The sequence below is a fragment of the Colossoma macropomum genome, unplaced genomic scaffold, assembly GCF_904425465.1.
Source record: "Colossoma macropomum unplaced genomic scaffold, Colossoma_macropomum, whole genome shotgun sequence".
NCBI lineage: Eukaryota > Metazoa > Chordata > Actinopteri > Characiformes > Serrasalmidae > Colossoma > Colossoma macropomum.
The window spans coordinates 35,652,991-35,725,079 of record NW_023494801.1 but is presented as its reverse complement, the minus strand read 5'-3'; the positions used below and the strand labels follow the sequence as shown (position 1 = coordinate 35,725,079).

The 72,089-nt window shown below is 42.3% G+C and overlaps 2 protein-coding genes across 5 annotated transcripts in view; one reads left to right on the top strand and one right to left on the bottom strand.

The window, feature by feature from the left end:
• caskin1 (CASK interacting protein 1) overlaps window positions 1-17,161 on the top strand; it is a 161,714-nt gene extending 144,553 nt beyond the window's left edge. The window contains exons 16-22 of the mRNA XM_036589531.1: window positions 8,590-8,691; window positions 8,808-8,946; window positions 10,580-10,749; window positions 10,914-11,945; window positions 12,227-12,998; window positions 13,154-13,631; window positions 15,726-17,161. Coding sequence (XP_036445424.1) covers window positions 8,590-8,691; window positions 8,808-8,946; window positions 10,580-10,749; window positions 10,914-11,945; window positions 12,227-12,998; window positions 13,154-13,631; window positions 15,726-15,822 — 2,790 coding nt within the window. The 3' untranslated portion in view covers window positions 15,823-17,161. The remainder of the gene's footprint in view (window positions 1-8,589; window positions 8,692-8,807; window positions 8,947-10,579; window positions 10,750-10,913; window positions 11,946-12,226; window positions 12,999-13,153; window positions 13,632-15,725) is intronic.
• Window positions 17,162-27,505: 10,344 nt separating this feature from the next.
• traf7 (TNF receptor-associated factor 7) lies at window positions 27,506-64,057 on the bottom strand. 4 transcript variants are annotated; one of them, XM_036589520.1, is made up of 22 exons: window positions 63,947-64,057; window positions 58,090-58,222; window positions 56,289-56,354; window positions 55,968-56,025; window positions 55,588-55,679; window positions 53,129-53,245; window positions 52,445-52,537; window positions 52,245-52,278; window positions 50,534-50,717; window positions 48,558-48,692; window positions 47,993-48,210; window positions 46,527-46,600; window positions 45,327-45,375; window positions 44,601-44,728; window positions 43,566-43,648; window positions 40,977-41,016; window positions 40,763-40,879; window positions 37,170-37,292; window positions 34,274-34,393; window positions 33,885-34,016; window positions 32,088-32,207; window positions 27,506-30,451 (listed from the first exon to the last, which is right to left on the bottom strand). In XM_036589520.1, exons 2-22 carry the CDS (start codon window positions 58,183-58,185, stop codon window positions 30,437-30,439), a joined length of 2,094 nt encoding a protein of 697 aa, XP_036445413.1. In that variant the 5' UTR covers window positions 58,186-58,222; window positions 63,947-64,057; the 3' UTR covers window positions 27,506-30,436. The 4 variants fall into 4 exon arrangements, with proteins under 4 accessions (XP_036445413.1, XP_036445414.1, XP_036445415.1 ...); XM_036589521.1 differs by lacking the exon at window positions 56,289-56,354; XM_036589522.1 differs by lacking the exon at window positions 63,947-64,057 and having other exon boundaries at window positions 56,289-56,338; window positions 58,090-58,217.
• Window positions 64,058-72,089: the final 8,032 nt, after the last annotated feature.

Genomic DNA, 72,089 nt, shown 5'->3' with positions numbered 1-72,089 from the left:
TGATTATGATAATTAAGATGGACTTTTCTTGCTCGATTTTTCGTTCCACCTTAAAACGTGCCGCAGTAACATTCTGGCACATTTAGGCACTGGAATGTAATCACCACAGCATTTAAAGGTGGGACGGAAGATTCGAGTAAGACGCTTTGTCAGAAACTGTTAATGTAAATCACTGTAAGTGCTAACAAACGATCATTGTGGTGGGTTTTTAGATGAGCTACTGAGAAAACACACTGCAGAGAATGATCAGTGACATGGGGGTTATTTTTTAACAAGGTGTGGCCACAAATTACTGTACTGAGGCCATGAATTAATATATTCAGACCACACATTACTTTATTTAGGCTACAAATTACTATAATTAGGCCACAAATTAATATTTTGAGGCACCAATTACTATATTGAGGCCACAAATTACTATGTTAAGGCCACAAATTAATATGTTGAGGCCACAAATTAATATATTGAGGCCACAAATTACTATATAGAGGCCCTAAATTATTATATTGAGGCCATAAATTAATATGTTGAGGGCACAAATTACTATGTTAAGGCCACAAATTAATATATTAAGGCCACAAATTAATGTATTGAGGCCACAAATTACTATATTGAGGTCATGAATTCATATATTCAGGCCACAGATTAATATACTGAATTACTCTTTTACTGTACTCCTACTAATCCCTGGCTGAAGACCCAGTGAGTTACTACACTGTAATAATTACACAGCTTACCTGAAAAATTGAGAAACCAGGTTAACTTATAATGTTGAGTTCAGCTTCAAATAATAAGTAAACAAATGTAAAACAAATTATTCAGTAAGTTCAATGAAGTTAAGATTAAGAAGTCAAGTTAATCATGTTACTGTTTAAGTTTAAAAGCTGCTTAATGTGATTCATTGATTATGTGTCGTTTATATGATTTGATCTGTTCTGTCATCACAGAAACTCTTATTGCGATAATGATAAACATATGAAATGTTAATGTTCTCACTGTAATATATACACATATAACTGACACATCAGACCACTGATGACCACCCTGCTCTCTCGGCTCGCTCCGCCTGCACGAACTTTATGCAAATGAGTTGAGTGCCGATCAGTCAGACTGTTGCATATGTGGTACCGTAACCGACGGTGTCACTCCGGTGGGCACACGGTGGACCACTGAGCGGGGGATTAAATAAAAACACAAGACTTTATTATGTTAGATGCTTTTTAAGTGTAAAAATAGGTCGTTTTGGGGCTCAGAACTGCATTCGTAAACAAAAGATGGTTCTTTAAGTGTTCTTTAGTAAAGACAGGGGTTCTATATTAAATCCTGAACACTAAAATAATTCAGATTGATGCAGAATGTATTGTATATGGTTCTCTATAGCACCAAAAAGGGTTCTGCTATTGTTACAAGCTTGACATTGTAATAAGAGCAGAACTATTTCTGGTGCTACATAGAACGCTTATCAAAAAGGTTCTATATAGAAACATATACACACGTTCTCCATCAATCTGAAGAACCACGTAACCATGCAGAGAACCACTTAAGCATGCAAATGGTTCTTGGCGTTTTCATAGAACCATTGTCTTCACTAAAGAACCCTTAAAGAACCTTCTTTCATTTTAAGAGTGTTACTTTTCATAACCTAATGTTTTAAAACAGAACCATAAAATATTAGGCTGGAGTGACGACGGCGTGTGTGGAGTCCGTAATAAATCATCATAATAATTAATGAATTAAAAATATAATTATTATGTATTATGGTACAGTTATGTTCCCTGACGAAAGGTACTGAAGATGTAGCCTTAAGGGTTCTGCCTCACTGACAGTTCAGTACCTTTTTTTCTGTGTAGATCTTTACTACAGTCAATTTACTTTAAGGTTCCAGGGCTGTTTTACAGAAACTTCCTCTCTTTCAGTCTTAACGTAAGATCTTTTAGGTCAAATTAGATCTTTCACAAATCCATATTACAGAAGCAAATCTGATCTCAATTTAGGAGTCTTATAGCTTCTTATGTCCAGTTAGGAAATCTTAACCTACTTGATCAAAGTTGACAATCAGCTGTCATGTCTGTTTCCTAGCAACCGACCACAAACACACACAGCTGAAACTTAATCAAAATAATCTTAGCCAGACAGCTACCATTACTGATACTCAAACAGAACTAAAGAGTGATAGACTGTAAGTAGTGAATACTGTGAGAGCGCCCCCTGCTGTTTATCAGAGCGTCGCCGCTCCCCAGTTTCAGTCTCCATTTCCCAAACGCTTTAGCCGAGCGCGCTAACGTTACTCCTCCTAATAAACAGACACACGTTCAGCTCCGTCTCCTCATTATTCACCACCATCACTGTAATATTTCATCATCAACATTAACACACGAAGGTGATCAGAGGGGCGGTGGAGATCGAGTCTGCAGCGTCTGAGATCTTTAAAACGCAGAGTTAGAAAAGAAAATCATCTCACAGTGAAAGCAGCGTTTTACAGTAGAGATAAATGGAGCTCATTATGCTGGTAGTGAACTATGCTGCTGACTCAGCTGCCTAAAAACCATAGAAACGGACCTTAAACAGAAGTGAGGACCCTGTTGGGGTTCATCCTAAAGTTAGGACAGGATTTAGGAGGTTCAGTCTAGTTAGGATGTTTGTGTGATGCTGTTTTCTTATCTGGAGTTCATGATGAGATTATGAAGTCAGGAACTGTTATTCTGGAACAGCTACTGTCCTGAATTCAGTCCGTACTGAAGTCGTCATGGTGACTGAACAGATCAGATCTAAGGGTTAAGAAGTTTCTGTAATACGGCTCCAGATCTTTTTTTACATTATTTTTGGCAGTAGCAGTGAAACAATCCTTGAGTCTTGGGGTGCCGCTGCGCCCTCAGCACCTGTACTTACTGCGTCCCGTTTAATATGATATTGTTTCCCTCTAAATAAAACCTGTGCAGCCTTTAAAACAGTAAACAAACAACAGAAAACGTGCTGATTTTAAAAAGCTAGCTATCCCCAAATGGGCGGTGTGTCTGTCCTCCTCTCTCTCCTCTCCTCTCTCCAGCTCCACTACACTGACTCCTCCTGTAGGTGTTCCTCTGCGTCCTGGCCAAGCTCCTCATCCGTCATTCTCTACCATCTCTTCTTTCATTTGCTGCTTTTAGAAACCCATTCCAGACTTTTTATTTAGCCTGCGATTTCTGTTCAGGAGGTACCAGCAGTGTAGACTCTTTTTATTTGGTGTGGCAATAAAACGAAACGAGTGTGTGAGAGTTAGAGCCTGATTTTTTGAGATTTCCACCATCCTGACTGCCTTGGATCTTGTGAAGCTCCCAGATGGAGCGCAGTGGAACTAATTCAGCAGTTCCAGCATTTGCTTTGAGAGAAATCTGATGGCTTCGGGTTTGTGAAGTGCTGAGTGGCTTCATGCCTGAAGACCAGATCTTACTGGCCATCTGACCAGCTCTGCTCGGTCTTTCCTTTCAAAAAAAGAAACGCTGTACAGTTTCCACCAGCCAGAGATTCACTATATGTCCAAAAGTTTGTAGACGCCTGCTTTGGAGAACCGACAGTCCACAGTCCAATGCTGTGGAACTTGGCTTTGGGCGTGGTGACCTTAGCCTTGTAACTTCTCCAGAGAATCCCATCCACAGTGCTTTTAAGGCTGAGATGATTAGCAGTTTTGTAAAAAAAATATAAATTTGGACAAAATTCTCAATAAATATTGATTTTTTTATTGTCTAAATACATTGGTATTTTACAGTAACATTCTGCATATCTAGGGCAGTTCTTATTTTCACCTGGGGGGGGGGCAAAGCCTAGCAACCTTTTCACACTTTTACAAGTTTTACATAAAAAACTAATTTTGAAAACTTAACATCAGAGGTCACGGTTGCTCTTGTAGTTTGTTTACTTCTTTTAGTGCTCAAAGCTTCGAGCTGAAGCAGAGCTTCACAGCACCTGCTCTAGAGCTCCCCTCCAAGTCAGCGATGGTCTAGTTTAGCAGAATGGGCTGTTACCCCATTATCCATTAAAAATTTACATGACAACTAAACATTAAAGGGGAATTTTTCAACATTTCTGATAATAAATTCGTTAAGATTTAAAGTCATTCAGGCAGTTTCTGAAGTGAAATGGTGCATTAACGATGCACTTAACTGTAACTTACCAACTCGGATTTCTTTACAGTGGGCTTTAAATAGCCAAACCCGCAGATGAGAAGTGTTATGCAGACACTTTTGGACATATATACTGTCTCCTCCCTGAAAGGAACAGACTCTGAGCTTCTCACTTCTCTGTGAGAGTGGGCAGTGCTTAGCATGTTAGCTTCGACTGCTATCATATTGGCAGATTGCTCAGCTCCTCAGTGCCTTCTTTCCACAGTGCATGCATGTGACGGTGGGTGAGAGGACTCGTAGACGTCCTCAGGGTTCATGTAAAGCAACGCCAACTCGTATCTGATCTGTCTTGTCCCCGTTGCCCTATTGGCCTTTGGCTCTCAGAGGCCAGCGCTGCGTTTACTCCCACATCTGTGCGCTGTCGTGTTTGGTTGAGAAAAATTTGTCCCGGAGGCAGAGGCAGAGCAAGCCTCGGTACGTTTCCATGTCTGGCTGGCCAAGGCCCTTTTTGATCACTGTGATCTGACCAGCATCGAATTAAGCACGATTACATCGGCCCTATAAGTGCAGCTTCCAGATATCGATCAGATCTCATTTCCACATACGGTATTTACATATTACACAAACTGGAGCAAAGTCAGCTTTTACTTCTGCACATCTGAGACATTAACGTCTGTTTCAGTGTCAGAAACTGACAAAGGTAACAGATGTTTTTCCTCACAAAATAAAAAGAATAAAATACCTCTGTCTATATCTATTTACAAGCACAAGAGCATGGATTGAAAGTTTAGAATTTGGCTCCAATAGTCCAATCAATACTGAGTATAAATACTAGAGTCCAAATCAATACTGAGTATAAATACTATAGAGTCCAAATCAATACTGAGTATAAATACTAGAGTCCAAATCAATACTGAGTATAAATACTATAGAGTCCAAATCAATACTGAGTATTAACACTATAGAGTGCAAATCAATACTAAGTACAAACACTATCAATTCCAAATCAATACAGAATACAAATACTGTACTATAGAGTCCAAAACCATACTGAGCACAAATACTATCAAGTCCAAAATAATACTGAGTACAAATACTATCAAGTCCAAATCAATACTGAGTGCAAATATTATAGAGTCCAAAACAATACTGGGTACAAATAATATAGAGTCCAAATTAATACTGAGATCAAATACTGTAGAGTTTAGTACAAATCTGAGAACAGATACTATTGAGTCCAAAATAATACTTAGTTAAAATACCATAGAGTCTAAAACAATGCTTACTACAAATACCATAGAGACCAATACAATACAGAGTACAAATACTAGAGTCCAAAACAAATCAGATTACAAACACTAGAGTCCAATAGGAAGTACAAAACAATAGAATCCAGTACAAATCAGAGGACGAATACTAACAAGTTCAAGAAAAATTCAGGTACATATAGTACCGAGTTCAAGACAGTGCAAATAGTGTCGAGTCCATAACCGAGACAATAGAAACAAAGTTGCTCTAGCTGGTTATCAATCAAGATTTACTAATATAGCGCTTTTTACAGCAGGCAATGTCACAAAGCAGCTTTACAGAAAATCTGGGTCAAAGCCCCAGTGAGCGTCCCCAAGGGCAACAGTGGCAAGGAAAATCCCCCTAAGGGCAAGATGAACAATCCTTGAGTGGAACCAAGACTCAAAAGAGGAACCCATCCTCCCACCTGCTCATTCTCAGCAAATGAGCTACATTGTTTATTAAGCCTTATGAAGCCCATATGTGGCTCAGGTGTTAACGTTAACTAATTATCTCCATTTTAACAAGTTTCATGAAACTTGTTTGACAAAGTTGAGACGGTTGCAGCTGAGTACCAATGAAGTTGTTTGCAGGAGGTGCACATGATGCAACATGAGTGAAGTTTAAGTTCATGTGTGATCAGACTGGGTGAGTCTCCGGTAAGAGTGTGTGTTTGTGGTGCTCAGTTTTCTGGCCCCTCCCCTGACCCCTTAGCGATGGGACTGAGACAGTGACCCACTGCCTCATATCTTCTCTTCTAGAGCTCAGAGGCCGTTATCGAATGGCTGAGCGAATTTCAGCTGCAAGTCTACGCTCCAAACTTCATCAGCGCCGGCTATGACATTCCCACCATTAGCCGAATGACCCCAGAGGTAAGAGCCAATCCCTCCCCCAGCGCTCCCCAAAACACCTCCAACGGTCCGGGCTCCTCCGTCACGGCCAAAAACGAGCCTGCAGCTCACACGGCCGAGAGCAGGGCATCACGGGAGCCTGAATCTGATTGGTCCCGCTTCCCACGGCGTGAGTGGGCGAGCTGAACTCTCACAGCCAGAACTGGCAGAGTCACGGCTGTGGGACGGCACGGTCCATATGGTCCTCTCTTATTTTGTGCGTCTCTTTTTGTCTGTTCCCCTGTGTGAATCTGTTCCTCCCCAGTGCTGGATGGTCAGTTATTGTGTATATTGTGTTGTACATGTGTAGAAACGTTGGTAATCCTTCACTGTTCATAAGGCTACATAACACCCACATAAGCTCACCATGACAACTGACGTTTATAAAGGCTTATTCAGACGGGCGTCTATAATAACGGCTGTGTTTGTCAACTTTGAAGTCATGACACGTTTTGGGATGAAATAACATAATAACTTTATAATACATAATAAATAGAAAAGTGCATTTTCTATAGAAATTGCAGAGATTGCGCAGCTTAAGCAGTTCCCAGGTGTTTGCTAGGATTTTGCTGTGCTGCTCCAGGTGGTTGCTAGGGCATTGCTAGGTGGTCGCTCCGGTATTTCTGGGGGTTGCAGGGTGCAGGTAGGTGCTTGCTATGGAGTTACGTATGGCTGCTAGGGTGTTGATAGGTGGTTGCTATGGTGTTCAATGTAGTTGCTAAAGTGATGCTAGATGGTTGCTGAGGTGTTGCTGTGGTGTTGTTAGGTGGATGCTATGATATTCCATGTGGTTGCCAGTGTGTTGCTAGGTGGTTGTTCTGGTATTCCAGGTGGTTGATACAGCATTGCTAGGTGGTTTCAACAGTGATCTATGTGGTTGCTAAAGTGGTGCTGTGTGGTTGCTATGGTGTCTCTGGTGGTTGTTACCACATGGTTCCACATGGTTGCCTGGGTGTAGCCGTGCGATTGCTGTGATATGGTGGTTGTTAGAATGTTGCTGTGATTTTGCTCTGGTATCTCAGGTGTTTGCTACAGCATTGCTAGGTGGTTGCTAAAGTGTTGCTAGGTGGTTGTTCTGTTATCCCAGGTTGTTGCTACAGCATTGCTAGGTGGTTGCTAAAGTGTTGCTAGGTGGTTGTTCTGTTATCCCAGGTTGTTGCTAGAGTGTTGACAGGTGGTGATTACGGTGTTGTTAGGTGGTTGCTATGATAATCCATGTTATTGCCAGAGTGTTGATGGGTGGCTGCTATGACATTTCACAGGGTTGCCTGGGTGTTGCTGTGTGATTGCTGTGGGATCACAGGTTGTTGCTAGAGTGTTGCTAGGTGGTTGTTATGGTGTTGTTAGGTGGTTGCTGTGATATTCCATGTGGTTGCTAGGGTGTTGGTATGTGATTGCTATGGCATCCTAGGTGGTTGCTAGGATTTTGCTGTGGTGCTCCAGGTGGTTGCTAGGGCATTGCTATGGTGTTACGTGTGGCTGCTAAGGTGTTGCTTGGTGGTTACTATAGTATCCCAGGTGGTTGCTAAAGCCACCAGCCTGACGTGGTGATCTGTGTCATTGTCAGCACGTTGTCAGTGTGACATACACTGAGCTACAAAATCTGTCATTCATCCCATAAAGTGTCACGAAAACCTAATGTCCAAAATTTTTGTGAACTTGACATCAAAGCTGAGAAATACAATCTTTTTGACAGATGACGCCTATTGGAATATGTGTTTATAAAGGTTTATGTAGGTTTATGTCAGATGTCATGAAGGGCAAATGTAGATGTGATGTAGCTTTATGGACACTGACCTACAGTGAAGTGTTACTGCAGTGCTTTCTAATGGAATTTTAATAATGTACTTGCAGGTTTTGAGTGTTAACCATTTAAAAACATATTTACTACACAGATTAGTCCTTTTTCTTGCCTTTGTGAGCACTTACCCCTAATGCTTTATCCATTTTTCACTTGAGGTCGACTGTGTTGGCTTAATTATGCTAACCTATTTACTGCTGATGATTTAAGCTACAGAATACTGTACGTGTACTGGGTGGAAAAGTCTGAGGGTCCTCTGAAAATGCTTCTTTTCCTCACTTACTGCTGGTATTGTTTTGCTTTCCTCATTGCTTTGGAGGGCTTTTACATCGTCATTTCAAAAAACCCCGTCAATCACTTATACATAAACAACATGAATGCATTGACTGATTTGTATCTATTTTACTGTATGAATGTTTATTTCTGTGTATGTTTACAGTGCGTGGTTGCGTGAAGAGGGTATTGGGGCTGCTCTGATGGTAGGTTGGGATGCTTTATGCTTTTTTTTTAGGACCTGACAGCCATTGGCGTGACTAAACCAGGTCATCGCAAGAAGATGACCTCAGAGATCAACAAGCTCAGCGTGACGGAGTGGACGCCTGACCAAAAACCTGTGAGTGCCACACAAGCAATCAGAACCAATATAAAAATAAATAAATACAGTCAGAAACCTTAATGGTGTGTGTGTGTGTGTGTGTGTGTGTGTGTGTGTGTGTGTGTGATTCTCAGGCTAATCTCGGCGAGTGGTTAACCATGATCGGGCTGAGTCAGTACTACCAGGTTCTGGTCCAAAACGGCTACGAGAACATTGAGTTCATCACTGACATCACCTGGGAGGACCTGCAGGAGATCGGCATTACGAAGCTCGGTAGGAGAGAAAACGATTAAAAGATGTTAATGATCACAATCGAGCATTTTTCATCTAATAATAATGCACATTTGAGGTATTTTTGCTGTTTTAGTTCAGTTCCTTTTACTATCCGCTGTTTTAGAGCCAGGTGTACTAAACATATAACGCAAGAATAAAAACGCATCATTAGCAGCATCCACTAAAACACACAGTACAGCTCATATATTAAATCTAGTAATCTAAAAATATTACCAAAAATTCAGTATCAGTCTCACTTTCTGGGCGACGTGACAGATGAATATGTCACTTAAGGGAGTTTGGACGACGCCGATTATTTTTGTTTGCCACCTTAATAATGTTGTAGAGATGAATTATATTTCTTATATTGAGTTCCTAAATAAAGAAATCATAGAAAAAGTTCAAACAGATTCAATAAATGACTTATAGAGGAGGCTCATGATCTTCCTATCCATGCTGAACGTTTTACTTTCTTAAGAAGTGCAATCTCTGCTGCCTTTTTTACAAATTATATCAGTGTTCACTTCAGCTTATCATCAGTAACTGTCCCCGTTTATTTAGAACTGTCAACAAATTCAGTTGCTGTACTGTACATCAATACAGGTGATGGAGACTGGGGCACTTTATGGAAGTCAATTTTCATATCATTTGCTTTTGTAATGTTTCATTTCAAATTCGTATCTATACACCATTTCACAAAGTCCTCGGCCATCGGGCCATGTTCAGTCTCCTCATCTTGTATCAGGCCAACAATCACTGTATCATCTGCAAAACTGAAATCATATCTGTCTTGGTATGACTTTTATAGTCATCTGTGTAAAGGATTGCTTTGATGCACTAGATGGCACTGTGTGTGTTTTACTCACTAAATGGGTAGAAGAAGTCTGGCCATTCACTTACAACAGCAGAGCTTGATCACTAATCGTTGATATAAAATTATAATAAAAATATAGCTAATTATAATATTATAATAAAAAATGTAGAGTGACACATTCGACACATTTAGTAGATGAGTTGAAGTTCCTTATGGTACAGCAGAAAGTTAAAAGATTTAACTTTTCTATTTTAAAGTTTTTTGCATTTCTCATCACCTCAATTTGGTGAAATTTCACTTTCTCATTATCGATATTTTTCGGTTTTTGCTGTTTTTAATTGGAGAATAAATCTGTATACTATACTGTGTTACACTGTATTCTGTTATTGCATACTGTATACTGTTAATGTAGACATTAACTTTAATGATTTCATTGTAAATGCTAAGGAAGTGGACCAAAACAACAAAATATTATTTACAAACTGTCACAAAATGTTTGCACAAGTAAAAAATTACAGTGGTTGTCAAGGTGTTGTGGTAATGAGATAAAATTACAAAAAATAATTTTATAGCATATTTTTATTTTAAGAAGTAGCTTTAAAAATACCTATACAGAAGTTGTGGTGATGAGAATTCAGTCACGGAAATAAGAAAATGTTACTAAAAATGAATGTAAAATCAGTTTAATTATTCAAATCTACTTTTGAGTATTCAATCAGGTATCATTGTTTGTAAATAAAAAAAGAAATAATTAAATTTTAGCCATTTTACTTTTAATGTTTGTGAGAATAACCAATGTACCTGCCCAAATCTGTCCAGGCCACCAGAAGAAGCTCATGCTGGCTGTGAAGAAGCTGGCGGAGATGCAGAAAAGCTCTGAAACTCGAAACACGCGCAAGAAACCTCCGTCCTTGCAGGACATGGTGGCTATTGAGAGCCCTCCACCGGACAGCGGAGAGTGCATGTCTCCAAAGATGACCACCTTCCAGGTAGGGATGGGAATATCACTACCAGCTGATCTACCGAACAATAAAAACAAAAATACAGCTCTGCTTAAACAATATCATTTTGCTTCCAAACTGCTAGTTAATGAATACTAAGATGAATTCGATTAGCTGTATATTTGAATAACCACAGCCATCCCAACTTCCAGGACAGCGAGCTGAGCGGGGAGCTTCAGGCCGCCCTGAGCCGCCCTGTAAATGTCCAGGATGGACCTGAGGTCCGAAACAACGCCAATGGGGGTCCGGTTCCCCAGCAGCGCTCACGCAGTCTGCATGAGAACAGCATCAACAAGAGCCGGGACTCAGAGGAACCGAGTGGTCCTCCAAGAAAAGAGGCTCGTACGATGCGTCAGAGCAGCCAGGCGGGAGGCCAGAGAGGAAGTGTTTCACAGCCAAAACCGCGACAGTCTTACCCACAAGGCAGTGGTCCTCCTTATACTCCACCTCAGACTCCAACCAAGACCAAGCCGCCTTCCTCTCAGACCATGGCATCCTCTCAGACCAAGCCCAGACCGAGCCCCCAGCTTCTGCAGCAGACGGAAAGACCCATGTCCCCTCGCTCTATGCCTCAGTCTCCAACTCACAGAGGGCATCCACAACCAGCCCCACAGCCTGTGGAGAGTGTAGAAGCAGTGCAGTCAGCACCAGCTGTCTCTGTGCCTCTCCTGTGCCTGCCACCCGAGGGTGACACTGACGATGGAAATGAGCAAGGTACACCGAAGAAGCGAGCTCACAGTCTGAACCGCTATGCTGTTTCCGATAGCGAAACAGAGCGCGACGAGGTAAACGTGCCAGACACAGGTGGCAAATACGCAACTGTCCAGCATCGGGTGGGCCGAAGCAACTCCATGAAAGGGCAGGCAGACAAGAATGTGAACCGCAGCCAGTCTTTTGCTCTTAGGCAGAAGAAGAAGGGTCCTCCGCCGCCTCCGCCCAAACGCTCCAGCTCAGCTATCTCCAGCTCCAGCAGCAACCTGACTGAGGTGCCTAAAGAAACAGGCACAGGTGGTCACCTGCTGGATGTCAACTACCAACCACAGAGACGTGCCAGTGACCTGGGGGGCACCGTGGACACGGGAAGCGCGGGCAGTGTAAGGAGCATTGCTGCCATGCTGGAGATGTCCTCCATAGGAGGGGGAGCTAAAGGCCTGGCTCAGAAATCTACAGGACATTATTTGCAGGTAAGCAAGACTGAATCAGAAATGCTGAAATCAGCAGGTACCATAAGTGCAGAAACATGGCGAGACTGAAAATAGGACTTTTAAATGATATTAAAATCCAGTCCTCAGAGCAATAATTTTGTGCAAAATCAAATTGAACCAAGAGATTTAGTTAGTGTGAGTAAAAAGTACTGAAAGTTTATGGAAGTTTGTGTTTTGTAGCTAAAAACTGTAGTCGCAATTGTCTTAAACCTTTCACTTTGCACCTTTGCACAAATCCTTGATAGATTTGTTTTCCTCAGGTGGGTACAGCAGGCGGGAAGCAACACGATGCCATTGGTCTGGATGGAGAGGTCGTGAACCGGCGCAGGACCATCAGTGGGCCAGTCACTGATCTGGTGGCCGCAGCTAAGAGAGGTCCACAGCAGCCTCAGCCTATGCAGATCCAGCAAGTCCAGCAGGTCCAGGACAGACTGTCAAATGAACCTCAGCCAAGCTCTACCGGCAACTCAGCCGAAAATCTGCCGTTCGCCGAGGATGGGAACCTCACCATCAAGCAGAGACCCAGACAGGGCAAGGGTGAGGGTGAGGATGGAGTAGATGGTATATATTCCCTGCCACAAGAGGAGCTCCCCAACATGGATGGTACAAGCACTCTTAAGAGGAGGACCTGGAGCTCCAAGCAACACCAAGAGGAAGCCAAGTTCCACCTCATTGAGTCCAACACGGTGAAGCGAAGACCCAAGAGCAGGGAGAACAAGGAGTCTGAGGAGCCGCAGCAGCAAGAACCACAGGCCGTGCCTTACCAGAACGGTACCGGCACCATCAAGAGACGCCCAACATCTGAGGTGACTGTGTCTGAACAGCCTAGGCCACAGGAGCATGTAGAGAACAAGCCTCGCAGGGACAGCGCAGACCTAGAGGGCCAGCTTAATGAAAGCACGGCTCGCAAACCTGCCAAACCTCCGGTGTCACCCAAACCCGTTCTGGCCCAACATTTGAAGAAGCAGGGACCTCCGGCTGCCGTGACCAAGAAAGCCCCTTTTCCTGGACCAGGGGCACCTGGCAGTCCAGGTACTACACAGTGTGGCCCTTTCTCTTGCCCTGTCTTTACACAATTATGTGAGTATCCTCTCAAAGGCTTGATGCCTTTCTCTTCTTGTTGGATCAAAATGTGCTCAGGTGAGTTTCTCTTCCCATCTCTCTCCCTCTCTCTCTCTTTTATGTAGTTGAAGGGAAGAAAATGCCTCCTCCAGTTTCTCCGAAACCCACCCCTCCTCCCACGGCTCCCAAGCCGTCGAAGAACATTCTTCAGTCCATAAACGCGACGCCCAACCAGACCCCAGTGCCGTCTCCAGCAAGGCAACCGGTCACGAAGATCGAAAGCCCAGCTTTGACCACAAACCCAGTCAAATCCCCAACTCCACCGGCCCAAAGCCCCCAGACTCCACACACGCCGCAGACCCCGGTGACGCCACAAACCCCGCAGACGCCCCAAACCCCCCAGACCCCTGTGCCTCCCCCTGTGAAGCCTCCTCGCTCCTCCATCAGCGGGGTGTCTATGGACAGTGGCAGTGGCGGATCAGGGCCGGGATCGGGGGTCATGACTGCGGACGCTGTGCAGCAGAAGATTGAGGAGACTAGCGCCTCGCTGGCTGCAGCATTACAGGCTGTGGAAGAGAAGATTAAAGAAGACAGGCACAGAGAGTGAGTCCCATACATGCTATGAATATCATACATGCAGCCATGGTCAGGGGCGTAACTGTGAATTTATGATATGAAGGAATGGAAATGGACCCGTGCAAAAATACACTGTAAAGTAGTGGTCTGGCCCTGGAGGTCTACCTTCCTGCAGAGCCTAGTGTCAACCACAGTTTGCTTCACCCGCTCCAGCTAATCTCTTTTCCTAAGTACCTGATTGGCTGGATCAGATGTATTAGAGTACAGTAAGGAGTGGGGCAGCTTATTGGAGACAGGTTGGAACAAAACTCTGCAGGGAGGTAGATCAGGGTTGGAGACCACTGCTGTAGAGGTTTAGTCAACATGATCCGTAGGTGTACACAGTATCCACTTGGAAACCACTAAGATCTGCATGTACCAACTTAAAGATGCACAGTGATACATAATAGATGAGTGTGTTTAGATGAAGGTGATACAAAAAGGGAAACAGTTTTATTGAAAATCAATTCTGAACAGCTAATGCAGTTGAAAGGGTCTGTTTCAGGTCTGGCAGTCGTCCTGAAAGTCCACACTTTGGTGTCATGTCGATAAGACATGTAAATGAACCTCTCCACTCTGATCCTGGTCTATATCTATAAGACTTACTGTGAGCTACAAGCATGAATAAAACCTCACCGCTATGAGCAGCCAGGGGGCGGTATTCACAAGTCTAATCTCAGATCAGAATCCTTTATGATGATCACCGTCCGCTGTCTGAGTCTAGATCAGCACTCTGGCTCCCGAGGTGGTTTGTGAATACAGATCCTGTTGTCTAAAGTGGCTGCTCGGAATTTTGTTAATGTTTACAATGTACAGGAAGTCATATTGTCTCCTAAACCAGTTCTTAAACATTTACACTTCACACATATTTATCACTAGAAGGCATGAAGGCCCACAGGGAAATAAAAGTTGGTAACACTTTACAGTAGGGTACAGTTCATAAGGCTACATGACACCCACATAAGCTTGTCATGACAACTGACATAGACCTAGAAAATTTGTATAAATGCTAATTCAAATAAGCATCATCTGTCATAAAGGCTACTTTAGCTGACTTTGATCAAAATTGTCAGATGTAATATAGCAAAAGACGCCTATTGGAACTAGCATTTATAAACATTTATGTAGATCTGTGTCAGTTGTCATGGCAAGCTTATGTAGGTGTCGTGTAGCCTTATGAACCGTACCCTACAGTAAGATGTTACCCTAAACTTTTTTTTGCACTATTTGGAAAAATTTCCACTACAGCTGTATTTGGTTGGCTACCCCACGATCTGGGACATGAATCAGTGACTCCATGTAAACAGATTAGGATAATGTAGCCTGAAATCAGACAGAACAGTGGCAGACGAAGTGGGAAGACTCTACAACACAGTTTTTTGCACCAGTTGCTTGTCAGTAGTGTTTAGTTTTTAAAGTTAAAGGGCAAAACATGAACAAAGCTGCTATTTTTGCGAGGCTTGTATTAATATCGTTTTCCATTTGAAAACATTTTATATTTCCCTTTTTATTATTTATTCACTGATTTTAATGACAAAGCGCCATCACCTGCCCACTGCAGACCACTGGTCCCCCTCAGTATTGGCCCAAAGACCACTGAAGGGACTTCACGGACCACTTGTGGTCCATGTCCAAGTGGTTGAGAAACCCTGTACTAAACAACACCTGCAATCTTAATGCACACCTCGATGCAGTTTGAGCAGGTTAAGAAAAAAATTAGAGATGGATTTTAACAGAAACAGTTTGGGCTAATTAGGTGACTACTGAGTTCTAGTGTTTGTTAGCAGCGTTAGCCTCATTGCTAAATTAAAGAGGCAAAATTTGGACTCCATGTCCCAGCTTGATTGACTACATCTGGGCTAAGCAGAAAATGGTATGAATTTGATCTTTCGCTAAACCATTCCTTTAATTTTAATCGCAATTTAAATTGCAGTCACAGTGCTGCTCAGAAGAATCGTTCGGCTCTGACTGAAGGCAAAAGGTCCAGACTCAGCTGTTCTAACCCTGCTGTCGGGCTGAAGATGGTAGTGGTCCAGTGGTACTGAGGTAGTACATTCTGTGAATGTGTTTGTGTTCCTGCAGCTCGGTGACGGAAAACAAGAGCACAGTGAGCATCCTGGACGACATCGGCAGCATGTTTGACGACCTGGCAGACCAGCTAGACGCCATGCTGGAGTGAAGAGCACAGCCTGCGTCTCTGTGGCACAACCTCAGGACCCAGGAGAGCACAAAAAGGGCACAAATAACCAACCGACTGACCAAACAAACCCACGAAACCCTCAGAACCTCCAAAACCTCCGACCCCCAGCCTCCTGTACCTTCTCCCTCCTGTTCTTCTCCTGCTTCCTGAACATCCCCTCTCTCCTTCTCTCTCCTCCCCGAAGTTGGTTTGCACAACCCCCCCAGGTGAAGTGACCTCAGGGCTGGGCGACGAAGATCATCCAGGGCTTTACGAGGGTGGAGAGGGCAGAGGACGAGTTTTACCAGAAAATAAACTCAGCTGTCTGTTCTTTTCCATTCAAAAACGCTATCGTGAGGAATGAATAGCAAAACAATACCAATAATTACTGTATATGAAATTATAGTATGGTATGTGTACATTGTAAGCATGAGGAAAGTTTGTATCTATAAAGAAAAAATCTCATAGTGAGAGTCATGCATTAGTACAGTAATATATATATAAGTATATATATATATATAAATATATATAAATATTTTATTTTGTTTTTATTTCATGGTAAATGGTACAATACAGTGTTGTTATGTTTCAGAACTCTATGGACTTTCCTGACAGAAATACGGATTTTTCTATGACAAAAACAGAGTTTAAAAAAAGATGCTAAGCTAGCTGTCATATATATATATATATATTAGCTGTGCTCAGTAGAGGGCAGTAGTGAGCCGTGTTGACTTTAGTGATTGGAGTTCCTGTGTAAATCCTGCTCTGCTCTGCGTGCTTGCCTCGAGCTCCCGTACCTCTGTATAGAACCTTTTAGTTCTCTGCTGCCTCATTCCACACGGATGGGTCCGCACGAGGGATGGGCATGAACTCAGTTCAGTTTATTTATTGGCACTGTTTACAAACAACGTCGTCGTCCTGATCCAGACGCAAAAAGGGTTGAAAAGTTGACTGTTCAGTCGGCTGAAATGGTTAAAAACCCAGTCAAGAATTGTGGGGCTATTATGACGGTTTACTGTTTATGTAAAGTTGGTCTTTAACCTCTTAAACTGCAAAGTCTCTCTATATACAACTACGCAAATTACAGTTACTGAAGTAGTTACTGAATAAAGTTGGTGGTTTGTCTTAAACAACAAAAGAACCTCTGAAAAAATAAGGTGGTCATTAGGACCAATCACAGTCGGGGGGGGGTCTCAGAACTAGCGAGGAGGTGATTAGGACCAATTACAGTTGAGGGGAGGTCTCAGAACTAACGTGGCAGTGATTAGGACCAATCACAGTCGAGGGGAGGTCTCAGAACTAACGTGGCAGTGATTAGGACTAGAGGTGGGTAATCCAGGTCCAAAAAGTAAAAACCCTCCACAGGATTTTGTTCCAACTGCCTGAACTCCTTTGCTGCTGGTTTGAGCAAATTAGAGAAGACAAGCAGTTGGAACAAAATCCTGGGGAGGGTTTTTACTTTTTGGACCTGGATTACCCACCTCTAATTAGGACCAGTCACAGTCGGGGGGAGGTCTCAGAACTACCGAGGCGGTGATTAGGACCAATCCCAGTTAAGGGGAGGTCTCAGAACTAACAAGATGGTGATGATGACCAATCCCAGTTAGGGGGAGGTCTCAGAACTACCGAGGTGCTGATTAGGACCAATCCCAGTTAGGGGGAGGTCTCAGAACTAACAAGGTGATGATGATGACCAATCACAGGTAGGGGGAGGTCTCAGAATTAACGAGGTGGTGAGTAGAACCAGTCACAGGTAGGGGGAGGTCTCAGAATTAACGAGGTGGTGAGTAGAACCAGTCACAGGTAGGGGGAGGTTCTCAGAACGAATAGAAAATTGCAAAAATTTGGGCGGTTTTGTTATTTGCTGCATTCAACTAATCAAATTTGTTGTGTCTAATCAAATCCAGCTACTTAAATGACGTTATTATTTGCATATTCATAAATATTAAAATGCCCATCCCTGGTCCGTATGTGCCATCCTGCCCCCGTTTCTGCCCCCCCCTCACCTCGTCCTGCGCAGTGTCTCGTGTGCCTTAACACGACAGGTGACCTCAGCGCTGAAACACACACACGCACACACACGGATGTTGATTCTGGGAGTCAGTAGAGGGCGCTGTGGAGAGATTCTGAACACGATAGAAAACAGTGACCTCAGTCTAAACAAACCCCGGCCTGAGCAGATAACAAAACTGCAGTATCATATAAAAGATAAAAGCCCCGATGACATCACCACAGGTTTACAACAACAGTTTTAGAACAATATTTAGTTCTTTTCATAAATCTGGCGCCACCTAGCCTTTGAAGGCGGTAATACCTCAAGACATAAAAGCTACATGACTTATGTTTACACCAGATTTATTCTTATTCAGTTCTTCTCCGAGTTTAGGAGCAGGATTAGCATTAGCATTGTGATATGTTTACATCATGACAGTAGACTGGCAGTGGCAAACTGGACATTCCATGTTTTTGAATGGAGCAGATGCGGAAAACTCTGCCACCACAATCGGCAACGGCAGCACGCTGCAGCGGTTAGCATGACGTTCCACCAAGAACCGTCACAAGAGAATAATCTAGGTTTTATTTCCTCGGAAACTCTGAAGCACTGAACGCTCATCGTTTGAGCCCAGGGGGTTATTCCACAAAGCAGGATTGCTCAGTTAGCCAGATAACTTAAGCCCAAAGATGAGTACTGTCCAATGGGAATCCTCAGCTCTTTTCCTATTGGACAGGCTTGACTTTGGGCTTAAGTTATCCAGCTAAACTGAGAAATCCTGCTTTGTGGAATATCCCCCGGTGTAGCCGCTGGACAACAAAACCAAAACGTAAATAAAAATAGACTGTTAGAAACATGAACACTTTAAAAACACCTTCCAGGCTAAAACAGTGGCCAACACCTCTCCACATCTGGGGAGGAACACCAGTAATGTGACCATCATGGCACTGTTTACACGACTGTTGTTACACCAGTTCATTGCCAACATGTTAGTCTTGCAAGCCAAACTCCTGCCCACTGTCAGAGAGCCAATCCGTCACTTACCATGACCAAGAACAGCCAACTTTGACAGGAAGGGGCCGTTTGACTGACGCATATTAACCAATCACAATCAACGCAGCCGCAACAAAAACAAACCCACAGCAAACTCATGAGAATCTCTCAGTCAGAAGCTACTAAACGCTTCAGAAACCTCTACATTAACTTTAACATCGGTCTTTTTCAGTCCAGTGAGCATCTCGCACTGAAAGGCTCGGCCACTTTAAGTTTCTCATCTGATAAAACCTGCTGAACAGAAGAGTGTTTACATGGCTGAGAGCCAATCAGAACGCCGCTGACGAGATCCCGAGGCTTGTGGTCAGCTTAACATACGAAGGATCTCAGTCTGCGTGTGGCTGAGAGTATAAACGTGTGAACACAGCGTAGCGACAGAGCTAGCAGTAGCCTTTGGGGAGCGTTTGCTGCTCTCCGTGTTCTTCGTTCTGAGGCTGATGGTCTAAAACTGTAGTGATGTGGTTCGGCAGTGAGATTCTGGCTGTAAAGGGGTGGAAAGTGTTTAAATCTGATGGAAACTAAAAGGGCTTCACACTTTACTGCCAGTTTGTGGCTGAGCTGAGCGGATGAGGGCCTGAAGGTGCTGTAGGTGGAGTGAAGGGAACCTGCATGTCTGAGAATGAGCACAAATTAGAACCCCAAAAATAAGTCTGTGAGCTGAGGGAAGATTTGGAACGATGGTTTTACTGAGGTTCGCACGGCTGATGGGTCTCCTAACACTTTCTCTTGTGTTAGCTTCCTCTGTGGGGGAGATTTGCATGCAGTGCAGGTGTTTAGGTTGATTTACACTGGACGGGAGCGGCGGGTCGGATTTGGCCTGTCGAATAGTGGAGCAGAGCTGAACTTCAGACAAATAAATCCAGCCAACATGGCGTGTTTAAGGCAGGTGGTGAACATATTAGTCTGATGATGCAAACTACACTGATTATTCCAAAAATAACTACATAAATATTAATTTAAGACATTTGAATTGGATTTTTTACAGCTGATAAGGGGGATACGGTCACCATGCCGGACCAGGATAAACATAAATGAAGCGTTAAGTAGCCGTAGGAAGGAGTTCTGATTTTCTCTTTTCTCTTCAAACAGTCGTTTCTTTTTCACCAAACTCACATTAACAGATTAACGTCTGTCTAATTAATCCAGAAACACTGAGGTTCCAGTTCTGTAGTCCACCTGTGCAGGTGGGTGTTTTTTGTTGCATTAGAGAGGAAAGTGGTCAGAGCGCCCCCTGCTGTTTGCATTCAAAATGTAGCTTAAAATGGAAATTCCACTAATTTCTCAAATTTTCTGCATAACTAAGTGGTTAAGATGTAAACAGAGTCATTCAGAGTAGTTTGGTGTGAAACACTCTGTTCTAGATAATCTTACCGAGTCAGAACTGTTCACAGTGGTGGTGATAGGAACCAGACGTCCACCTCTAAAAGCTCCCTCACAGAAAGTTCCTACATGAAATGGTGATGAATTCACTGCCTGATGACTGAGACACTGTTTTATGATAGTTTGGAGAACTTAAACTCCATTCATGGTGGAGGGATACATGCAGGGCGCTGTGAGGCAAAATAGTCCCCAAAGAAAACTTATTATTTCAGATTTTCCACTATTTTCCATCATCAACATTCCATATAAACTCAGAAGACTCGTGTAGGTTCACTGGTGGTTCTGGATAGTAAATAAAATGTCTATATTTGTGTTGTAGTCATGGCGACCCCTGGTTCCTATCACCACCACTGTAAAGACATCTGAACCATTTCACACCGAACCTCTCTGAATCTCTCTGATTACATCTCACACACTGAATTATGGGGGGGGGGGTTTGAAAAATCAGTTCAATTCTCCTTTAATGGTGAATTGAAAGTGATGCATGTTACAGGCTGTGCAGTTTCTCTAAAAAGCGGAGTGGCACTGATCTTCTGATATTCTGCTGTTATGTTTGTAGGCAGAGCTGGACAACATGACAATATTTACCATCATGATCAATTACATAACAATATACATTTCTGAGCATATCGCGGATATCATGGGTTCCTAAAATCACTTCCTGCTGCATGTTTGATTATAAAGAGGCTCATTAGTCCTTTTTAATTGGATTTTGTGCAGCTCAGTGTGTACAATGTTAAGCTCAAGTAATTATATTCATAGCTTTTGATAGCATTATTTTAAAATGTGGCACTACTTTATCTGTTCTAGATTATCAGATGTCATAAAAAAGAAATATCGTGACCTATCATGTATCAAAACAAATCATTCCTGAAGTATTGTGATACTACATTTGGTCATATCGGCCACCTCCTCTATTTGTTGGTGCTTATATAGTTTCAAAAAAGTTCCAGTTTCAGTGATTTTTGAATAATGATAATTTTAATAATGATTCACGTTTTAAATGCAACCAGCAGATGGCGCAGTTCTGTGCTTTCCCTCCCTGTTTCACCCCAGTTCTGCAGCTCTGCCGTTTATTTGGTCTACAGGGCTGGAGGTGTTTTAGCCTCTGAACTCATAAAGACCTTAATTTACTACTGCAAGATGATTTAATGACCCGAGTGACGGAAAAACCTTCCTGCACACAGATCACCGTCCACCTGTCAGCGGTTTCTGTCATCACAGAGGAACACTTTAGTTCTAGATAGGAAAAGGCCGCACACCAAAAACATTAGACCTCTTAAAGCGATAGTTTGGTGAAATATCAGATTCCCCCAGATATTACATACGTAATCAATCAGCTGAGGCGTGTTCGGTGTGTGAAATTTGCTTCTTTAGTTGTGGCACTGGAGCTACGAGGCTAATGTAGCTAACAAGTAATGGGAGCTTATGCCCCACCGATTAGCATGATGCTAACTGCATACCGAAAGATGACTCTAAACTATACAAATAGAGCTCAAAAGCATCGCGTCTCGCACATCCTCCTCTTACAGAATTCCATCTTTCTCCCAAAAGGAAAAACACTAAAGAGCGCGCATCACAAACATGTTCGGCTACGGAAACTCGCATAATAATTAGCACCATCAGGGACACTTTAAAAATGAATGTGCTACTAGACTGTTAAGAAAAAATAAAAAAGAGAGAGAACTAAAAATCTCCTGGCCTTTGAGGTCTGTATGGAGGGCTCTGAGGGTCTAAATGAAAATGGAAAGAGAAAAAAAGTGTCTTTCCTCCTGGAAATGTACAAAACGTCCAAAGTAATACTAAATAATAATAAAGTTTTTCCATAATTGAGTGTTTGAGGTGTAAACAGAGCCATTTAGAGTGGTTTGGTGCGAAACAGTTCGTAAAGTATTAGTAAATCTGGAAAAATTAAGTTTTCTTTGGGGACTATTTTGCCTCACAGCGCCCTGCATGTATCCCTCCACCATGAATGGAGTTTAAGTTCTCCAAACTATCATAAAACAGTGTCTCAGTCATCAGGCAGTGAATTCATAACCATTTCATGTAGTAACTTTCTGTGAGGGAGCTTTTAGAGGTGGACGTCTGGTTCCTATCACCACCACTGTGAACAGTTCTGACTCTGTAAGTTTATCTAGAACAGAGCGTTTCACACCAAACCACTCTGAACCACTCTGAACCACTCTGATTACATCTTAACCACTTAATTATGCAGGAATTTTGAAAAAATTGGTGGAATTACCCTTTAAGTACAGGGATGAAGTGCTTATTTAGTCATAGAAATTGCTTTGAAAATACCTGGAGACCTACAGTGAATCTTTTTTTGGTCTTACATCATCAAATCATCAGTGTAGGCTTCGGCGACCGGTTAGCTACATTAGCCTCGTAGCTTTAGCGCTAAAACTAATGAGGCAAACTTACAGTACATCAAACGTGTGGCCAACTATGTTTGGGGTGAAATGGGGCAGATTTGCAGAACTATCGCTTTAACTGAAGGCACTTCAGCCTCAGAGCAGGTTTGCAGTGTGAACAGGAACTGCCCCCCCATGCTCACCATCTCTCGTTGCCATGACAATCTCCCGCCTCCTTCTGATGATCTCCACAGCATCCAAGAGACGGAGCTAAAACGAGTCTGCGATCAGGAAAAGGGCAGAAAGAGCATTTACAGAAAAAAAGAAAAATCCACTACGCAAAGTGTCGCCCCCTTGTGGTCACGAAGAGAATCCTTAAGATTTTAAGTTATAAGCATAGATTATATTATTAAAGATGTTTTAACAAAGGTATTTAATGACGTGCAAACTTAAAGAGGGCTTTTAGGTGAAACTAAATTAACTGTAGATGATTTTTAAAATCTTTTTTTTTCTTTTTTTAATTAAAGTAGCTTTTTGTGGCCAAATTTTCATGTAGTTTGATTTGACAAGTTGTATATTATGCAATGTTTTTTCTTTTTTTAAAGAAATGTACGTGCCTTGCTTTGGTTCTTTCACACTGTTTTGGGCTGGTTTGTGATTTGGACTCTCCTCCGCTCTTCCTGACTGGTGTTTGCTGTTGGCTGGGTCGGCGTGGGAGCTTCATTCCGCTCTAAACTCTGAGAAACTGCAGTTGGATCGCTTCTCTTGTGTTGATTCGGCTGTTGAACGTCCTCCTCCGCCATCCTCCGGCTTTGTAAATAGCTGAATGTGTTGCTGTGAAACTACATCCCCTTTTATTAACATCCGTTCTGCATTTTATAATCGTCATTTTTACTGTCATGGTTGTTTATCTCTCTTTATTTTTGCCTTTTTTTGCTGATAAAAACAGATAATTAAAAAAAAAGGTGTGCTGGTGCAAAATATTCTTTGGTTAAAAATTGTAAAATTGTTTTATTTTCATCCTATTTGCAGAGAAATGAAATGAGAATTTAAAAAAGGCGAGTTTTCCTGCACTGCTGCGCGAGCGTGCGGGCTGTATATTGTGTCGATGTTGTATATGACCTGCTGTGACTGGCATTGGGAAATGTGGTGTGCTTGCAGTGATGCACAACAACCACCTGCTCTAAATAAAATAAATGTTCTATACAAACAGCTGTTCTCGTTGTTCTCACTGCTTCAGCACCGAATCGTTCACTAAAACTATAAAATTTACCCCAAATGTAGCCAAAAGACCAAAACAGGTTAGTTTTAGCGCTGGAGCTACAAGGCTAACAGAGCTAAATGCTGGTGCCTCAGTAAGTTCTATCAAGCGATTCTGCTTATAAACTCATTTTAACAGAAATAAAAAGGACGACAGACTCAAACATGGGATGTTTTTAACGTTTAGCACATTTAAAATGGAATTATGTGCTGTATACACTCAAAAACCTTCCTCACGGGTTCTTTAGTAAAGATAGTGGTTCTATACAGAACCATGAACACTCAAATATTCATTTACATGCTTAAAAGGTTCTTTGCATGGTGATATGGCTCTTAAGATCGATGGAGAATGAGTTGTATTGAGTTCTATACAGAACATTTTTGAAAATGGTTCCATGTAGCGCCAAAAAGGGTTCTGCTATTATAACAAGCTTGGCATTGTAAACAATAGCAGAACCCTTTTTGGCGCTATGTGGAACCATAGGCAGCATATTCGCCATCAATCTGAAGAACATTTCACCAAACAGAGAACCATTCAAGCATGCAAATTGTTCTTTGAGTGTTTGTGGTTCTATTCAGAACCATTGTCTTTACTAAACAGCCCATTGTTAAGAGTGTAGTTAATGTGCTGTGTTCTTTAGTCGTAATACTTCAAACTACAGTAGTAATAAAGTTTCTTTCAATAAAAATGGCAGAGTAATGGAAGCTTAGCATTAGCGATTAGCATGGCGCTAACTCCATGTCTTATCTGAATGTTCCATTCCACCTTAAATGGTGCAGCAGTTACACTCGGGCACCTAAAGCATCATTTAAGGTGGAAAGGAAAATTCCAATAAGCTGGAAAAGAGGAACCCAACTTCAGCTTTGTGCTTCAGACTGTATGGAGGAGTTCAGTGTCTCTAACAGTCCCGATTCTGTGGTTTCTGACTCTGTGACTCACTGTTCTCTATAAACACGGACTGAAGTACATTAGTGTAGCTAAACACAGCAGCAGCTCAAATCTTGTCCATGCATTTGCATCATAGATATCCATACCTGGATGCCGCGTTGTCTGTTGTTCTCTATGTGAGGCGATACGTTTGCGCGTCCGCCATGTTGGAGAGGTCAAGATCCGCTTGTGAACAGATTCCCTTGTACTGAGAGACGAAGAGTCTCAGGATTAAATCAGCCTCAACTTCCTTATTACTCAACCGATTTTCACCAAATCTGTTTAGTTATAATCCTCAGACACAGATTAATCCAGGCTGCACGGATCTGCTCTCAGTAGCTTTTATTACTTTAATAACTGATCGTGATAATTAGCTGTCCGGACCAGCAGGAAAGTATTCAGTCTGGACCTGATGTTAAAAACCGAGTTTAGCATGAGAAACACAATCAGACACATCAGCAAATCCATCAGTGAGTGAATCACTTCTAATATTAATACACAGAAGGACGGAGCTGAAGTTGGCTTCCTATTCGCCAGCTTCTTGTTGGGTCTTCCCGTTCCACTGTAGATAAATAACTACTACATAAAGTTAAGATCCTGAATAGACTATTAAATTAAATGAGCTTCATATAAAACCAGAGGAAAAACAATCACATCAACAGGTTCTCTGTGCCTCATTAACCACACGGCCATATCTACACAAACACCACACAGACAATACACATCACACAGACATGAGTGTGGATCACTGCGTTCCCTCCGTTATATAATCATATCCCCCTTTCTGAGCGTGATATTCCTGAAATAGTGTAATTCTGGACAGTAACTTTATTAAACTGCCGCTCTATAACGGTACTGAATGCAGTCCAGCAGCGATGTTGACCGCCCTAAAATGGCGGCGCCGTTGACGTGCCTGGCCGGACCCAGCGCAGCATGTAGGTATGTATATCTATGGACTGTATAAGCTTCCATTACTTGTTAGCTACATTAGCCTCATAGCTTTAGTGCTAAAACTAAAGCAGCAAACTTCAGACACCAAACATGTCTCAGCTGGTCGACTACATTTGGAGTAAGGGAGGTGAAAACAGGCTAAAGCTGATTTTGCCAAACTGCCATCTTAACAATGCTGTAGCACAGTCAGTGTTGGCCCAGTTACTACTTAAAATATAGAAAACAATGTAGGCCAGTTTCCTGGACATGGATTAAGGAGCAAAAACAATGCCCAATATGGTGATTCACCACTGACGCTGCAGATTATGTCTGGGAAACCTGTAAAAATTAAAGCAACAGCTTGTGCAAAGCTAATATGGCTAATACTGAGTAGACAGTAGTAGCCACTAGTTAGCATGAAGTCACTTGCATCAGGCTAACTGGTGACTATTTTGCTTTTCTGACTTGTTTCAACATTTTCTGTATAATTCAGTGTGTGAGATGTAATCAGAGTGATTCACAGTGGTTTGGTGTGAAATGGTTCAGATGTCTTTACAGTGGTGGTGATAGGAACCAGGGGTCGCCATGACTACAACACAAATATAGACATTTTATTTACTATCCAGAACCACCAGTGAACCTACACGAGTCTTCTGAGTTTATATGGAATGTTGATGATGGAAAACAGTGGAAAATCTGAAATAATCAGTTTTCTTTGGGGACTATTTTGCCTCACAGCGCCCTGCATGTATCCCTCCACCAGGAATGGAGTTTAAGTTCTCCAAACTATCATAAAACAGTGTCTCAGTCTTCAGGCAGTGAATTCATTACCATTTCATGTAGGAACTTTCTGTGAGGGAGCTTTTAGAGGTGGACGTCTGGTTCCTATCACCACCACTGTGAACAGTTCTGACTCGGTAAGATTATCTAGAACGGAGCGTTTCACACCAAACCACTCTGAATGACTTTGTTTACGTCTTAACCACTTAGTTATGCAGGAATTCTGAATTTCCCCTTTAATTAAGCTTGTATGTGAAGGTCAGTGGTGCTTTTCGGATTGCAGCCTGCAGTTCCGAGGTTGTGCACCAGAGGGAGTGAAAAGCACACAGTAAGACACTCACACTGACTCATTGCTCGTGTACATTCTGTAAACTCTGGGCAACTTATTTAACACAAAAACTTCAAAATATCCACTGCTTTAATGGTAAAATCAGGCATATGTGGTTTTTACAAGTGATCATGTCCACAACTGCAGTGGAGGAAAAAACCCAACCCCCCCCCGAAATCTCAGACGAGGACCCAGTTCAGCCGGTGCAAAACTACAAAAACATCAGAAACACGAGTTTAGTAAGTACAACAAAATCCATTCAGAACTTTTAGTGACTTTGTTCAAAAGGCGCCCCACTGAATCCGCAGAAAATAACACTTACATCAGCAAATTCAACACTGACTCTGATTTCTTTAAAAGGACAAATCCACCAACTTTTTAAAAATTCCTGCATAATTAAATGTTTAATATGAGAGTAATTCAAAGTGTTTTGGTGTGAAATGCTCTGTTCTAGTCACAACTGTTCACAGTGGTGGTGATAGGAACCAGACGTCCAGAACTCCATTCATGGTGGAGGGATACATGCAGGGCGCTGTGAGGCAAAATAGTCCTCAAAGAAAACTTATTATTTCAGATTTCCCACTATTTTCCATCATCAGCATTCCATATAAACTCAGAAGACTCGTGTAGGTTCACTGGTGATTCTGGATAGTAAATAAAATGTCTATATGTGTGTTGTAGTCATGGCGACCCCTGGTTCCTATCACCACCACTGTAAAGACATCTGAACCGTTTCAAACCAAACCTCTCTGAATCTCTCTGTTTACATCCCACACACTGAATTATGCAGGAATTCAGAAAAATTGGTGGAATTCTCCTTTAAGCATTGGCACCCGTTAATTATTTCCTTCTCTCTGAGCTGGAAGAGAAACTTCAGACCTTTTCTCTTCCCTTCTGTGAATTCAGTCCACTGTTTCTTCATAAGTGCTTTGAATGAATCTATATTACTACACACTGATTACAGTATTCAATTATTCCAACTGATCTATTAGCATGTTAGCCGTAGAGCAGAGAACCGCAGAGTGACTCGGCGAGGTCTGTCCTCCGTGACCGTCGTGAACGAGTGCGTGAAGCAGAATAACCAGTGACAGATGTGCTGAAATCAAAAGTTTAGGGACACCTCTTCATTTCCACTGTGCAGGTTTAGTTCATGGTGAACAGCTCTGTGAATGTTCTGTGTATTCAGCTTCACGCTCATCAGACCGAACACCGTCACTCACTGGAGCGAATATTTACACGGGTAACATTGTTTTTCTCTAAGTAAACCTGATTAGGCTTTAATGTGGTAAACAACAAAGAAAACATGAGCATCTGGAGTAAAATAGGCTGTAAAGTGTCCCCAAACTTTCAACACTGACACACAAACATGATGAAGGAGCCGAAACTTAACTGAACACTGTAAATCCTCTGAACGGAGCTGCAGGGCTGAACAGCACAGCGGCTGTTAGCATTCGCTCATTAGCATTCGCCCTATTAGCATTCGCTCATTAGCATTCACTCAGTTAGCATTCACCCTATTAGCATTCGCTCATTAGCATTCACTCAGTTAGCATTCGCTCATTAGCATTCGCCCTATTAGCATTCCCTCATTAGCATTCACTCAGTTAGCATTCACTCAGTTAGCATTCACTCAGCATTCACCCTATTAGCATTCGCTCAGTTAGCATTCACCCTATTAGCATTCACTCAGTTAGCATTCACCCTATTAGCATTCACTCAGTTAGCATTCACTTATCATTCACTCATTAGGATTAGCCCTATTAGCATTTGCTCAGTAGCATTCGCTCAGTAGCATTCACTCAGTGGCATTCACTCTAGTGGCATTCGCTCATTAGGATTAGCCCTATTACCATTCGCTCAGTTAGCATACGCTCAGTTAGCATTCGCTCAGTAGTATTCGCTCAGTAGCATTCCCTCAGTTAGCATTCGCTCAGTAGCATTTGCCCTATTAGCATTCGCTCATTAGCATTCGCTCAGTTAGCATTCGTTCAGTTAGCATTCGCTCAGTAGCATTCACTCATTAGCATTCACCTTATTAGCATTCGCTCAGTTAGCATTCGCTCAATTAGCATTCGCCCATTAGCATCCGCTCAGTTAGCATCAGAGTACGTTAGCAGGAGTGGAGCAGTCCAGCGCTGAGAGAGGAGCGGCTCTCGTTATCAACGCCCTCAGCCGTCGCCCGTCCTGCTCTACACGCGCTGACAGCACATTAACCCTGTACGACAGTCGGCGCAGCGAGAGCGTCAACGTCAAAAACCGATCCCCTTATAATCAGCAAAGCCGCCGTCACCAGCCGTCATCACCAGCCGTCATCACCAGCCGTCATCACCAGCTGTGAAGATGCAGTTTCTGTTTCTGACGTCTCGCTTCACGCTGATGTTCCAAAACACTGCAGTTCAGCCTCCCCTCGAAGCAGAGCTCATCTGGCCCAAAGAGGACAAGAAACATGAGGCGCAGCAGAGAGAACTTCCTCTGACCTTGATGCAGACGGCGAATGTGAGATCATACAGGCTTTACGGTTGGCGTTACTTCAATTGTAAACCTGGTAAGCAAAAGTCCTCCCCAGGATTTTGTACCAACCACCTGGCTTCTCTGGTCAGCAGAAGTGTGTAGGCAGCTGGAACAAAATCCTGGGGTGGATTTTCACTTTTTGGACCTGGGGCCGTATTACAGAAACTTCCTCTCTTTTGTTTTAAGTTAAGATCTTTTAGCTCAAGATATGATTTTCACAAATTTGTATTACAGATTTGATCTTAATTTAGGAATCTTATTTTACAGCATCTTATCTCCAGATAGGAAACCTTAAACTACTCAACTGAAGATGACAAGCAACTGTCATGTCTGTTGCCTAGCAACCGACGATCTGCACACAGCTAAATACAAATGCGTTATCAAAATAATTAAGTTAGTTATCCAGGCATCTGAAGTTACTGATGTAAAAAAGGTCAAACAGAACTAAAGTGTGATAAACCGTAAGTTGTGAATACTGTGAGAGCGCCTCCTGCTGTTTATCAGAGCGTCGCCGCTCCCAAGTTTCAGTCTCCATTTCCCAAACGCTTTAGCCGAGCGCGCTAACGCACTGAAGTCGTCATGGAGACTGAACAGATCAGATCTAAGGGTTATGAAGTTTCTGTAATACGACTCCTGAATTAACTCAAAGTTTCTTGACCTATGTAGCCAGTCGACGCCAGGCTCCAAGCTGAGAGGGTCACTGTCCGGAGAACGGAGCCTGCAGCATCATGACTCGGAGCTCAAACAGATCAGAACAGGCGGTCTATTTACAAAACAGAGTTTCAGTATCGTCATGGTTACGGTGGCCACTGTAAAGCTGTTCGTGGCCAAAAACCGTTTGGCGTAAGGCAAGCGGCCTCTTCAGCTGTGATCCCAGTTCTTCGGCCCAGAGTTTGTGTCCACGTCACAAAAACAAAAATAACAAACAGAAAAACAAACACGTTCCTGGTCCTGGCGGCTCTGCGTCCTCTGAAAGCGATGAGATCTGAATGTAACCGTATGATACGTAGAGCTCAGACTGAGTTAATCGGAGATCTGTGTGGTGTCGGAAGTGAGGGAGAGCTGTAGTGTGGTCATCGCTGTCTGGCACGGCGGCTCCTTTAGCACGTCCACACCTGAGGCAGTGAAGAGAGAACAGAGCGGTCAGACAGAGGACAGTCTCCAAAACCAGCTTTATCATCTCTGAGTTTAACCCAACTGATGTTCTAAAGCTGCGCGATGTGGACATAAAAGGTGGTGTTCGGTGTGCAGGAAGTGCAGACCCTGACTTTTTCACTGTGTAATTAAACAGAAATCTAACGAATCTAATAATCTACAATCATAAAAGCAGAATTCAATATAGTGCAAAGTGTAAAATACAAATAAAATGAATAGCTAACATCACAACTGCACTGTAAGAAGATAAAACATTCCCCAAACAGCCTTTTTACAGGCAAACACAAAAACAGTAAAACACATATTTAATTCCTTATGAAGCTCCTGATGGTGATGCAGGTTTGTTGTGACAGTAGCCATTACTGCTTCAGACATTTTATACACATACGGAGCCCTGCTGGTGACATCCCATAAAAATAAAAATAATGAGTGGCCACGCCTTATTAATGTGAGGGAACCAGATCCTAATGCATGGCCACCACATAGTAAGGTATGGGAACGAGATCATGCCTTCCTAAGTAGTGGCCACGCAGTAGGGTCTCATTTCCACCCCTTACTAAGTCATGGCCATGACTTAATCATCTTGTTCCCATGCCTTACTAAGTCGTGGCCACACGTTATTTTCATTTATACAGGATGTCGCCAGCGGGGCTCCACATACACAACACCAGGACTGAGAATAATTATCAGTTTAAAGTATTTTTACAGTTCAATAGTTCAGGACAGAGTCGTTTTACTGCTGTACATCTACTACTGTGTAATGTATGTCTGTTCAAAAGTATGAAATCACTTGTGATTTTCTATACATTAATAACTTATACAGTGTAATAGTAATATAGAAGTATATAGAAGTTTTATTCAATATTTTACATATTAGGGAACAACAAGTTTATTTAGTAATAAATAATATACTGTCACCTCTATTGAGATCACTTTTGAAATATATGGAGTCTGGAAATTAACTTTATTATAACTTCATTCAAGACATTAACATTTACATAAAGGCATACAATACAAACTTCTTTGCAGACATATGTATGTATATGATACACACACACACACACACACACATACATATACACATATATATATATATATATATATATATATATATATATATATATATATATATATATACACACAGATACATGCATACATACCTATGCATACACATGTGTGTATGTATCATACATACATATGTCTAGAGAGAAGCTTCATTAAATTGTACGTATATTTAAAAATTCAGACCTTAGATATTTACAAAGATTATGTTATGATCTATTTAAATCCAAGACATTACTGGAGACAGTAACAAGCTAAATACACTCAAAATCATCAATTGTAGGTTTATTTTATTGGTAGTAATATTAAACAAAAAAAAATTTTGTCTTAAGTTCCAAGTCAGTTAGAAGTCAGAAATGTGTTTAATGTAGTTTTATAATCATAAAAACACGGATTCTGATCTCTAGAACGGTACTGTGTTCTCTCAGTGAAGGGTCAGCGGTTCTGCACCAGCCTGGTTACCGACCTCAACCCGTCCAACCAGTACTGTGTTAAGAGCAGAATGAGAGAAAGAACTTCAGACGAGTCTCTGACCTTCACTGTACTGTCCACAGCTCCAGAGAAGAGGCGCCCCCTGGAGACGGCCAGCGCCGTTACACTGCCCTGGTGCCTCAGCAGAGTCTGGGTGCAGATCATGTTGTCCATACTCCACACCTGCACAGGTAGATCAAACAATCAGCCAGACACAACCAACCACGACAGCACAGAGGCAGCAACACTAAACCACTGATCCACACCTGGCTCTGATGTTCAGAGGCCCCTGAAGGCCTTCATTACCTGGATCAGGTGTGACAGATTAGGCTGGAGCTAAACTCAGATATAAAGATATAAAAAAACGCTCCTCAAAGTAACTCAAACTGACAGCAGTGTCTGTGTATGCCAGCTCAGGGAACTTCATTCAAATTTGATATTCGAATTTGTCTGTCCAAAAAAAGCACCTCCATCAACTACTGCACTGTAATAAACTCAACCAGTAGCAGGTGAGAAAGTAAGACGTTTAAGGTAAACCATTTACAAAGAGAAAGATCCGTCTAAGGGCTTTAAGATAAACAGACAAATGCTAACGCTTCAGACAGCTGCAGTAGTCTTCAGATGGTGTGCGGTAGCTTTTAGACGGCTGCAGTAATTTTAGACGATGTGCAGTAATCTTTACATGGCTGCAGTAGACTTTAAACTGTGTGCAGTAGCCTTTAGATGGCTACAGTAATTTAAGACTGCGTGTGGTAGCTTTTAGACGACTGTAGTAGTCTTTAGACGGTGTGTGGTAGCATTCAGATGGCTGCAGTAATTGATGATGTGCAGTAATCTTTATATAGCTGCAGTAGCTTTTATTCCATGAGCGGTAGCCTTTAGACGGTGGCAGTAACTTTAGACAGTGTGTGGTAGCCTTTAGATGGCTGCAGAAATTTTAGACGGTGTGGTAGTTTTTAGACGGCTGCAGTAATTTCAGACAGTGCGCGGTAGTCTTTTGACGGCTGCAGTAGTCTTTAGCTGGTGTGTGGTAGGCTTTAGACGGCTGCAGTAGTCTTTAGACGGTGTGCGGTAGCCTTTAGACGGCTGCAGTAGTCTTTAGACTGTGTGTGGTAGGCTTTAGATGGCTGCAGTAGTCTTTAGACGGTGTGCGGTAGCCTTTAGACGGTGTGCGGTAGCCTTTAGACGGCTGCAGTAGTCTTTAGACTGTGTGTGGTAGGATTTAGACGTCTACAGTAGTCTTTAGACTGTGCAGTAGGTTTTAGACGGCTGCAGTAGTCTTTAGACTGTGTGTGGTAGGCTTTAGATGGCTGCAGTAGTCTTTAGACAGTGTGCGGTAGCCTTTAGACGGCTGCAGTAGTCTTTAGACTGTGTGTGGTAGGCTTTAGACGTCTACAGTAGTCTTTAGACTGTGCAGTAGGTTTTAGACGTCTACAGTAGTCTTTAGACTGTGTGTGGTAGGCTTTAGACGTCTACAGTAGTCTTTAGACTGTGCAGTAGGTTTTAGACGTCTACAGTAGTCTTTAGACTGTGCGGTAGCCTTTAGACGGCTGCAGTAGTCTTTAGACTGTGCGGTAGCCTTTAGACGGCTGCAGTAGTCTTTAGACTGTGTGTGGTAGCCTTTAGACAGCTGCAGTGGTCTTTCTGATTTCTTCACTGGACTAAACATTATTTGGACCTTTGAACAAAATGTGAGATGCAGCTCTACGCTGCCCTCTGGTGGAGGACATACAGACAGCTCATGGTTCTTCAATAAGACAATGTATATTAAAGAAGCTAAACTGATTATTTAATATCCAAATTTACTTGTAGCTTCTTCAGACTTTCATGACTGTTCTGAGCAGCTAAAGATCACCTCACCCTGAGCGAGCGGTCGTAGGAGGCACTGAACACTTTGGTCTGGTCTGGAGTGGAGATGACCGCCAGGGCGTAGACCGTGCCAACATGACCCGTCAGCGTCCGCACCTGCTCTTTAGACTCTATATCCCACACCTGCAGAGGAGGAACACATCAAACAGCAGACTTATGGGAACTCGAGCGCTACACCTGTATTTATGTATGCAGATCAAGCGATGATGGAGCTCTCTGTCTTTTGTGTCACGCTCCTCTGGCTACTTTGTATCAGCTTGGCTCCGCCCACTGTCTGAACAGTGATAGGAGTGTCTGTAGATGAACAGCTGTATATATAAACTCTGAACAGCTGTAACTGTGAGGAAAATCAGAGCAGTTTTCTTATAAAGAATTCTCACATGGATGAGGTTCTCGTAGGTGCCGCACACTATGTGGTGGTTGGTGACGGCGATGGAGTACACGCTGCCCCCGGAGGTCTGGAGGACGTGGACGCACTCCAGAGAGCGGATGTCCCAGATCTGAGAGGTTCAGTGAAAAAAGAGAGAACAGAAATATAAAAATATATTGACATAAAAATTGTGACCAACACTGATTTTAAGGGATAACAATTCTGATAAGCGGTAATATTAGCTGATGTAATGTTACATTTTTATTTTCATTTTATCCTCCAGTAGTTTCAGGTTGTGCTTTACTGACTGTCTGTGTCCTCTGGGCTCATTCCTAAAGCAGGGCTTTTAGCAGCTCCTTCAGTTCTGCAGTTTTTACTAAGAAAAATGGTCAAATCTGAATAGTTCAGGTGTCCCTAAACTTCTGATGTGCAGTGTCTGTTATAAATCACGTTATTGTTCCAGCAGGTAGAACATCAGCGCTGCTCCAACAGAGCCGGCTGCCCTTATCAGCTGCGGAAAAACTGAACACATCCGCAGCGCTAAGTCCAGCCGTTACTATGGTAACCATGACATGTTATCAGGCTGGACCTATCAGAGTCCTCAATTTAAATCCCTCCCACACAGGAAGTCAGAGAGAACTCCTCAGAGAAGAACAGCCGTACTAATTGACTGACTCCCCCTCACCTTTCCTCTCTCTCTCTCTCTCTCACCTTTCCTCTCTCTCTCACCTTTCCTCTCTCTCTCACCTTTCCTCTCTCTCTCTCTCTCTCTCACCTTTCCTCTCTCTCTCACCTTTCCTCTCTCTCTCACCTTTCCTCTCTCTCTCTCACCTTTCCTCTCTCTCTCACCACACCTTTCCTCCCTCTCTCCTTTCCTCTCTCTCTCTCTCACACACCTTTCCTCCCTCTCTCCTTTCCTCTCTCTCTCTCACACACCATTCCTTTCTCTCTCACACGTTTCCTCTCTCTCTCATCTTTATTTTCCTCTCTCCCTCTTCTTTTCTTTCCAACTTCTCTCACTCACTCCCTTCCCTTTTCTCTCCATTCCCTTCCTTCTATCTTCTTGGTCTGACTCATCTATTTTCCATCTCCTTTATCTTCTCTTCTTTCCTCTCTCCCTCTCCCTATTCTTTATTTTCTCCCTCTTCTTTCCTTTCCCACTTCTCTCACTTACTCTCTTACCTTTCCTCTCTCACCCCTTTCCCACCTCTCTTTCTTTTTCTCTCTCACTTATCTGGTCACCATCCCCTTCCATCTTCTTTCCTTCTCTTTTCCCTTCCACTCCCACCTCTATCCTTCTACCCTTTTCCTCACTTTCCTCACCTTTCCTCTCTCTCGCTCTCTCCTTTACTTTCTCTTCTCTTTTTCCCATCCCCTCTTTCCTTTCCTACTTATCTCGCTCTCTCTCCTCTACCACGTCACTCTTACTCCTTCCTTCCCTCTTTTCTTTTCCTCTCACTCATCTGTTCTCCATTCCCTTCTTTATCTCCTTTCCCTTCCCTCTCTCTTCCTCTCCTATCCCACCTCTCTCACTCATTTGAAGTCCCGCTGTCCTCCATCTCCTTTTTTCTCTCCTTTTATCTTGTTTCTTCTCCTCTCTCTCTCTCTCTTTCGATCCCTCTATTCTTCATCTTGCTGTCTCTCTGTATTCCCTCACTTCTCTCTGTCTCTCTCTCTGGGCTGTAAATGGAAGCAGTAGTGAGTTCAGTGCTGAGTCTCTTTCCTCTCTGGAGCTTTAATTAGACCTGCAGTTCAGCTCTATCTGCTTTATGAGCTCCTACAGAACGTCTCTCACTGCTGTGTCCTCACTGTTCGCAGTCCAGAACGTTTTATAACTGTGAGCTCAGGACTCTCAGAGAACAGTCCAATACTTTATTATTTCCTCTACTCACTGCAGCTCTGTTTATTTAACAGAGACTATTCACTGTACAGGTTTAAAAGTATGAACAATATGAACAATGCTGGAGGTGCTGATTCAACTGCACCAGTTTTAGAATGAAAGAATCAATTATAATCAGTTATAATAAGTGAATATGCACTCATTTTTGGGATAAAACTAAACTCTCCTGCTATTTTCAAATGTAAAAATCCCAAACTAACAGTGTATTATTATGTTTCACCACTGTGTGAACAGTTCCTTACATCTGTGTATTCAGTGATTTAAAAAAAATAATCTGAATCACATTAAAAGAATCAAGAACCAAATCATGATGCACTGAATCATCTCCTAAAGAATCTGAATCAAATGAAATCATTGCGAAGGGACAAAAACAGAAAAAATGTAAGACATGGCTACTTTCCCTATTCGGGTCACGTTTGTATATTCAAAGCATTTAAAAATTTTAGGGGTGTACGGTTCTCCAAATCCATGGTTCTGTTTAGACCTCAACTTTTGAGCCACGATTTGGTTCATACCTCGCTTTTATGGGGGGTAAACAAGAAAAATCAGGGGAAAAAAAAATCTGGATTTTATTAAATCACCAACAAATTTGGAACACTAAAGAGAACGCTAAAGAACATGGTGTACAGTTTGCCTTAGCTTTGAATAAAATATTTCAAAAAATTTCGTGATTTACGTGTTACAGTGTTAACAGTGAAATTAAAAATGAGTTTTGCTGTATTAATAATGTAATGACAGCTCAACAGGCTGCACCAGAAGTGAGTCTGAGGCGCAGGGGGCGCCACAAGGCCACGGACGTTTATATTACGATTTCAGTCTTGGTTTCAGAATCGTTACACCCCTAATAATAATCTAATCAAATGGTGGTGTCATTTGAGATTTCATGATTTGATTCATCTGTGAATCTTTAAATGATTCAAGTGAATCACTGAGGTCAGAGATGTGAACCCCTGACTCCTCATTCATTCAGAGTAGCTGATGATTGGAAGGATGTGAGTGTTCTAACCTTGATGGTCTGGTAGGATCCGCTGTACAGATGGTTCTGAGACGCAACCAGAGCTCGAACCCAGTGATTCAAACCAGTCAGCTCTTTCTTCAGCTTTAGCTCTGTTCCAACAATGTCCCACACCTAGATACACACACACACACACACACACAGACACACACACACACACACACACACACACACACACACACACACACACACACACACACACACACACACAAACAGAAACGTTCCATCAAGTCATGGAGACGCCGTATTTGGAGAGAACATCTGGGAAAGTCCCACAGTGATGAGATCACTCGCTGTTTTTATTTAGTAACCCACCCTGACCACCATCGCCATGGAGACAAGAGCACACTGTGTACTCTCAGGATCAGGAGTCAGAGTTCTGAGTAAATCCCATTCCATCCCACAATCCCCTGGGCTCTGTGGCCAGTCTGCACAGCTAATCGGGCTCAATGCCTGGCTGTGTTAAAGCGAAAGTTTGTTGAAAACTTAAATGCCTCCAGTTTCCCACCAACTACTTCAAAGTAGCCAATCAGCCGAGACACGTTTGGTGTCTGAAGTTTGCCTCTAATTTCAACACCGGAGCTACGAGATTTATGTAGCTAACAAGTAATGGAAGCTTATACCCACCAATTAGCATGGTGCTAACTGCATGTTTCTACACTCATTGTCCATTTTATCAGCTCCACTTACTGTATAGGTGCACTTTGTAGTTCTACAGTTACAGACTGTAGTCCATCTGTTTTGTGCTGGTCTGAGTGGATCAGACACAGCAGTGCTGCTGGAGTTTTTAAACACCTCAGTGTCGCTGCTGGACTGAGAATAGTCCACCAACCAAAAATATCCAGCCAACAGTGTCCTGTGGGCAGCGTCCAGTGACCACTGATGAAGGACTAGAGGATGACCAACACAAACTGTGCAGCAGCAGATGAGCTATCGTCTCTGACTTTACATCTACAAGGTGGACTGACAAGGTAGGAGTGTCTAATAGAGTGGACAGTGAGTGGACACAGTGTTTAAAAACTCCAGCAGCACTGCTCTGTCTGATCCACTCGTACCAGCGCAACACACACTAACACACCACCACCACATCAGTGTTACTGCAGTGCTGAGAATGACCCACCACCCAAACAGTACCCGCTCTGTGAGGGTCCATGGGGGTCCTGACCTCTGAAGAACAGAGTAAAAGGGGGCTAACAAAGTATCAGAGAAACAGATGGACTACAGTCTGTAACTGTAGAACTACAAAGTGCACCTATATAGTAAGTGGAGCTGATAAAATGGACAATGAGCGCAGAAACAAGGAGGTGGTCAGAATGTGATGCCTGACCGGTGCAGTTATATATTTCATAGATATGTCATATTTATGCCTGTTATTGCACATTTGCACAGTCCATTTTGCACTATTGCTACTATTTGCACAACTGGTAACTGCATTTCGTTGCCTTGTACAAAGTTGAATCTACCTATTAAAACTTTTAAGCAGGTTTAAACTGAGCATAATATTAAGCTTTAGACCAAAACAATCTAGTTTTTGAACGTATCCCTGCTGAAAAAACCCACAGAAACCATTAAGTGTTTCTTTTTCTTTTTCTGGTGGTTCTGTAATGTGTTTTGGTTTATGGTTTAACTGGTTACCAGTGGCTGATTCGAATATTGTCAGCGGTCTCCCTTCCTGAATGGTAATATCCATGGAGACACACAACCGGCACAAACAGTCACTGTTTACATCAGAGACGTTATAAATGAGGAGTCCGGCCCCATAACCCTCAACTTTCCTATAAGGACTTTGTTTACATGGCGCAGTCGTGCTGTCCTGCTGCACATGAGCTCCACCCGCCTGAGCTGAAACCTCTGGAGTGAAACTGCGTGTGTAAATCTGCGGCTCTGCAGTCAGACTCGTCTCTAAATTCAAGCTTCTAGTTGAATGCTACTGTGTTTAGCTTTGTGACACACTTTATTCCAGAGGTCACTAACAGGCGGACCGCGGTCCGAGTCCAGACCCAGACGCTGTCCTGTGCGGACCTGGACCTATAACCGATAAACTATGGAGAATTATTTAATTTTGATGGGGTGGTCCTATTTTAATCGGCGCATCGTTTCTAGCCTTTACGGTAGCTTTAGCGGCCCGGGAGACTCACAGACCAATCGCATGCCTTGTAAATATCACACGTGACGCTACTCAGCCAATCAGATCTGTACATTACGATGAGCACTGAGACTCGAGTGAGTGACGCACAAACAGGGGAGGGACGAGGCGAGACACAGCAGTCAGAGAAGAAAGTGAGTCAGAGGGAAGTTATTTCACATGACGTGATCTAAAAAGAGAAAACTGACAATAAATATTGTTGAAATTTGACTGAATTGGACTTTATTTGATTTGATATTCAGTTGTTGACTGTATAAGATGCTGATATACCTACTAGGCTACTTCAGTAAACAGTATATGGCACTGAATCATGATGTAAGTTAGACATTATGATTCCGGACCTTCGCTTGAGGAAACTTTCTTTGACTGGACCTTACTGAATTTTAATTAAAGACCTCTTAGTCCATGTTAATAAACATACAGAGTCAGAAAACACATATTTAAGTAAGCCTGACAAAGCCAACTCACGACTCTGTTTTATTATTCTAAACTTTGTACCGTTTTCCAGGTCGCAGTTTACCTGCAGAACCACTAAACTTCGCAAGATCGTAGACAGACGATGTCAAATTGTTTTAGCTGGTGTTTATGCACGTCTGTCTTCTGTGAAAAGGGTCAAATGATCCAAAAGTCTACTATTTCTTCACCATCAGTGGTAAAGTTAGCTCAACCCGTTTTCTTCACACTGAGCTGAAGTTACATCTCTTCACTCTGGACTTTGACCATTACCTGACATCTTACAATGATCTGAAGTGAATGTGTGATGACTGAGGTGTGCAGATAGCACAACGTTCTTAGCTCCAACTAAAGAAATACCTTCAGACACCAAACACATCTGGGCTGGTCTACATTTGAAGTAAAGGGGGAAACTGAGGGAACTGGATTTTTCACTGAAGTGTCGCTTTAAGAGCCGGATTAAGTCCAGCGGCTACTTCCATAAAGTATCTTGAGTAGAATGAAACAATTTAAATTTACATTCACCCTTCACAACTGTCAAACACGCAAGTGCTGAAATTTAGACTTCAGGTCTATAATTCAATTTACAATAATGGTCTCTTTCCACTTAACATTTCCCAAAATCAACTCAGGAAGTCACTAAGCACTGACCATCACGCCGGAAACCCTTCATTCTTCATTCAGTCCACATCGGAGACTCGTGAGAAATGGTGTGCAGAAAGTTTACAGCTGCTGAAGCTGCTGCAGCGGTTTTGGAAAGTAGTGATGAAGATAACGGAGCATTTAGATATGAAACATATGAGGATCATGTTATATGAAGAGCCTTTAAAGGAGAGTTTAAGAAGAGATGAACAAATCCAGAGAATAACCTCAGATCCCAGAGGGTTAAAGTAAAGAGGAAACTTAAGGTCAAAATTTACTTAGGATGATTTACGCCACTGACCACAAGGTCCTCTGCAGGAAGACGCTGCTGGGGGAAACTGACCTTAATGGCTTTGAGGGAGCCGCTGAAGAGCATGTTGTGGGAGGAGACGAGTGTGCACACGGGGTTATCATGCGCACGGATCGTGTTCACTTTCTGCAGAGTCTGAATGTCCCAAACCTGAGAACAGACGCAGACACACATCAGACAGTTGAACAGGAGACGGTCTCGAACACTCAGACCTGCTGCTGGTAGTAATTTAAGGAGTCTCACTCACAATGATGGTGCAGTCAGCAGAACCACTGTACAGCTTATTCCTGCAGGAGAGAGAGAGACAGACAGACAGAGAGAGAGACAGAGAGAGTGAGAGAGACAAAGAGACAGTGAGTGAGATGGAGAGAGAGAGAGAGAGAGAGAGAGAGAGAGAGAAAGAGAGTGAGTCAGAGAGACAGTGAGTGAGACAGAGAGGGAGAGAGAGAGAGAGAGAGGGAGAGAGAGAGAGAGAGAGAGAGAGACAGTAAGTGAGAGAGAGAGAGAGACAGTGAGTCAGAGAGACAGTGAGTGAGACAGAGAGAGACAGAGAGACAGTGAGTGAGACAGCGAGAGAGAGACAGTGAGTGAGACAGAGAGACAGTGGGTAAGACAGCGAGAGAGAGAGAGAGAGACAGTAAGTGAGACAGAGGGAAAGAGAGAGAGAGAGAGAGAGAGAGAGACAGTAAGTGAGACAGAGAGAGAGAGAGAGAGAGACAGTAGTGAGACAGAGGGAGAGAGAGAGAGAGAGAGAGTAGAATAACCATTATAAGGGATTCTGTCCACTCATTGGACATCAAAAAGACTCCTTTACCTGAACAGGCAGAAACCTGTAAACCCGAAACTGAGCCAAACTAACAAACTAAAATATTTAATCACTGATAATTTATAATAAAAAAAATCAATAATGTTTGGGGTTTCTTGGCTCCAAGTTCAGGTTTCAGGTTGTTCCAGCATCGGCCTTCGTTACGGCTATTTCTCTAGACGCTGATCTTCTTTACAACCGTTTCTATGGACACCAGGGCTGCAACAAACGGCTAATTTGATAGTCGAATAGTCTATCGATTACTGAAACGAATAATCGATTATTCGGATTATGACTCACTACATTACCAAATAACTTTTATGTAGCTGTTAGTTTTTAAATTTAGCTTGAGGACAGAAGAAATTTAGCTTGAGGACAGGAAGAAGACAATAAAAGATGAATACCTTTAAAAAAAATCACCGTTTTAGTGAACTTTACTGCTAATACAAAAGATAAAAACCCTAAGCCTAACCCTAGAACCAAGGATGTGTAAAGTAGCAGTAATAAAATATAACAAAATGAAATCAGTTTTTCTTTAATCAAGTAAATAAAAAAATCAATCTAAATCTCAATGTTACATTTAAACAGTGCAGTCTGTGATCTGTGCTCTGCTGTCTGTCTAAACTCTGCTGCAACTAAATGTTTGCAGTCACAGGTCTTTACTGAAACGGAGGAAAGTCAGTATCTCTCTGTGCTCCTGTGAGAGTCTCGCTCTCGTCTGAGAGCTGCAGAGGAGACGCGCTCTGATGGAGCGGAGTAGAAAGTGGCGGACGTTTGCAAACTTGTTCTCCTGCGTGTTCACAGAGAACTACGTCCTGAAACTGTTAGAGAGAGGAGCTAAACGTTCGCGGAGAACAGAGACCTGTTTGAAAAGGCTCTCCTGTGTTCGCCGAATTAGACGCTAAGACGACGATGCAGTGTTTAAAAGTGTAAACGTTATCTGGAAGTGAACAGAGTCGCTGTGAATAATAGTTACTTGCTCCTCTGTTCAAACTCCATTAACGATTCCAGAGAGCAGCATTTCAGAACTCAAACGTTCCAGCTCAGCTCAGAACATACAGTTAGACGGAATTTAACACTACCATTAGCTCACTAGCGCAGCTATCGCCGCGTCCCAAACCACACACTTCTGTACGTCACACACTACACTAATGAGTGCACTTCTAATGGTATATGCACTATTTAGTGAGCTAGTATGCGGTTTGGGACGCGGCGTATCTTACCGAGATGAATCTTCTTCATCCAGTGAGCCGACAAGTTTAATCCTCAGATGCTCCTTCATGGAGGACGTGCTCCTGGGCCAGCTAAGGTCAGCTTTACAAATAGCACAACTGACAACGTTTTTTCTGAGTTTAGCTTCCACACTTCGGAGGATTTTGTTCCTGAGGCTGCCATCGCGCTGTTATAAACTCTCCAGTAAGCAGTAATGAAACATTTCTAGTGAGCGCAAGAAATACGTGTAATGACGTCATCAACTAAGAAACTACTAAATTAGCTGCCAACTAATTTGGTCGTCGATTTTAGTCGACAAAGTCGAATAATCGTTGCACCCCTAATGGACGCCAAGCTTCTTTACGTTTGTGTCTCTGGACGTTAACCTTCTCGACCGTTCCTATTTACAGCAACCTTCTCGACAGCTGCTTCCCTGGACAGCGTGCTTCCTTACAGCTATATACATGAAGATTTCTGCTGAACGTCGACAGTTATGTGACGAAAATCAAGTCGACGTGGACTAAACGCTGATGACGTCATGAGTACCAGAGGAAAAGGGGCAGCTCTGCAACAAGCAACTTCAAAAATCCAACTTTCAATCCCAGCAAGACTGAGCTGCTGTTCATCCCTGTAGCTGCAGGTCCTCATCATGACCTCACCCTCTCAGTCGAGAACTTTGCGACTGCGAACCTGACTCGGTCATGCAGGTTTCTGCTGTACAACATCCGGAGGATCCGACCCTTTCTTACTCAGTCCGTATAACCCCTAGTCTCTGCTCAGACGGAGTCACTCTCCTCGTCTGCACCTCCAAACACTTACCCCTGAATACACAACGCCAGCACAATCCCATCATGCCCCTCCAGGGTCTTCTGGCACTTATACGTAGTGCAAGTGTCCCAAACCTAAAAGCACAGAGGAAAAAAAGAGACAACAGGATCACATACATGTAAACGCATATGTAATACGTTAAAACGAGTTAACGCTGATGTGCACATACGTCAATGTAAATACACTGGTAATTTGTAAATATACAGGGAGATTCAGCTGAAAGAGGCCCCGAATATTCTGTAATAACTCTCTCTTGGACGAATCAATCTGAACGAAACAATGTGCAATGAGCTCCTCAGTATATGGAGCTTCGAACAAGCCGGGATGCCCCTGCGTCGGACTCCGTACCCCTTCATGTGTCTGGCAGAAAACGGAGATCACTTCCAGCATCGCATGAACTGCAATCGATTACACATACGTCAAGGTATGTAGTGTATTTTTTTGGTTCAGATTGCTTCATCCTAACAGGAGCTACAACAGAACATTCGGGGCCTCTTTCGAGTGAATCTCCCCGTATTAATGTAAGTGAAGTAGTTCATGGGACGACCAGCCGTCACTGAGTGAGGTCAAAACAAACTATGCAACAGAGCCAACAGCTCAAACTGATTTAAGACGATCTCAGTAAATACAACAACTGAGACAATATTTCAGCCCATAAGTAAATCAGGATTTTTCCCTGATTTTCTCCCCAATTTAGTCGTCTCCAATTCTATCCGCTAGTTAGGACTCCCCCAAATCACACGATTTGGCTTCCTCTGAGATGTGTGCAGCGCCACCGCATCTTTTTGAACTGGCGCTCACGCTACGTCATTGGACAGCCGAGCGCGCTCGGAGGAAAGCGCCAACCGCCAGATCTGTTACGTCAGCTAACAGACGCCTGTGCTGAATAGCACTGCATTGGGTGATGGCGGGAGAAGGGGGGCCATCCTACCCACCCAGCAAGGCCACAGACGGCTGTGACATCACCAGGGATCGAACTCGCGATCTCCTGATGACAGAGCCAAAATTACAGTGTTTTGTACATACCTTGATGGTTTTGTCGGAAGATCCACTGAAGAGCAGGTCGCCGGTGGAGTAAACACACAGACACCACACCGGCCCCTGGTGGCCCACAAACGTCCCCTTACACTTAAAGATCTGCTGAGGGTCGTACGCTGCAAGACACACGGATGTACAGTCAGCATTTGGCTAAAATACGGCAATCAAAACCTGCACAGGCCGGAAAAGTCTTTAAAAGACGGATACTGAACAGTTTGATGTACTGTTCTGTCTTATTTGTAGAGAGCAACTAAATGGAAAATCCAAACTGCAGTGTTTGTTGTTTTTATTGTCTTGCATGGCGTCATGTTCACGTTGTGTTTTTGTCTTATATGATGGGGATCACAACAGACTGAAGCGCATTTACCAGTTAATGTTCATCAGGCATCACCTGTAACCAGCTTTAAAAACATCTAAATGTTTTTATTTAGCTTAGCATTCTGTTAGTCCCTGATTTTATTTCAAATCTTGTTTTGTTCATTGTTTTTTTCTTAATTTGCCTTATTTTTCATTCTCATTGTTTGTTTTATTCTATTCTCTTTATATTTTATTGCTCATCTGTTCATACTCCTATTTATATGTATGTAAGGCGCTATATAAATAAAGTCATTAATATTATAAGGCTTTTTAGTGCTCTGTGATCTGAGTGTTTGTAATAGCTGTTGTGCAGTGTTGTGTGCATTTTAATCAAATAATCAGTCAACAGGTACTCACAGCCCAGGATGCCCATGTTGAGCCTGGCATTAATATGAGACAGTTCATCCTGAAAGGAGACAGAGGAGAATTAAAGTTTGGACAAAAAATGTCAACATATGTAAAAACAAATAAATCCCAGTTCTACTGCAAACTCGTACTAATGCATGAGCACTGCAGCTACTTCTTTAAACCAGAGCTTTTTGATATATTTTAGCCGAAGTCCAACTGAATCAAACTGTTATGGGCTTAAAGGTGCAGTAAACGATGTTAATCCAGTACACTCTGTCAAATTCAGTGAGCATCTTTTCACAGTCTGCTAGCTCTCCGCTCTGTGTGCAGGCTGGTGTATGCGCTGAACTCCACAAATGGTTAAGAAGGAGAGATGGTAGAGAAACAGAAAAAGAGGAGAACGTCTGAAGAACAAAGAAAAAGAAGCTGCGCAAAAGAAGAAGCTCATGAAAAAAAAGCTACCAAAAAAAGAAGCTGATGAAAAAAAATGCTGGCAAAAAAAGATGCTTGCAAAAAAACAAGCTGACGAAAAAAGAAGCTGATGCAAGTGAAGCTGACGCAAGTGAAGCTGACGCAAGTGAAGCTGACGCAAGTGAAGCCGACCTCAGCTTCAGCGAGAGTTGAAAGGCATGAAAACGGATGAGGAGGCTGTGTTAACGTTAGTCACAGTACCTGCTGTGCTGCTGTTCGCTCTAACATTATATCACCCATACGTCATTTGTGAAGGGTTTTATGGCCACAAAGTTCTAAAAAAAAATAAGTTTGCTAGCCCAGTGACGTTCACCTCGGCAACGCGCACCCATGAATTGGGGTGGGGGGTGGGGGGGGGTGGCTTCTAAAGGGAGGGGTGACTGCACTGACGCCTAGCAGTGTTTTATATTTCAACCTTATAAAATCCTAAGATAAAAAGCCACATTCTAGCATTTTAAGGACCACCTTGCTCACTATTTTCTTCGTAGACTGTATTTGGCTTCTAAGTCCGACTGAATTTGGAGGAGATGAGGAAGCTGACTCAACTAGTGAATTAATGAGTCAGTGAATCAGACATTTGATTAATTGAACTAGAAGGTTTAACAGAATCGGTTCACTAAACTGAATCAAACTTCTATATACTGACTTTAAGAGTGTCTGAGTATTTGCAAGTATGCAGAAACTCAACAGTAGAGCTGTTTAACTGACGTACTCAGGAAGGAATACATTTGTGCTTACGTTAAGCATAGAGGCGTCTCTACGGAACTCCATCAGATCTTCACTCAGCTTACTCTGGTTCTCATCCAGCACATCTGGAAAACAGCACAGCAACCGTTGCTCAGATGAAGCTAGAAAAAGTCACTGAACAGCAGAGATGATAGCGATACCACTGAGCAACATACATATACACACACATTTACATACACCGGTCAGGCATAACATCTTGACCACCTCCTTGTTTCTACGCTCATTGTCCATTTTATCAGCTTCACTTACTATATAGGTGCACTTTGTAGTTCTACAGTTACAGACTGTAGTCCATCTGTTTCTCTGATACTTTGTTAGCCCCCTTTTACCCTGTTCTTCAGTGGTCAGGAGCCCCCATGGACCCTCACAGAGCAGGTACTATTTGGGTGGTGGGTCATTCTCAGCACTGCAGTAACACTGATGTGGTGGTGTGTTAGTGTGTGTTGTGCTGCTGTGTCTGATCCATTTTAATTTAAAAAGGTCAGTTGCCCTTCATGATGTGTCAAAACCTCACAATGAATGGACCAACAGAAAAAGATCCAAAGTTATTCGGAAAACACCTTGGGAGCCACAACATTTCATGTCCATTTTACCATCTTGGTTGTAAATATGTGTCACTTTGTGCTGATGTGCTAGTAAATAATTAAAAATACATACAAAAACACAGACTTCCTGTACTCTTCTTTAATCTTTAGCTCAGCTATAACCGCTTTTCTCGCATCTCTGGCAGGAAACTTTTCGCAAAAGTAGAATATTTTGTTATAAAATGTCTCTCAATGTTCAATTTTTACGAGGCTGAAGTCGCTTCTCATTCGCCAGCTTCTAGTTCTAATTTCCTGTTCCACCTTAAATGGTGCCTGATGCGCCAGAATGTAACTGCTGCACCATTTAAGGTGGAACGGGCAAAATCGAACAAGAAGCTGGTGAATGAGAAACTCACTTAAGCTTCATGACTTTTCAGTGTTTGTCAGTTTCTCACTGCAGATTAAACGTATCAGGAAACCAGCTGGAGTGATTATAAACACTAATGAGTCCATTTGTCTCCAAATTATCGATGTTCGTCTTAAATCTCTCTCTTTGCTGTTTTGTTAGCTACTAGCTAGGCGAGACTGTTGTCTGTGTTGCTATGGTGACCAGCAGTCTGCGCTGATCTTCAGGGTTAAAGGGTGAATTAGCAGTTCTACATTAACTCCAGAGTTTAAGACCATTTATTGTTAAACTGTGTTGAACGATTATTTTACTGCAAAAGAGGGTTATTTTATTATTATGTTTATTATTTTATTTTTTATTTTTGGACTTTGCAGACTGTTTAGACGCATGAAAAGCTAAAACACACTAAAGAAAAGAGAAAAACTGGAAAAGCAGAATAGGACCCTTTTAAAGGTTTCTGATGTCGTTACATTTCACAGACATTTTCACTCTTTAGGACACGACTACACGTGCGCTAATGGTCTCACCAAACTTGAGCTCCAGGTTCTTCTCCAGCTGGTCCAGTTTTTCGGACAGCTTGCCGAGCATCGAGCGGAGGAAGGAGATGTCCTGGTCTTTCTGAGCCAGAGTCACCTGCATCTCGTGGAAGCGATCGTCCGTCTGCTGCAGGAACTCCTTCAAACCCTCGAACTTGCAGACCTCCAGGTGAGTTTCATACGTGTCCTGGTTACCGATGAAGGTGCATCTGCCAAAACAGAATAGATGAATATATAAATATATAAACATCTCAGTGCTTTTTTACTTAATTTCACTAATTTAACTTTTCACCATATTATTTTTTATTTTTTTATTTGGACTCCCAGAAGCTGCATTTGTAATTTTGTCATACTGTATTTGTACATTTGCTTAACTCTTTTAATGTTAAAGCAGTCAGAAGTGCAGACCTGAGTCATGCAGAAGAGAAACCAAATATAAAAGCAATTCATTATATAAATATAATTATTTAATTAACTCTGCAAATTATAGTGTAATTATATCATTATATTTAAATAGCACAGTCAGACAGCAGTTCTAACTGTAGACGCTGCATACCCGTATTTGGAATGAGGGCATTTGATGTGTTCACACTCCTTCAGATGAGCCTCCAGGTTCATGGTGAGCAGTGGAGGGCAGCTGGGGTTGTTTGGGCAGCGAACTGGCCTGTAGTCACAGCTCCCCTCGTGATCTCTGAACAAACAAACAAACAAACAAACGAAGCCCAGCAGCACAGTTAGTCTCTCTGGCCAAGCCACCAGCGCACTGATGGGGGTGGAAACGATCTCAAAAGGCATGTTTCCACCACAGGAACCCTTCCAGGAACTCAGGAACTTTGAGGTTTCCATAGAACAGCCACCGCTGGTTATAGTTTGTGGGCTGTAGGTTCAAGAAATCAGTAGTTTACGTCATGCTGCAAAACGGGAACAATCAAAGCTGGTCTGGGAGATTGCCAATAAAGAAATCCTCAATTTTGGTGCAGAAATCAAGCTAACTCTGCAACTTTACTTATCATGAGTAAAATGAAGAAGAAATATTAAAAATTCGGCATTATTTCTACGTCGCTGCTCAAATTTGAGACACTGACATTTGTACAAAAAGGTCTGTTTTTTTTAGTCTAATCTCTTCTAGTGAAGCTCGTGTTTAGACGCCTCTCAGGTGGATCTGATCTGCTGATCAGGCACTTTCACACAAACTTGTGGAGTCCATGCAGTTGTTAAAGCAAAAGAAGGACAAACCAGATACTAAGAAATACTGAAATTCATGTTAAAATTTCAAAGACTCCACTTTTTACACAAAATGTTAGGCTCATAATAGAATTTGTAATGAAAATCTTTCAATTCATCTGGAAAGGAATGCAAAATAGAAGCAGCCTTACTTGTGATCTTTGACGTAAATACTCACCATAGTACAGTGCTGAGTACTGAGTCGTAAAAAAAGTGTACACAACTGGCATGGCTGGCAGCCAGTGGTTGTCTGGTGTGCAGCTGCGCTTAGCCAAGGAGCTAACCTAGCAATCATCAAGCTGGCTAACTTATCTACCATAAACAGTAAAAACACAACTGACTGGAAGAAGTTTTAGGGATGCATCTGAGGAAAAAATCTGGGTGAATACTGAGTTCCAGTGTTAGCAACCTCAGCCTCATAGCTCCAGTGTTAAAACTAAAGAAGCTAGATTCAGACCCTAAATATGCGCTTGCTGATCTGAGTTTACATTAGATTTTTCACTGAACTATTCCTTAAAATAATCAGCCTAATCTGAGAACATTGGGCCTCGTTCACCAACCGCTCTTTAGAAGAAACTTCTTCTTAAACTCGCTTACGCAGTTCTGACGAAGATTCTGACTCACCAGTGATCTCTTATCAGGGATTTGTTCTTAAGTTATGTCACACAGCCATCTGGATCAGGTCTACCTGAAAACTCCAACTCCCACAACTCCCTTGGGGATCATGTGACTGCTGACTCTCATTCCACAACCTATCATCGCTCCGCTTCACCAGATTACTGATATGTTTCACCTGTCCTCCTTGTTCATGTGACCTAGGGCAGTATTTAAAGCCCGGGCTGTAGTTAGGTCAGGTAATGCTTTCTTCTGAGCTACTAAGCGTTTTTTCTTGTATTGCCTACTTGTTTTTCTGGATTTGCGACTCTGCCTTTTGGATTTTATCTGCCTTCTGGTAATGTTTGTCTTTTGTTCTTGGACTGTTTTGGATCGGACCGTTGTCTGTATTCTGACTACGAGTTTGGAAAGTGTTTCAATCAGTACAGCCTCCTTTTCTAATTCCATCCGCGAGCGTCTGATCAGTTCTGGAGTTTTACAGGTAAGAACAGAATCTACACACACTCAAGAGCACCAAGCTGAGAACAGTTCTGCGCTCTAAGAACACGTCATGAATCTGACGCAGACTTTTTCTTAGGACCTTTTCAAGAACACACTTAAGAACAAACTTAGGAAGACATTTGTGAATGAAGCCCAGTGTGCTTCGGGAATTCCCTCTGTGGCCAGATATGAGTAAATAGAGTGTGTTCTCACTTCCTGGTGCTGAGTTTGATGGTGAAGGGGCAGCCCAGCGGGTCGACCTCGTAGGCTCCGGGTTTGCCCGAGGCTGCGGCCCTGCAGCCGTATTTACAGTGGATGAACAGCTCCCCGATCTGCTCCGCCACCGCGATGTTATTCACCACCACCGTCAGCTTCGAGTTGTCCACCGGGCATTTCTCTGCAGAGAGACAGAGACACTAAGTGACACTGTCCTGAGGGAAATCAGACCTGTAAGAACAGAAACTCTGAAAAGAAGCAGTGCAAGAATCACAAACTTCCCTTCTGGTGAACCAAAAACTGAAATAGATAAAGATTTTTGTGGACTAGTGAGGCAAGTTTAGACAGCGCAGAGTTTCCTAACACTGGAGCAGCCCATCAAATCAAAACAGCTACTCCAGTTTCCCTTCACACTGTGCGAACATTTCATGACGAACGGACCAACAGAAAACAGTCTATCTGTCCAAAAGCCTCCAGTCCTTCTAATGAGTGACTTCAGCTACCTTCATGTCAGCCACTGCTGACACAGCCTGCACAGAAAAGCACTGACCGGAGCAGCTGCGCATGAGCCTAATACACACTTCATTAATCCACCTCCTTGTTTCTACACTCATCAGCTCCACTGACCATGTAGATCTCTGTAGTCCTACAGTTACAGACTGTAGTCCATCTGTTTCTCTGATACTTTGTTAGCCCCCTTTTACCCTGTTCTTCAGTGGTCAGGACCCCCATGGACCCTCACAGAGCAGGTACTGTTTAGGTGGTGGATCATTCTCAGCACTGCAGTAACACCGACGTGGTGGTGGTGTGTTAGTGCGCTGGTCTGAGTGGATCACACACAGCAGTGCTGCTGGAGTTTTTAAACAGCTCAGTGTCACCGCTGGACTGAGAATAGTCCACCAACCAAAAATATCCAGCCCACAGCGTCCTGTGGGCAGCATCCTGTCACCACTGATGAAGGACTAGACGATGACCAACACAAACTGTGCAGCAGCAGATGAGCTATCGTCTCTGACATCTACAAGGTGGACCGACAAGGTAGGAGTGTCTAATAGAGTGGACAGCGAGTGGACACAGTGTTTAAAAACTCCAGCAGCACTGCTGTGTCTGATCCACTCAGACCAGCGCAACACACACACTAACACACCACCACCACGTCAGTGTTACTGGCTGAACAAGAGACCAAAGAAACCCACAGATGTGAGAATTTTCTCTGTTAAAAAAATTACGATAACCATAGTATTTTCTTAGTTTAATGTCGTTTCAGTGTATTTTGGTCTTTTTCCTTCATAACAAGCATAAAAAAAATCACTAGTTGTGCTGATATCTCAGTAGCTAGTTAGCTAAACTGCAGACTGGCAGGGTCGCCCACAGAGCAGCGCTAGTAGCTGTTAATGAAGTGATGCTCTTTTTATTTGAGGGTCCCATTTCAGAGGGAAGATCTCAACCACTACCCTGTAACTCAGTTCCAAGGGGCAACACTCGAAAACAGGGTGTAGGGGTAAAAAGAAGAAATGGGACTGGGCCTTAAAAGTACCACAGATTCTATCAGAGCAACATACAGTACAGTGCAGCTGGGCTTCAGCCTGCACAGCTACGGATGGGTCGAAGGGTCAAACTAGGAAAATGTGTTAATGCTGTGAATTAAGAATTTATAACACCTACATAAAAGCAGCTGAGAGTGCAGAAGGATAGCAGTTACTCCTACCTGAGGTTAAGGCACACCGCCTGCAGAAGGTGTGCTGGAGGAAGATAAAGAGAGAGAGGGACAGTAAAATTTCAGCTTCATCTCAACTTAAATATCAATATAATTGCAATATGACTCGTTTGACTGATGTGAAGTCAATATGTGAAGTGCAGCCAGCAGACAGGCTAATGCTTTGGTGGGGTGGGGGGTGGACGACTCACCCCACAGGTGGTGATGACGGGGTCCTTAAACACACTGCAGCACAGCTGGCAGCACAGCTTCACCGAGGGCTGCTCCGCAAACACCTGCGGCTCCTGAGAGAGAGACAGAGAGAGACAGAGAGAGAGAGAGAGAGAGAGAGAGACAGGGGGGCGGGGGGGGTGCACTGTCAGTTTCCTGTAAGGCTCAGCAGGCCTGTCAGAAACACATTCACCACAAGCTCAACTGCTCTGAGCTACACAAACTCGATTTCAACTAGAGCTGGGCAATATTAGAATAATTTATCATTAAATTAAATGGAACAGTAGAAGTCATATCGCCCCCTACACTTCCTGTAGTGTATTACGGTCTGTCAGAATGACCATGTGGATCATATGAACATTATAGAGCTTTTTAAATGAAACAGTAGAAGCCATATCGCCCCCTACACTTCCTGTAGTGTATTACAGTCTGTCAGAGTGACTGTGTGGATCATATGAACATTATAGAGCTTTTTAAATGAAACAGTAGAAGCCATATCGCCCCCTGCACTTCCTGTAGTGTATTACAGTCTGTCAGAGTGACTGTGTGGATCGTGTGAACACTATAGAGCTCTTTGTAAGTAAATAAAGTGTAAACCTTTTCCATAATTGATGTTGCTGATGACAACCTCAGTGTTTAGAGGTGAAGGTGATGCTGGTACTAACCGTGTCTTCTTCCTCTTCATGCAGGGAGAACGTGGAGCGCAGGGACATGTTAGACTCCGAGTGAAGAGAGCGAACGGAGATGGCGGAGTCTGACCGGCGTGGAGTTCCGATGGGGGGCTACACACAGACACACGGTCAGGAACTCTAGGACGTGGCTGATACGGCACAATTAGGCTCGTTTGCCGTTTTTGTGTTGATTAATCTAATTCCACTTGTCTATTTCGCTGGTGCAGCACTTAAAATGATCTAAAACTAAAGTCATCAGTTTGCATCATTATAAATAATAATTCCCTTTTCAGCTAGGAAACATTCAGGTCTGGGTGCTGCAGCTGGCTGGACAAAACAGGACAGCTTGCTGTTCTCTCAGGTAGAGCCAGAGCTCAGCAGTAATCAGAGAAAGACAAAAACAGCAAAGCAATTCATCAGCAGAGCTAACGATGCCCACCACACCGCACCATATGGAAAAGCAGGACTCAAAACACCTCTCAACTGTTTTGCAGAATGGCAGCATTCGCTGCAGGCAGCGCTGGGCAACATACTGACTATACTAATGTTTAGCAACAATAATCAGTATCAAAAACTTCACTGTTCTGTTTGTAATTTGCTGGATAATTCACACTGTTTTGAAAAAGCAACTAAATAAAAAGTATGTTTAATTTCTGTTTGATTCATGTTCACAACACTCTATGAAGTTCCCTTTTTGTGTAATTTTAATAGAAGCAAAACAGGAGAGCGGTTCAGAGTGGTTCAGAGTGGTTCAGAGTGGTTTGGTGTGAAACGCTCTGTTATAGAGAAACTTACCAGAACTGTTCACAGTGGTGGTGATAGGAACCAGACGTCCACCTCTAAAAGCTCCCTCACAGAAAGTTCCTACATGAAATGGTTATGAATTCACTGCCTGATGACTGAGACACTGTTTCATGATAGTTTAGAGAACTTAAACTCCATTCATGGTGGAGGGATACATGCAGGGCACTGTGAGGCAAAACAGTCCCCATAGAAAACTTATTATTTCAGATTTCCACTATTTTCCATCATCAGCATTCCATATAAACTCAGAAGACTCGTGTAGGTTCACTGGTGGTTCTGGATAGTAAATAAAATGTCTATATTTGTGTTGTAGTCATGGCGACCCCTGGTTCCTATCAGCACCACTGTAAAGACATCTGAACCATTTCACACCAAACCACTCTGAATCTCTCTGATTACATCTCACACACTGGATTACACAGGTATGTTGGACTTTTGGTGGAATTTCCCTTTAAATATCATCTGATGCTGTTATATTAGAAAAATACTTTAGCAATATTGCTCAGCACTACCTATGTCTTAAGTTGAGCTTAAGGCTTTTCAATGATAAATCACCACTGATGGTACACATTAGTCCCAGACTAGGCTTAATCCATGTTCAGGAAATTGGATCTAAATGTCCAAAAGTATCCAAGATCAATAGTTGAAATCATTAATAGGAAGTGATCATCACTCCAACTCATCCCAGAGGAGATCAGTGGAGCTTCATCACTCCAACTCATCCCAAAGGAGTTCAGTGGAGCTTCATCACTCCAACTCATCCCAAAGGAGTTCAGTGGAGCTTCATCACTCCAACTCATCCCAAAGGAGTTCAGTGGAGCTTCATCACTCCAACTCATCCCAGACGAGCTCAGTGGAGCTTCATCACTCCAACTCATCCCAAAGACATTCAACTGAGCTGAATGTTGACTAATCCCAGATGTTTTGAATAAAGCTTCACTCAGTTTAAGCAGCACTATGTTACATTTGGGGATTTGGAGCCCTCTGTGGTTGCAATATGTAACTGCACGCAATGTGTAGAAGAACATTTTGTATCGTCAGCTGTGCTGCAGACAACCACAAGTGGATGAATCTGACTTTTGCAAAGACATTGAGAACTCAGAGAACTCAAAACTTGGTGAAGGAGCCTCTTCCGAGGATGTGAGAGAATCATTTACTTCATCAGTATGATGCTGGTTCTGAGATCATTTGAGGCCTGAACATTGAGCCGGACCCTCTTTTAGAGTGTGTGTGTGACGCGGTATGACGTGGTGTGAAAAACTTGACACCTCTCACTTTTAAATGATTATTTTAGGCTTTACCGGGCGACTCACAGCAGCTCACACACCATATTGTATAGTTTTTTTCCTCCTGACTCAGTAATGACACTTTCAGTTTAAACTTATTTAGCGCTGCTTTAACGCTAGCATGCAGTTTTCTACCTGGTGGACCTTCAATAGCCCAGTTCTTTGATTTCAGAAAGGGTAGCTTGATACTCTTGGACATTTAGGCTGTATTCCTTGATTAATCCTAGTCTTTTTAATTAATCTGCATTACCCATGGTGACTCATCACTGAAAATCCTTTTCAGTCTAGACTCAGGCCTAATCTGGGCCGGTGTAAATAAGCAGTGTCAGTAAGCGGGCTTCAGCAGCGCCGGGCTGTGATTACCATGCCATCGTCGTCGTCCCGTGGAGAGTAGGTCAGGGTGCTGGAGGACGAAGGGGTCCTGCGGTGCTGTTTGTAATTACTGGTCGTCTCAGCTGAAATTTCACACCATCGTTATTACAATGGATCGATCCGACTGCGCAGCCCACTGCCCGAGGGCCTGAGGGCTAATCGATAGCAGAACCGGGTCATCCTACACTACAATTCATTATTCTGTGGAGCGCTCAGTGTTTCACAGGTTAAAGTCATATACGCTGCAAAAATAATTTCATTTATCACATTTACAGCTTTTCTGAGCGCCTGATGAAGATGTATGTCTAACAGTTTGTGTTTTATATTTCAGTAACTATATTAAGAAATTACAGTGAACTGCTGGTGCTTACCTTTGCTAACTGGTGCGACTGCAGAAAACGTGGGTCCAAAAGTAGATTCCATTCTGGTCTGTGTGCAGAAACACAAAATCAGTGGTTTGGTGAATCTCATGTGTCCTTATGTAACTTCATGAATTTTATAAAGTGAGTCAATGTGGGTTTGAATTAATGTTTGTGAATATTCATGCAATTACATTTTACATACAACAAAATCTGAAGTATGGACTCATCTATCCTCTAGTTTTTCAGTATCTTTAGCGCTGGCATAACTTTAAATAACCAATGGGAATTATTTATTAAGTGCCATTTTTTTAATCTGGCCAAAAATCGTACTTTATTGTTCTGGACGTCCTCAGAAGCTCTGACTCCGAATCTGGGATCTTCTGGGAATAGACAGATCTATAATATAAACGTCATTGTTGCAACACTGTGCGCTGTCATAGTAACTCACCGTGCCCATTTATTAAGAGTGTAACAATTTCAATACAGAACAGTTTTACAGTACAACATTTTTGTGGAAACCACCGTCAATGATCTAAACTAAACTCTAAAAAAGAAAAAAGGTTCTTCAAGGGCTCTTTAACAAAGACAATGGCTGTGCAAAGATTTTAAGACTGAGGTGTTTATTCTCACTCTACTTAACAATCTGATGAAAATCTCTGTTTACATGCTCACTACAAGTAATCAGATCCAAAGTGACGCGCATGCGTAGAGAACTGCTTAGTGTAGATGTTACCATGACAACCAGCATCACGTGAGTCCAGTCAGAGTGAGATGAGCAGCAGTGAGCAGCGCTTGTGTTTTTAATCACTTTAAAATGACGTCAGACTCAGGAAAACGTCCTTCACATGTCCTTATTAAAGAAGGCCGAGAGGAGGACGTCGTGTTCTGAGACACATAAGCTGGACGTCCGTCCCACCGCCGCCTTTTAAAGATCAGAGCATAAACTTCGTCTCCTCTGCAGACCAGTTTCTGCTCCGCCATGTTGAACGGTATAAACTCTCACTATGACGTGACGAACATGATCAGAACGGACTTAAACTTTCCGATAGGGAATGTAATCAGATACAGGCATTTACACGGATATTATTCTTCTATTTAACGGATTATTTACAGGATTACCCACCTCGATCAGTCGGATAGGAACTGTATTCCGAATGGCCTCAATCGGACTAGACTATTCCGACTGAGGTGTTTACATGGACGTATTCTATTCTGATTAAGCTGTCTAGTCGGATTATGGACGGATTATTAGGCTGTATGTAAACATGGCCAGTGCTTCTATTTAGAATCATGAACACTCAAAGAACCCCTTGCATGCTTAAAAGGTTCTCTGCATGGTGAAATGGTTCTTCAGACTGATGGAGAATGTGCCGTATATGGCTGTACATAGCGCCAAAAAGGGTTCTGCTACTGTTTTCAATGTCAAGCTTGTAACAACAGTAGAACCCTTTTTGGTGCTACACGGAAACATTTTCAAAACGTTTATATGTAGAACTACATACAACACATTCTCCACCAATCTGAAAAACCATTTCACCATGAACAGAATCCAGAAAGAAAGTCTGATTTTCTGCAGTGAAGCTGACTGTTTGGTGTGAATTCAGGCTAATGGTGATGCTAATGACGCACTGCGTTCAGACAGGAAGGTAAACGAAACAACGGCTAAATCAAACGCTTTATCATCTTTTCTACTCTTCTCTGGAGCAAAGGCGGCGCATAAATCGAGTAGCTGCTCCATCTCTGACATTTAGACTGAGATTTCTTATTCCATGCAAATCACTCGTATTGCTAAACACTGAATAAAAATGATCAGATGTAAATATCTTGACATATCGTGTGTCGTGAAAACTTCCTGGAGTATAGCGATATTATTGCCATATCGCCCAGCCCTGATTCCGATAATCCATTTTAGAACATTTGCTGTAACGTTCCACCATTTTCCAACACATGAAGATACAAATGTGTTAATTATTAGCCCAGCTTAGTGATTCTGAAAGCATAATCAACCGCAAGTGCAATAAAATAATCTATTTATTCTTTAAAAAAATAAAAAGTAGATAAAATAAACAAATAAACAAACTTGTCTCTGCAATGCATCACTAAGAGTGGAGGTAATAAACCGTGTTCTCACCCCGTTACTGACGTCAGATGAGCAGATGTTGACCGTGGCAGTAGTGGACGCTCCTCCTGAGAGTCGGTTGTAGCGCGTTGCTTTACTTGAGTTCATAATCCATCAAAGCCACGTAGAGAAGGGCCTTCACAGCCTGCAGGGAGAGAACAGCGTTACACACCCAGCGTCCAGTTTACCAGAAACTCCTACAGACACTCACTGGACACTCTATCAGAAACACCTACCACACAGGTATACTATGTAAGTTTACAGTCGTGGCTCATCTGCTGTATTCATTAATTGGAAGGACCACCATAAGACCACCGCTGACCAGCAGGAGCCAATTAATGAAAGTAGTATTAACCACAGATGGATTCCTTCTATAACAACTACTCCAGGTCAGAGAATGTGCTGTCTGCAGCTTTATGATGGACAAGTATCCATAATCCTTGATTTCCTTTAACGTGTCGTGTGTTTTTGGCTTTGGATTCTGTGAAGCAGCATTTTTTTGTTTTAACTGTTATCATTAAGCAGATAAAGCTGTGCTGCAGCCTTCCACGTTCAAAACACGAATAATTTTGATGCTGTAGTGACAAATTAATAAAAATTCACCTTCTCATTATCTTATCTATGTAATTTTATACCCCAAAAAGGAACTGGGAATTATCCCCACTGTACATACTGAATTAGGAAAACAAGTTTTCAGTTACGCTGACCAGAATTTGTTACAGAAAGAATGAAAACTTCAGGAACGTTTGGCACGGAATAATTTTAAAAACGTTCTTTGAACAGTTCAAGCGGCTAAAACTGCCCGTCAGAGTTTTAAATGATTTATTTTGGGTTGTTGACTGTTGATTTTTCCGTTTTATATTTGTAATGTGTTTAATTTAATTTACAGCAACAATACAAGTGAGGTTGGCCTACATGTTTCTGATCAGAAACCCAAGCGTTTTCTCTGGTCTAATCAGGACCTGTTTAATTAAAATTAAATGTGTTTAATTAATATTTTAGTGTTCAATTATTTTATTTCACAGAAATCATTAGATTTTCTCTGGAGCTTAAAGGCTGAATATTTTGGGGACATCCTGAAGGAAAACTGTAACGGCCATATAAATAAAACGAGGCAGATACTCATTACCCCTCTGGTCTGAGGACATTTTCTAGATTTTTGCATATACTCTTAAACGCTCCTTTAAAGTCTCTTACATATGACATGATACCCAAATATTATATATAAAAATCTCTGCTCTGTCTGTAATGAGGCCCTTTGACCTGGAGCTCTGTGTACAGAGATAATTCAGCCCTAAACCTGAAAAAATAAACCTTTCTTAACATCTCTTGTGAAAACAGCTTTACTGATGTGGACGAATTGTTTTGGTGTCTGAAATGTGTTTAACAAAGTCTGAGGATCACAAAGGTAGCAGAACGTATCAGTAAAATAGAAGATAAATGTTCTCCTCATCGCTACTTTCCAAAACCGCTGCAGCAGCTTCAGCAGCTGTAAACTCTCTGCATGCCGTTTCACATGAGTCTCCGATGTGGACTGAATGAAGAATGAAGGGTTTCCGGCGTGATGGTCAGTCCTTAGTGATTTCCTGAGTGACCATTGGTCAGTTTCACACAGAATGTAGACGGACACACCAATCCACCAGCTCCACGCGGTGAGAGGCAGATGACGTGTACCTCAGCCCCTCTTCATAGGCTCATAACTCCGGATGTGAGTGTCGTATGATCTCGAGATAAGATGGAATGGAAAGGGCGACTCTACAGATTCAGGAAGTGTCTGAACTGGATTTCTGAGCTGGATCATCACAAAGATATTCATAGAAACACTGAGAAACGTCTAATTTGACGCATGTTCGTCAACCCAGAGGGTTAAACAGACTGCAGTCGCTGACAGACGTATGACTAACTGAACACTTGGTTTTAAATGTTTACGTAACATGTGGGGTGAGGTGTAAATACAAGACGAGTTACACTGACTCTGACTCAGCAGGCAGGACGGGGAGAGCACGAGCGCGAGAGAGAGAGAGAGAGAGAGAGAGAGAGAGAGAGAGAGAGAGAGAGAGAGAGAGAGAGAGAGAGCAGAGCTCATTAAAAACACTTCAGAGCGTCTCAAACAATCAAACACAAATCAAAATGTGCTTTAAACAGCTGATCTTCCAGCGCTAATCAAACCTGAATGCTGGTCACCATAGCAACAACGGCAAATCTCAGGAGACCAATCAGAGTCACTCAACATTAAACCACAGCTGCAACCGGAACAGCGACAGTGAGTGGGAGTGATATGAGGAAGTACAGTACAGGTGTCAGTCCAGGGTGGAAATGGCTTTAGTATAAGAGGTATTTAATAATGAGGGTGTGAACATCTCACTGGGGTTAAAGGACAGATCCTAACTCTGCTCTTTAAAGGGCTCATCACTGGAAAAAATACGGCTGGGCATCACTGAAAACATCACTCGACAATTTTATCAGTATCGATACGTTAACTTAGGACTTGTCCTGAATATTTAGCTTCGTTCACACAGCAGATAAAAGTGGCCCAAAACTGATCTTCTCACCAAATCTGATTTTTTTTGTTTTGTCTATTCAGATTATCTTTAAATGTGATCTGTATCATCAGTCTGAACAGATCAGCTCCTAAACTGACCCTCTAAAGAACAGAGCGTCACGCTGCTTCACGGCTCATCCAGAGGTAAACAATCACGACCGCCACCGAACGCCAGTCGCTCCCGGAGGATCAGCTTCATCCTCACCAGCATCACAGGAGCCATCATGAAGCTTCACTGACTGACAGCTGGGCTCATCACCCAGAATGTGTTCAGCTCGCCGTAAAAAGGGCGCGGTCACTTCTTTGGTTCGCATCCTCGGATTCTTTAAACTTTACTTTCAGAGTTTTAACTGTTCTTTGACGCTGCAGCCTCGTTCTCCTGCGGCCGCATTCGGACATTCTCTTCAAACACGGAGAGTTTTGGATGAGTCTCTAATAATTTTAGTACAGAAACATCAGCCCAGATGTTTATGAGTCTCAGCAGCATAAAATTAGGAAGAATAGTGGGCAGGTTGACGTAAAAGTCGCACAAATTCCGATCTGGCTGTTCAGACTGAGTCACGTTGCCGCAGATCGGATACGTATCAGATTTCAGTACCACATATGAAAGCGTCTCAAATCAGAGCTGAAAATGTCAGATTCAGTGTGTTTATCTGTTCACACTGACACACATCTGATTTCAGTCACATATGAGGAAAATGATCAGATTTGGGTGACTTGGAGTCCCCAGGACTGATCCTGGGCTCGACTGATAATTCCATACGTCACATTTCTGTGTGCAGGTTTGCAGGATGGTCAGCAGCTTCATCTGTTTACTGCTTTTTATTATTTTACTTGGACACAAACACTGAAGCCAGTGATAATGAACCATGACATAAATGACCAACATTTCACTCCACATTGGGACTATAACCTGAGCTTATTTCTACTGTTCGATTTATAGCAGGTAAGAGTTTCGCCGCAACTAATGATGAATTTCCTAAACTATAAATCGGTTCATTACAGCTTTGATTAATCGGAAAAAGACGTAGTCTGTCAATAACTTTAATTATTACATAACTTAAAATAATTTGAAAATACAAGGATCCTCCTTTTTCCTCCTTTTGCACAGAGCTCCTCCAAACATAAAGCAGCCACCTTATTAAGTCGTTCTACAAGAACTTCACACTGCTGTTTAAATTATTTCACTATTATTGATAAAGTAAAGATAAAGTAATTAGGTTAATTAAACTAGCAATAGCAACAAATATGTATGATTTATCCATGTAGTTCAGCAGCTCGTCCCTTCAGCCGGCTGTGTTTACACTGATAAACCCAAACAGAACAGCAGAAAAGCAGACAGCACACTGTTTATAACTGTTTTCATCAGCAGACCTCAGGAGGGGAAATAAAAACACAGAAAAATGAAGGATACGGGCCCTTTAAGCAGCCGCTGCCCGGCCCTTCGTTCCCTCCAGCTGCTGAGCGTCTGAGCAAACCCTAACCTGACCTGAGGTGACGCAGCTCTGTTCCTCTTTCTTCACTGTCACACTTTTTTCACTACTCAGTACAGCTTCCCTTCAAACGAAGACCTAATAAAGGCCATGAACACAAAAGGTTTCAGAGAAAAACCACAACAGGAATATCTGCTCAGTGTAAACGGGACCTCTTATAAACACAAGATGCACAATTATAACTAAGCACATCCTCGTTCAGACTACAGAGTCTAATACAATCAATCACCTGAAATTTACAGTCAATCGTCAATAATTACACATAAACAGCCTGCACGTCACTCTTATTCTGCAGTCTTCTTTAACCAATTAATTTTCTTATTAGGAAAACCCGTAAAAGGTCTTTAAGTGTTCTTTAAATGCTTCTGTTTAGAGCCATGAGTTCTATGTAAAACCATTTGCATGATTAACTGGTTCTCCGCATGGTGAAACGGCTTTTCAGATTTATGGAGAATGTGTTGTAAAAGGTTCTATATAGAACCTTTTTGAAAATGGTTCTATTTAGCACCAAACAGCACTCCTCTACTGTTACAAGTGTGACACTGTAACTATAGCAGAACCCTTTCTGGTGCTATACAGAACCACACAACACATTCTCCACCAATCTGAACAACGATTTCACCACGCAAAGCACAGCTGGGCGATATGGCCAAAATCTAATATCACAATACTTCAAGACATTTTCACAATTTAACTAGCGATATTTTCAGACATCTGATCAGTTTGAACGGAGAAAAAACCTACAATTTTTTAAAAAATTATCCAAAACTAAACACAGTGATTTTTATTCCGTATTTCACACTAAATCCAGTTAAACAGGAATAATTTTGCTCTCTTTATAACAAAACATGCAGGTCAGTTTCTACAATCAGTGATGATCTACACAATACGTTCAGAAAAGCGTACTGTATTGCGCTGTGACATAATTTATCATGATAACAGTATATATTGTCATATTGTCCAGCCCTAATGCTAAGAAGCATTTAGGCAGAACTCATGGTTTTAAACAGAACCACTGCCTTTATTACTAAAGAACTGTTTAAGCGCGAAGAACAACAACAATGTCCTATTATTATTATTATTTATTATTATTATTATTAAGGACTCTAACCTGAACCTTTAGTCTTTCCCCCATTTTATATGACTCTGACTCACAGTAAAACCCCATTTAACACTATAAACACCATAAACACCATAAACACCTAACCGTCCACTGTTAGTTCTGTTCATTTTCTCAGTGTCTAAAATAACAGAGAAGAAACTGTGAGCGCACAAACACAGATCAGCTATAAAGACACCAACTTTTCCTACTTTTATGAGTGTATATACTACATTAAACACTCCACACCGGCTGAAACACACTGCATATCGCACTAAGCACGGCTCGCAGCTCTTAATCTGAACTACACTGAAACTGATCAGAGACTAAACTTCAATCCGGGTGGTGTTTTACTGTTTACACAGGCTGAGCTATGCTAAGCTAAGCTAAGCTAAGCTAAGCTAAGTCTCCGGCCCGCTGGACTCTCTAACCCATCGATCAAACCCATAACAGCCCGCTAAATAACGACCTTCTGTACTAATTTTAATAACTATTCTGGATCCACTGCGCGATCCGTTTCGCTCTGACTGAATCTCTGCGTTCGTATTTCAGCTCGTCACTGCCGATGCTAAGCTAGCGCTAGCAGGCGAAGGGCTTTTCGGAGCTTGAAAACTTTTCGCGTCTGCTGTCAACATAAGTCAAATAAAACCGACTCCCGAGCTAAAACCCTTCAGTTTTAATCATCTACGCAAACGTTTACACGCATATTCACCCCAAAATACGAAAGAGTCTCACCTGTAGGCTAACTCTGCAGGGAAATTTTTCATTTTTCTCCAACGTTTGCCAATAACGCGCTACGGATCCTGGGAAATGTAGTACGGAACATGTGAGAGGGTATTAGGCGAGAAAATAATAGACTACAACTCCCACACTTCACATCACGCGAGGTTTTCGGAACATGCAAGACTGGATGGTCCGAGGTTGCGCTTCTTAAAGTGGCAATAAAAATTCCACCTGACTGGATTTTAATGCGTTTGAATATTTACGGAGTTCCTTTAATAAGGCGTGGCCACAATTTACTGATTTACTAATTTATTGAGGCCACGAATTAAGTTTCTAATAATACATGGCCTCAATATATTGATATGTAGCCTCAAAATAGCAGTTTATGATCTTAGTGTATTAATTCGTGGTCTCAATATAGCCAATTTGGGGCCTCAGCGTGGTACATTGTGGCCTTAATGTTGTAATACGTTGTCTCAATAAAGTGACTTGTGGCCTCTGACCTCAACATAGTAGATTGTGGCCTCAAAGTAGTAATATGTGGCCTTAACATATTAATTTGTGGCCTTAATATAGCCAATTTGTTGCCTCAACATAGTAAATTGTGGCCTCAAGGTAATAATATGTGGCCTCAAAATAGTAATTTGTGGCCTCAGTATATTACATTGTGCCCACAATATATTAATTTGTGGCCTCAATATAGTAATTTGTGGTCTCAATATAGCCAATTTGTGGCCTCAACAGAGTAAATTGTGGTCTCAATATAGTAACTTGTGGTCTCAACGTAGTAATATGTGTCCTCAATATAGTAACTTGTGGTCTCAACGTAGTAACTTGCGACCTCAGTATAGTAATTTGTGGCCTCAATATATTAATTTGTGGCCTCCATATAACCACTCTGTGGCCTCAACATAGTAAATTGTGGCCTCAGCGTAGTAATTTGTGCCCTCAATATAGTGATTTGTGGCCTCGATGAAGTAAACAGTAGCCTCAATATAGTTACTCGTGGCCTCAATATAGTAATTTGTGGCCACGCCTTATTAAAAAATAATCACCATGTCCTTTAAGGGCTCTGTAAATATTTGTACAGAATGAATGTGGTGTTTTGTAGCGATGATGTATTAATTATGCATTGAACTCTATACTTTTCTTATAATCTCGTCACTGATATAATATTAACAGACCGTGAAGGAAAATGTGTTGTTTCTGTAAAACCCTTAATAAACTGGCTCATAAGTTTAGTGAAGTTAGACATGACTGTAAACTCATGTCTTCTCTCCTAATGCACTGTAAAGGGCTCCAGACGGAGGAGGGCGCTGTTTCCTCAAATCATCCAGACTCCATCAATCCTTCTCATGCCAGTCTGTTTCTGGAAAAGATGATATTATAGATTACAACGTTGTTTCTAACAGTGAAGGAAACTCATGCATTAAGAAACTGTAGTTATTTTGCTATTTCTAATGAGCAATTTAACCTATAAAAAAGGTTTCAATGATTTTCTTTAGTTGAACTCTACACAATGAAATGCAAAGTCTATGGTTAGGTTTGTTTTGGATTAATGTTTATTTTATTATTCAAATAAACTGACAGAATTAACATGAATAAGGGACTTGGTGAGACTGGTATTATTATTATTGTTGTTGTTGTTGTTGTTGTTATTATTATTATTGTTGTTGTTGTTGTTATGGAGAATATCTTCTCTTCTAGACTAGTTCATGGACACATAAACAATACAAATACAAATAGATACAAATAAATATAATATGCAGCCAATGTACATGCATCAACAGTAAACAACATGTATTTACAACAATACAGAGCAGGTAATAAATATAGAAAATCCAGAATGCGGTTCTTTAAAATCTTTAACACCACGGTTTGTAAAGCGGACTAATTTAAAGGGGAATTCCACCAATTTTTAAAAATTTCAGCATATTTAAATTGTTCAGATGTAAACAGAGCAGTTCAAAGTGGTTCAGAGTGGTTTGGTGAGAAACGCTCTGTTCTAGATAAACATACCAAGTCAGAACTGTTCACAGTGGTGGTGATAGGAACCAGACATCCACCTCTAAAAGCTCCCTCACAGGAAGTTCCTACAGTAAATGGTTATGAATTCACTGCCTGATGACTGAGACACTGTTTTATGATAGTTTTGAGACCTTAAACTCCATTCATGGTGGAGGGATACATGCAGGGCGCTGTGAGGCAAAATAGTCCCCAAAGAAAACTTATTATTCCAGATTTTCCACTATTTTCCATCATCTACATTCCATATAAACTCAGAAGACTCGTGTAGGTTCACTGGTGGTTCTGGATAGTAAATAAAATGTCTATATTTGTGTTGTAGTCATGGCGACCCCTGGTTCCTATCACCACCACTGTAAAGACATCTGAACCATTTCACACCAAATCACTCTGAATCACTCTGCTTACATCTCACACACTCAATTATACAGAAAATTTGAGAGATCAGTGGAATTCCCCTTTAACCTAGGCCAGAAGGTGACCACAATTCCAGTTCTTGAACGCACTGAATGGAGCTGATGTCTTGACAGGATCGCTCTGTTTCTTAGGCGCAGAATCTGACATGCATTCAGTCCATTAGACGGCTCTAAGAGCCGCGGCTAAGAGCACTTAAGGGCAACCTGAGTGCTGCAGTGTCATAAAAGAAAAAAGTCATGCATGCATTCAGTGGCGAGGCTCCATTAGGCGAGCTGAAGGCCTCCTGCTTTGGCCTTTTGTGCTGAACATCTGAAGCGTTCATTTCCATCTTCGGGAACGTTTATTTATGTCCAGAAGTTCACCCAGATCTTATTCTTGGTGTCTCTGAGCAAAGTGGGACAAAAAATAAATGACAGCGACCTCCACTGTTACTGCCCATTGGACGCTGAAATGCTGGCCATCAGCAGCTCGAGCCCAGCGGCAAGTCGGTGTCCATTTAGCTTTTCCCTCATGACGGAGCGCGCTTCCCCTTCCATTCATGCAGTACTGTTCGCTGTAACACTGAAGAAACTGCATGGAGAAGAGCAGAAATGGCCGTGTGCTGGAACTGCATGGTTTTAGTTGTGACCCAGAAATAAGCGGGAGATTAATTAATACTGAATCACGTGACGCTTCATTTATACAGTGTGTAAAAGTAATGAAATTTCTGCATGTGTCATTTACTGCAACTCTCCTGCACAGAAACCTCTTCCTAATGAAACAAAATGAGTACATAATCTACACAAATGACAAAGAAAACAACAAACATGTTTAGATAATGAGGGATGTAGTGTGTGTGATGCATTTAACAACATTTAAAATCTTAGCGTAGCCTTTGTCATCGTATAGCTGTGAAAACTGTTTGGTAATGTTTTAAATGATTAATTATGGGTCGTTGATTATTGAATTATCTGTTATATGTTTGTGTCGTTTGTTTTGTGGTAACAGTTTGCTATGTGTCCCTGCCTATTGTGGCCAGGACTCTCCTGTAAAAGAGGTCAGTGAGGTTTGCTCTGGTTAAATAAAGGTAAATAAACTGTCAAATGCTAGTATGCTGGCCTAGAATGTGCCAGAAATTGGTGCATGCGTACCATAAATGACCATCACCCCTATGTGAGCGTGTTGGACGTACCATTCCAAACCATGAGCATTAATATGGAGTCGCTCCTCTTTTATAACAGCTTCCACTCTTCTGGAGGCTTTCCACAAGATGTTGGAGAGAGTCTGTGGGAATTTGTACTCATTCAGTCTAAAGAGCATCTGTGAGGTCAGACAATGATGTTGGACGAGAGGGTCTGACTCACAATCTCCATTCCAGTTCATCCCAAAGGTGTTCAGTGGGTTGAGGTCAGGGCTGGAGTTCTTCCACACCAAACTGGTCACTCCATGTCTTTATGGAGCTGCTTTGTGCTCAGGGTCTCAGTCATGCTGGAACAGGAAAGGCTCTTCCCCAAACTGCTGACACAAAGCTGGAAGCAGATAACTGTGTAAAATGTCTTTGTGCTGCAGCATCAACATCACCCTTCACTGGAACTGAGGGGTCCAAACCCTGATAAACAGCCCAGCCCATCATCCCTCCTCCACCAAACTGTACTGTTGGCTCTGCATTCTGGTAGGTAACGTTCTCCTGACATCCACCAAACCCAGACTCATCATCAGACTGACAGATAGAGAAGCTGATTCATCACTCCAGAGAACACGGTTCCACTGATCCAGAGTCCAGTGGCGGCGCTTTACACCCCTCCAGCCGACGCTTAGCATTGCGCATAGTGATCTTAAGCTTTTGTGCAGCTGCTCAGCCATGGAGAACCATTTCATGAAGCTCCTGATGCTCAGTTTTTCGGGTTAAACTGTCAGTCAAACTGACTTGTAGCAGAGGCGGCATCCTATTACAGCACCATGTGTAAAGTCACTGAGCTCTTCAGTGTAACTCGTTCTACTGCCAGTATTTGTCTATGGAGACTGTAAGACTATGTACTTGATTTTATACACCTGTTAGTAATGGGTGTGACTGAAACACCTGAACTCAATAATTAGGTGGGATGTCTTACTATAAAAACAATGTATATAATGTATACTATAAAAATAACAACAATAATAATAGTTTTTTTTTATACCTTTCAAGATACCCCGGGTCGCTGTATAACAGCATATCAAAACCAAAATGCCAAATAAGAATAATATAAACAGTTAAGAAATACAAATAAACAAATGCAATACTCAGCTGAAGGTTCCACAATCAGAATCACTTCATTGGCCTCTATTGCATGTATCAGGAATAGTCTTGTTGAAATTAGTGCATACATACTGCAAATGGGCAGCGGCGAATACAAATAAATTAGTAATGAAGCTCAGCTGCACGGTGCTTTATGTTGCTCTAATAGAGCCCTTTTGCTCAAATACATTCTGAGGAAGCTTCTCTTATCCACTCATATAGCCAAACCACAATGCACTGCTTTTAAAATGGAAACAAATCTGTCTTTAGGGTCAAATTTGAGTAAATAAGATGATAATCACAAATAACTACACAAACTAATGTATGTAATCATGATACATTTTGTGAATTGACAGCTTTAAAATACAAATATATACAAAGAAATATAAAGACAGTCACAAAAGGTCACAATATATAAACACCAGCAGCATGTAAACAAAACAACCAGGGTGTTCACAACCGTACAGGTGGGATATGACTGTAACTGGTGCAAATGTGCTCAAGATGTGCAAAATATTCAAAATATACAGCTTATTGATCTCAGCGTCGGATCGACTCAGGATAACACAGACAGTAGTGTGGCATTAACATTAATCTGATCTTCACTAAGTGCTTTCAGACTACATTAAAATGCAAATATATCAGATTAGGGACATTTACACATTAGTGGGCCACACACATTAGCACACGATTAGCATATGCAGGCCTACTTGATGTTCTCTGCGCATAAATATCTCCTCTACGTTTCCTGACCTCTAGGCTGCTCCTTAAAAGAAGACAAGATAACAATAATAATAATAATAATAAAACATCATGGTAAACCATTTTTTTCCCACAATTATATTTTAGTTTATTTTAGCTCCACTCGTTCAGCCTACAGCAGTTTAGCCCCGCCCAATCAGCCTACAGCAGTTTAGCTCCACCCGTTCAGCCTACAGCAGTTTAGCCCCGCCCAATCAGCCTACAGCAGTTTAGCCCCGCCCATTCAGCCTATAGCAGTTTAGCCCCGCCCAATCAGCCTACAGCAGTTTAGCTCCACCCGTTCAGCCTACAGCAGTTTAGCCCCGCCCAATCAGCCTACAGCAGTTTAGCTCCACCCATTCAGCCTACAGCAGTTCAGCCCCGCCCAATCAGCCTACAGCAGTTTAGCTCCACCCGTTCAGCCTACAGCAGTTTAGCCCCGCCCAATCAGCCTACAGCAGTTTAGCTCCACCATTCAGCCTATAGCAGTTTAGCCCCGCCCATTCAGCCTACAGCAGTTTAGCCCTACCCATTCAGCCTACAGCAGTTTAGCCCCACCCATTCAGCCTACAGCAGTTTAGCCCCGCCCATTCAGCCTACAGCAGTTTAGCTCCCCCTGTTCAGCCTACAGCAGTTTAGCGCCGCCCATTCAGCCTATAGCAGTTTAGCCCCGCCCATTCAGCCTGCAGCAGTTTAGCCCCACCCATTCAGCCTACAGCAGTTTAGCTCCCCCTGTTCAGCCTACAGCATTTTAGCCCCGCCCATTCAGCCTACAGCTCTTCAGCCCCACCAACTCACAAAGACATCATAAGGAGTGTTTCAGCCTGGACTGCTTTCTGTAAGAGGCACAGTGCATGACAGCCAATCAGAACAGAGCTCACTGACATATATCATATCTTAAAGCCACAGAAACAAAAACTGTTAAACTGTCTGTTTGATTCTAGGAGATACAGAGAGGTTGGAAAATGATCATATAAAAAGTAATCATGTTTGTTTCTAGTACATAAAATCATGCAAACATTATAAGGGGAGGTCAGTAAAATACAAGAAAAATGAAGAACTTTGGCTCTTTAAAAAGAAAGTATTCATTTTGTCCCTGTACCACAAACGCTTTGTGTCTCACTGCTACTTAAATACTTAAAAGCCACTTCAGCTCGAGATCCACCAAAACCAAACCCGATGGACAGAGATGGTGTTGACACAAATGTCCAGCCACGTGTCCGGCTCATCTCACACCTCTTAATGCCACCGTGTGAGGTGCGATAGTGGAGGAGGTCCAGCTCGGAGAGAAACGGACACGCGACAGATGTCCGTTTTATCGGCTAATGGCCGAACTTCACTTTCTCTCCATACTGGAACGTCGCCACATCATAACTGACTCGACATACATCACCGGTGCTTCGTATGGTCTAACGGTGGCGTCTGCCTGTGTATTTTTAGGGGCTTTTAGCGCACAGTCTGCTGAGCCTCCAGATAAACAGGGCTGAAGTGAGGCCTACATGTCCTTACAGGGACAGTGTGGTCAAAATGAAAAATCTAACCATCACTATGTCCACTGTAAACATGCCTGCTGGCTTTAGCGGAGCTCAGTAACGCTGAGATTAATAACCGATCACATTGATTTATCAGTCCACTCAGGCTTTAGCGGAGCTCAGTAACACTGAGATTAATAACCGATCACATTGATTTATCAGTCCACTCAGGCTTTAGCAGAGCTCAGTAACGCTGAGATTAATAACCGATCACATTGATTTATCAGTCCACTCAGGCTTTAGCGGAGCTCAGTAACACTGAGATTAATAACCGATCACATTGATTTATCAGTCCACTCAGGCTTTAGCGGAGCTCAGTAACACTGAGATTAATAACCGATCACATTGATTTATCAGTCCACTCAGGCTTTAGCGGAGCTCAGTAACGCTGAGATTAATAACCGATCACATTGATTTATCAGTCCACTCAGGCTTTAGCGGAGCTCAGTAACGCTGAGATTAATAACCGATCACATTGATTTATCAGTCCACTCAAGCTTTAGCGGAGCTCAGTAACGCTGAGATTAATAACCGATCACATTGATTTATCAGTCCACTCAGGCTTTAGCGGAGCTCAGTAACGCTGAGATTAATAACCGATCACATTGATTTATCAGTCCACTCAGGCTTTAGCAGAGCTCAGTAACACTGAGATTAATAACCGATCACATTGATTTATCAGTCTACTCAGGCTTTAGCAGGAACTTCACATACTGAGTGCTGATTTTTAAGCAGTTAATAAACAAGAAGCGATGGTGTTTATTTTAAAGATGGTATGTGTCTTTTAAATTAAGTGAGTAAGTATTCCGAAGGGTATTCTAAAAACTGTAAAAAGTAACTGTATTCTGAATATTGCTTTTACAAAATGTAACCTGGACTAAATAGAGATACTTAATGTCTATATTCTGAATACATATTCCCAACTACTGCATTAGGATACATCCCAACCCTGTGAAGATGATATTATTGAGCATATTCAAACAGAAGCATGTAAATATGCCCTTCATCGGGATGCTCTGTCCACAATCACAGACCATGGCTTCAGTATAAACCCGTTCATCCCATTAGATTCGAGAGACTTTTCTGCAGTTATTGCTCTGCTCTTGGCTTAGAAGGCTAGGCAGAGAGAAGCTTAACCGCTCCAAACTGCCATGTTGGAGAGGAATTTGACCATATTAGGGCATAA

What these genes read in the sequence shown, in the direction of transcription:
- traf7 (XM_036589520.1), bottom strand. Translation starts at nt 58,185, where the DNA reads ATGAACTCAAGTAAAGCAACGCGCTACAACCGACTCTCAGGAGGAGCG. An exon ending in AGTCGCACCAGTTAGCAAAG is followed by an intron (nt 55,680 to 55,967) that starts GTAAGCACCAGC and finishes GTGAAATTTCAG; the next exon opens with CTGAGACGACCAGTAATTAC. An exon ending in ATCAAACTCAGCACCAGGAA is followed by an intron (nt 48,693 to 50,533) that starts GTGAGAACACAC and finishes TTGTTTGTTCAG; the next exon opens with AGATCACGAGGGGAGCTGTG.